Source organism: Lactuca serriola, chromosome 2 (assembly GCF_051521515.1).
Source record: "Lactuca serriola cultivar US96UC23 chromosome 2, Lser_US96UC23_V15, whole genome shotgun sequence".
Lineage (NCBI taxonomy): Eukaryota > Viridiplantae > Streptophyta > Magnoliopsida > Asterales > Asteraceae > Lactuca > Lactuca serriola.
This window is the reverse complement of record NC_136409.1, coordinates 231,621,762-231,693,850: the sequence shown is the minus strand read 5'-3', so window position 1 is coordinate 231,693,850 and position 72,089 is coordinate 231,621,762. Positions and strand designations below refer to the sequence as shown.

The 72,089-nt window shown below is 34.2% G+C and overlaps 5 protein-coding genes, 1 long non-coding RNA gene and 1 pseudogene across 9 annotated transcripts in view; 4 read left to right on the top strand and 3 right to left on the bottom strand.

The window, feature by feature from the left end:
* CPSF100 (cleavage and polyadenylation specificity factor 100) overlaps positions 1–845 on the top strand; it is a 4,532-nt gene extending 3,687 nt beyond the window's left edge. Inside the window, exons 16-17 of the mRNA XM_079027289.1 lie at positions 200–454; positions 573–845. Coding sequence (XP_078883415.1) covers positions 200–454; positions 573–674 — 357 coding nt within the window. The 3' untranslated portion in view covers positions 675–845. The remainder of the gene's footprint in view (positions 1–199; positions 455–572) is intronic.
* A 2,026-nt stretch (positions 846–2,871) lies between these two features.
* On the top strand, positions 2,872–6,353 carry LOC145088855 (uncharacterized; annotated as a pseudogene). Its single transcript, XR_013701240.1, has 12 exons — positions 2,872–3,061; positions 3,203–3,387; positions 3,511–3,909; positions 4,243–4,317; positions 4,551–4,614; positions 4,653–4,721; positions 4,796–4,914; positions 4,978–5,061; positions 5,143–5,226; positions 5,303–5,454; positions 5,561–5,711; positions 5,807–6,353. The product of XR_013701240.1 is annotated as an uncharacterized LOC145088855 (transcript).
* Positions 6,354–18,830: 12,477 nt separating this feature from the next.
* Positions 18,831–20,043, bottom strand: LOC145090868 (uncharacterized). The gene is made up of 2 exons (XR_013701797.1): positions 19,713–20,043; positions 18,831–19,014 (listed from the first exon to the last, which is right to left on the bottom strand). It is a non-coding gene; the product is annotated as an uncharacterized LOC145090868 (long non-coding RNA).
* Positions 20,044–21,145: 1,102 nt separating this feature from the next.
* On the top strand, positions 21,146–23,906 carry LOC145088854 (putative prolyl 4-hydroxylase 12). Its single transcript, XM_079027288.1, has 7 exons — positions 21,146–21,437; positions 21,987–22,094; positions 22,243–22,300; positions 22,513–22,602; positions 22,879–22,936; positions 23,029–23,216; positions 23,423–23,906. The coding sequence occupies exons 1-7, from the start codon at positions 21,367–21,369 to the stop codon at positions 23,825–23,827; spliced, it is 978 nt and encodes a 325-aa protein (XP_078883414.1). The 5' UTR covers positions 21,146–21,366; the 3' UTR covers positions 23,828–23,906.
* Positions 23,907–29,907: 6,001 nt separating this feature from the next.
* On the bottom strand, positions 29,908–31,561 carry LOC145088853 (gibberellin 20-oxidase-like protein). The gene is made up of 2 exons (XM_079027286.1): positions 31,155–31,561; positions 29,908–31,003 (listed from the first exon to the last, which is right to left on the bottom strand). Exons 1-2 carry the CDS (start codon positions 31,508–31,510, stop codon positions 30,415–30,417), a joined length of 945 nt encoding a protein of 314 aa, XP_078883412.1. The 5' UTR covers positions 31,511–31,561; the 3' UTR covers positions 29,908–30,414.
* A 6,208-nt stretch (positions 31,562–37,769) lies between these two features.
* Positions 37,770–41,928, top strand: LOC145088852 (ATP binding microtubule motor family protein). Of its 2 annotated transcripts, none has more exons than XM_079027285.1 (17): positions 37,770–37,900; positions 38,205–38,406; positions 38,519–38,684; positions 38,805–39,005; positions 39,087–39,276; positions 39,371–39,576; positions 39,655–39,899; positions 40,038–40,095; positions 40,192–40,269; positions 40,589–40,672; positions 40,761–40,803; positions 40,885–41,141; positions 41,232–41,278; positions 41,384–41,405; positions 41,480–41,548; positions 41,654–41,692; positions 41,777–41,928. In XM_079027285.1, exons 2-17 carry the CDS (start codon positions 38,219–38,221, stop codon positions 41,819–41,821), a joined length of 1,938 nt encoding a protein of 645 aa, XP_078883411.1. In that variant the 5' UTR covers positions 37,770–37,900; positions 38,205–38,218; the 3' UTR covers positions 41,822–41,928. The 2 variants fall into 2 exon arrangements, with proteins under 2 accessions (XP_078883411.1, XP_078883410.1); XM_079027284.1 differs by having other exon boundaries at positions 40,870–41,141.
* Positions 41,929–50,665: 8,737 nt separating this feature from the next.
* Positions 50,666–53,707, bottom strand: LOC145088850 (SKP1-like protein 20). Of its 2 annotated transcripts, XM_079027283.1 has the most exons (10): positions 53,531–53,707; positions 53,278–53,439; positions 52,473–52,733; positions 52,147–52,368; positions 51,868–52,059; positions 51,682–51,792; positions 51,479–51,578; positions 51,303–51,418; positions 51,048–51,193; positions 50,666–50,938 (listed from the first exon to the last, which is right to left on the bottom strand). In XM_079027283.1, exons 3-10 carry the CDS (start codon positions 52,491–52,493, stop codon positions 50,815–50,817), a joined length of 1,032 nt encoding a protein of 343 aa, XP_078883409.1. In that variant the 5' UTR covers positions 52,494–52,733; positions 53,278–53,439; positions 53,531–53,707; the 3' UTR covers positions 50,666–50,814. The 2 variants fall into 2 exon arrangements, with proteins under 2 accessions (XP_078883409.1, XP_078883408.1); XM_079027282.1 differs by lacking the exon at positions 53,278–53,439.
* Positions 53,708–72,089: the final 18,382 nt, after the last annotated feature.

Here is a 72,089-nt window from a genome sequence, read left to right as displayed (position 1 = left end):
TATATATATATATATATATATATATATATATATATATATATATATATAGATTCTTTTTGGTACTATATGGTTGATTATTTTTGGTGAAACTTGATGTGAAAACATAACTATAAACTAATATGACTGACAATGACATTCAAAAAGTGAAATTTTGTTTAATTAAGTATTTGGTGAATCTGTCTGTGGACTACATACACAGCTTGGAGATTATGAAATAGCGTGGATTGATTCAGAGGTGGAAAAGACAGAGAATGGCAGCATCTCTTCACTACTCCCCCTTTCAACAACACCTCATACTCCTCCTCCTCATAAGTCTGTGCTTGTTGGAGATCTAAAAATGGCAGATTTTAAGCAGTTCCTTGCTGGAAAGGGTGTCCAGGTGGAATTTGCTGGTGGGGCTCTGCGTTGTGGGGAGTATGTTACATTGAGGAAAGTTGGTGATGCCAGTCAGAAGGTGTGTTATGTTGTGTTAACCAATCTAATCTAAGGAATAAATAAACAAGGCCAGATTTGTAAAAACCTATTAAACTCATTAATTACTTTTTCCTTAATCTTTAAGCGTAATTGTGTAGGGTGGTGCTGCTGCTATCCAACAAATAGTTATTGAAGGTCCACTGTGCGACGAGTATTACAAGATTCGGGAGTACCTTTATTCCCAGTTTTATTCACTTTAGTTGTCATTTTTAAATTTTAAATTATCAAGGGCTCATGTTCATGTAATTTTATATTCAAAATATTTGTAATCAGCTCCTCAAGCCTTGTATTGTAGCAATTAGAAACAGACCCAACCAAGACAGATTTTGTGATTAAATCCTCCCTAATTAACTATAATTAGAGTTACCACACCCCCGCCTGTTGTTGCAGAGTATTTATGTAGTTTACACTAGAATTGAGTTTAATTATACATTTTTGGTTTGTGAAGACGAATAGGTAGAACCATGTTCTTTTTTTTTTTTTTACATCTTTTACAGCCTTACATGCATGAAAATGAATATTTAAAGAAACTGATCTATAAAAATGAAAAAAAATCTTAAGAAATACACGCATATATACAAAGAAGTCAAAAACAGAAAAACCTTGGAAAAACATGCACAAAAATGACGATGTTAAAATTGTAGAAAACATTTATATTAAAGAAAACTAATTTTGTAAACACAATTTCATATAAAACAAATATGTAAAAAAGTAGTAAATAATTTTGTTTTTTTTTTTTCTTATATAAGGAAAAGAAGGGGATCAAACCGCGAACTCCCCCATGGTAAAGCACACTCAAACCATCTACCTACATCTTCTTTACATTCAAATCTTGTACAAAATAAAAATAAATTTTAGCTAAAATCATTAAAACAATATTAAAGTTAATGTCATCAATTCGTAATGTAAGTAATAGGGATCAGTATTACGTCCGCTAAAACCATAACAAAACAAAAGGAACAATCAACTCTCAGTTGTGTGAAGCTCACACACAAATACATACGAAAACTAGACTAAAATTACATAAATATTAATCTTGTAAAACTAAATAACTAATCACCCGAACATATCGTTATACTTCTGTTGACATCTTTATTATGACAAGTCTGATGATTATCTTCATATTTGATCTTCAATAAACGTTATCTTTAGGAACTTCAAATATGCAACTCAAGTTGTTAAATCAACCCAAGATGTCTAGGTCTATGTTGACCAAGTCTTTTAATATATTACTTAATTAGTCCAAATCGACAACTAATGACAACTCAGTAACATAGTTTTGTCCTAATCAATATCCTTTAAATAATCTAATTACTCTATTAAACTTTCAAAGGCTGAGTTAGATTTACAAGAAGAGCTTAGATATATGTGCTAGGGATATGTGTTAGGATGGAGGGAATTGTGGCCGCCGAATTCTCCAAACCCTTTGATGTTGTTGACCCCAAGGTGGAAGGAACGATGTTCCCGACGAGGAAAGGATTAGCTGTCGATTATGAATTGTGTGAAGATGATAGGATGCGGCTGCCCAAAAAAAAAAGTGAGACAATAATGTGATGTTAGATTTGAAGGAGCTAGTTCTTTCTGAGGACAAAATCTGAAATAAAATCATGTAAAGACATAAAATCAAGATAGTGGAGTAGCATAAGAGTAGTCATTTGAGTAGACACATGCTTTATGTTTACTTCGAAGTTCAAACCCGTTTTTTATTTCCAGTTTTATTGTTTATAGATATTTCTATTTGGTCACTGACCATAATTAGGGTCTATTTTTTTTCTTTACATTGGATTCACATATTAAAAGTATAAAATCCTGATGAATAATAACTTATCTGAGAGTGAGAGTTGATGAACAGTATCCGCCTACCCAGCTGAGCAGGTACTGTTCATTGACTTAGTTTTTATTTTATACATAAATGGTCCATGGATTTTGTTGAGCTTGACAGGTTTGGTCTACTTTTGATTTTTTTTTTTTAGTTTTTGTCAGTTTTGGTCTGCTTTTGATTTTTTTTTTTGGTTTTTGTTGTTTTAAAAGCATCGATTTTTAACGTGTTGGACGAAGCCCTTGATCAACTACTAGTAGATCAAGTATGATGAAGATGCATTTTTATCTCTTTATTTTCATTTTACTTTTTGTATATGCCATACATTTTACTTTTTGTATATGCCATATGTTTTTTTGGAAACAGCTTCGGCTCTGGTCACCTATTATGTTTTCCTTACCTGTTCTCACGCACTCAAAGTTTTATCAATTTTATTTTTTTGTTACAATATATTTGTCGTGGAACAATTCTCAACTATTTTAAAAATATCTGTTTGCACTTTTTGGACTTCAAAAATAACCTTTTTACTAAGCCCATGTTTTTGTACAATGAAACAAATTTAAACCTAATTCATTCACTCGGCCCAATTTTACCATAATATTCTAGCCCCCGTTTTTCCTCTCTATCTTCCTACTTCACACATTTGCTCCCTCCGACTGCATCTCCGATCTGCAAAACTCCGCCACCAGCCGGCCACCGCCTCCTCCAAGATACGCCGTCGGAAGCGCCGTCCTTTAGCTCCCTCAAAGTCGTCGACAACAACTCTCGGTAAGATTTTTTGTCCTTCTGTTACCAAACGTAATGTGTTAACAAAATCACATATTGTGTAGAAATCCCATAGAGAACAAACTGGGTTTGTGATTTACCAACGTAATAATTTGTTAGCTAATTGTTCTATTATTTTGCCAGATAAAATGAAACCTAGTTCTATGGTCTCGATCTGCAGAACCTCATTCTCGTCGTTTTCAGCTTGAATGTTTATGTCGGCCAATCATATCAACGTTAAGCCTTGGAAGTTTGATTTGTTTCTTCAAATCTTTAGAGAAACATACACAGCACTCTATTTATCTCATTGGAATGGAAGATTCCTTAAGGTTGGTTAACTATACTAATGTCCGTAATAAAAATCTGTCGCTTATATATATCTTCTTTGGGCTTGGGCTTTCTATTGGGCTAGTAGTAGTTGTTTAACTTATTATTTTCACACACTGTACCAGTACCAGCTCGATGAAATGATGCTCAGAACAACAATGGCCGCTCTGTTTCACCCCACCACCAAGCTGTACTCTTTACCCCTCAAGGATGTCGTCTCACACTCGCTTCAGAAACCCCTGCGGTTAATAATTCGACAAAGCTACCCTCGAGCTGTTAGAACGATCTTATCCATCCACACACCTCGTTCTCTATCATCTACAACAGTTCCCTAAATTTCGAACAACACGACTTCTGATTTTGATTTGGACAACAGTTACTTGTCTTGCTCAATGCCCAATAGCAAGCGCCCTCTCAAAATTGCGGTTCTTCTCAGTGGTGGCGTTGATAGCAGTGTCGCACTTCGCCTCCTCCACGCAGCCGGACACTTCTGCACCGCTTTCTACCTTAAAATCTGGTTCCAGGTGCGTATGCTTTTCTTTTGATTGCACATTACATTGCATATACGAATAAACCCATTCAGGTTTACATTGCACATTACAATGTACAATGTCTGGTTTCGAATATAAACCTAATGTTGTTGGTTATCTAAAATTCAAATTCTGAGTATTTGCAAATTTGCTAACATCGATTTTTGTGGGGGATGATATGATTGAAATGAACAAAAATCTCCTCTCTTATCGGTTTCTTATTTTCGTGTTTCCATTTTACTTTTACCTTTCTGGTTTGTCTTTGGGCATTTTGAAGTTTGAATCCTATAATTCCTTAGCTAGTTCTGGTACTGAATTCGTTGGTAGGAAGACTTCGACAACTTTTGGTCTGAATGTCCATGGGAAGAGGATTTGAAGTACGCAAAAGCTGTTTGCAATCAGGTTGCTTTCTTCACCTTCATATTATCCATCTAGATCATTTTATCTTCAGATTTCCGTTAGTGCTTAACTGGATTTCAAGGCTCAAAAACACTTCCCTGCTTTGCTTTAACAAATGAAGTTCTCGATTCTATCACTCAAATCCCTGATTATGTGATCTTTTTCTTTGTTTTTTCCAAGTTTGATTAGTATTGAAGGAAATATATCAACATTTTGTTTTTACGAATCTGCTTCAGGTTGATGTAGCACTGGAAGTTGTACATCTGACAGATGAATATTGGGACAAAGTGGTTAGTCACAATGCATTTTCTCACATTCATCATCATCATCAATGGAACTTATTGATGAGTATAAATGTGGGCTTACACCTAACCCTGATGTTCTTTGCAATACAAGAATCAAATTCGGTTTGTAATCATATTGCTTGCTTTCATCTTTTATTGTTCCCATTTGTGATTAATTTCACTTTTTATATCTCTAGGTGCGTTCATGGATGCCACCAGTAACATGGATTTTGACTTTGTTGCTTCTGGACATTATGCAAAAGTTGTTACAGATGAAATCAATGAGCTTTCATTTCTTCAGCTCTCAAAGGATATGGTAAAGATATGCTACTTATTTTCATTACCAACTTACACTGAGGGATACATGTTGGAATTTCAGGTGAAGGATCAGACCTACTTTCTTTCCTATCTCTCACAAGCTCAGCTTAAAAGACTAGTGCTTCCTCTTGGATGTATTCCAAAAGTAAGTAAGTTTGCTTTATGAAAAAAAAAACAGAATTTATGAATTTACTGTTTATTTAAATATCGACTATGAAATTATCAGGATGAAGTCCGATGGCTTGCCCGGAAATTTGATTTGCCTAACCAAGAAAGAAGGGATTCACAGGGAATATGCTTTCTTGGGAAGGTATGTTTATGTTATGTTCCTTAACAAAAATCCCAACTTTGGATTTTAAGTGGAAATTTATGTAATTATTATACAGATTAAGTTCAGTGAATTTGTTGGAAGACATATTGGTGAAAAAGAAGGTATACTATTGGAAGCTGAAACCGGTGATTTTTTAGGAGTCCACAGGGGCTTCTGGTTTTACACAATTGGTCAACGCCAAGGTTTGGGTCTTGCAGGAGGACCATGGTAATTTACTACTATAAATCTTTCACCTTTTATTATTATTATTATTCAAAATTTCAAATCTTTAAAGATTTATTTATAAAAATACATGTTATGTTTCCATGTGCAGGTATGTTGTTGAGAAAGATGTAAAAAATAATGTGGTTTTTGTATCAAGAAACTATTATTTGGTTGATAAAAGAAGGCGATCATTTCGTGTTGGATCCTTTAGATGGATTAGCGGATCTCCTCCTCACAACTTAAACCACTTAAGATGCAAGGTAAACATAAACATATTACATGACTTTAAATTTTCACTTAATACATAAAGAACAGACTTAATAGAAAAAGTCAACATTTACACATTTTTTGACAGGTTCGGCATGGCCCAGTTTTCTATGATTGCAGTTTGCATATACAAAAAGATGGTATTGGCACTGTCCAATTACCTGAAGATGATCAGGGTCTGGCGGCTGGCCAATTTGCAGCTTTTTATCAACAACAGGTTTGTGTGGGGTCAGGGGTAATTTTGGAATCATGGGATGATAAAGGGTTTCCTGTTTGTGACAAGGCCCGTGATATTGCAAAAATGGAAGATAAATCTAAGCTTGGTAAACCCATCACAATCAAACCAAAACCTCAAGATTGTTTGAGGGATTAGTTTAGGTCTTATAAATTAGTTGTATGTTAATTAGGAACAAATTAATTTACAAAAGGGCACCGTTTTTATTTTATTAGATGATTCATACATCTTCAAGGCAGGCAGAGGTTTTGTTGTATATGGTATAAGCTATATATATGTACTTGTCAATGAGTAACTATATAATGTTTGTTTGGTGAAGATGAATAGATTCCTCTTGTAATAGTTTGACTGGATATTTATGTTCAAATATACTTTTTTAATATTACGGAAAACTTGTGTACCGATTAATTGTTAAAAACTAGGGATAATGACTTAGGAGACCATCGAAGTTTTAAATTTGTTCATAAAACACCATTCAAGTATTACATGTTCAAAAAATACCATCAAACTAAAACATATGTTCAAAAAACACCAACAAAGTAAATATTTTGTTCAAAAAACACCATTTTTATGGTTTGGGGTAAACTTATATCTTTAGCCCCTAACTTTTTTTTCTTAACTCGGATAGTCCCTATCGTTTATATTTATTTTGCCTTCAGACCATGATCGAATTAAAGACAAATATACCCTTATTAGTTTCATTTAACATTTATTTTTATTTATTGTTAATTATTTATACAATTTATATATTTATAATAATAATAACAAAAATTATATAAATAATTAATAAATATTAAAAATAATGTTAAATGAAACTAATAAGGGTATATTAGTCTTTTAACTCGATCAGGGTCCAAAGTCAAAACAAATTTAAACTAAAGGAACCGTCTGAGTTAAAAAAAAAAGTTAGGGACTAAATATGTAAGTTACCCTAAACCATACAGATGGTGTTTTTTGAACAGAACATGTACTTCGTTGGTGTTTTTTGAACATGTAATACTTAAATGGTTTTTTTTGAACGAATTTAAAACTTCAATGGTCTCTTAAATCATTTTCCCTAAAAACTAACAACCTTACTTTGGATTAAGTTAACAATAGTTTTTACATGGTTTGATTAAAGAAATAATGAAATTTTTTTTAAAGAAAAATTAAACTACAAGTCAAAAGTAGGAGAATAGCCCTTGTTGCTATTCTCTTTTTCTACCCACCCAATAATCGATTCTTATTTTATTTTATTTTTAATTTTTTTTGAAATGGTACACCAACCTTTAAAGAAACAGGGCAAAAGGCGAAAGAGAAAGAAAACAAATTACAAAATGTCAAAAGGATTACAACCCCCTACACCAATTACAATCACCAAACTTGCCCCTATATTTTACACACACCAAAGTGATTATGTTATCCTCCAAATTTAACGACGAAGTCCTAGCATTATTGAAGACTTTTGCATCCCTAGCTTTCCATCCACACCATAAAAATCTGTAAATGATAGCAATGAAAATCTTTCTCTTCTTTGGACACCTCCCCCATTGGACAGCAAAGCCCACTAACTCAGCCAACACATTCATCGCTATCCGTAAATGATAACGATGAAAATCTTTTTCTTCTTTGCATTCCTAGCTTTCCATTCACATTTTCATCTACCATTGTAAGCCTTTGACAAAAACACCATTAATGATGATGTTACTACTTTTAGTAAAATGATTATAATGAAATTAAATAGACATTTTACTTGTTGGAGGCAACTTCTTGATGAAGTCCAAAGCATGATATTAGCCACTTCAATCTTCTCATTTGTAGCATTGTCTTATATGCAACTGTTTGAAGTTTACAACCATCTATATGTAGACGTCACAATCAAATAATCTTTGCAACAACTTATTACAATTGACATTCCACTTCCACTTGGAACAAAATTCATGTCTTTTGTCGGTGTGTATGTGTGGTAAGAATGAAACAGGACAACTTACAAGCATTTAATGTCACTTTCATATCATTCTTACTAGACACCTATAATGCTAGTATCTTCAGATTAAATTTTCTCATGGTGGTTCATATCATTCTTACTTTCACCGTCATCAACATCATCTTCTTTCACCGTATGGTATAACTATTTCTTTTAAGTTTTCTAATCTCTCAAACTTATTACAGCGGAGGAAAATGAATATACCCTACAATGTACTGAAAGAGACCGAAGTCTTGGCAAACTTACCCTACAAGGTATATAAGCTTAAGCACCTAAACCCATCATACTATGTTATTTTGTATCATATATGAATTATATATGAATTGTAATCGTACAAAGTTCTTAAACTTCAATCCCTAACTTAAGTTACTTCCAAGACTTTTGAAATTTCATTATTATCTTCCTCTTACATCATATTTTTTGCCGAACACCTACGAGACTATATATATTATATTTGAAAATGAAAATTATATAAGAGAAAGATAATGGTGAAATTTATAAAAATCTTGAAAGTAAATCAAGTTAGAAGTAGAATTTTAAGAGCTTTGGACAAATACAATTTAAGTGTGTGTGTGTGTGTATTAAGGATGAAAGTGGGTCCAAACCCGGACCGGGAAAACCCGGAACCCAGAATTGACGGATTATAAGACCCAATAACCGGACCGCTATACAAGAATCGGTTCTGGTTCGGTTTCGGGTATCAGACCGGGTAAAGTGGGTATGGAACCGGAAATTGAACATTGGAACCATATTTATGTATTAGACCAGGAATGAACCGGAAACCCAAAAATGGAACCGGAAACCTTTAAATTTGGCAAATTTTTTTTGTTCAAAGTGTTTATTTAGTGATGGTTTTCATAACAGTGATGCATATATCTATCTCTGATGAATCATGTTTAATGAAGGGGCTACAAAAAGAATCAAATATAATCAGAAGTGAGTATCTCCACCGGCACCTTGTGTACAAAGGTAACACTAGGAAGAACAGAAGAATGTAACAATATGAAGAACTTCAAGTAACGAATTAGGAAAACAGGGGATAAACAAAAAATACTTAGAGCCTAAGTATTATTGATTGAAAACGTTTTCCGGGCTACATAAAAATTGTGACAACCCGAAATTTCCATTCTGAATAAACCATATCAAGCCAATAGAAGTTAGAACAGTTACAGTGAAATCCCAGACTTCGAGTATAAGTTTGGCAGTTTTTCAGGATTTACACTTAAGGAGATGCCAGGAGAGTGGATGCACTAGGGTTTTGTGCAACAGTGTTATTCCAATACTCTAGGACATTAGAGTTCATTCCGGGAATAAAAATATTTTCTGCCAAAAATCTCAGGACTATATATAGAAATCTGAACCAAAATAATTCATTAGTTACATTTCCAATTAGAGAAAAGCCAAAATTCTCTCTCACGGATCTTCGGGTTTTTATCCCAAATTGTGAGTACTTCGATCTAGTTATATTATATAGCTTAGATTGTGTTTAGAAACATCAAAATCGAATCAAAACCCCAAGATTTGGGAGTTTACCGCCCAAGAACACTTGGGGAGTAAACTCCATTTTAAGGGCCAAAAGTGTCCCAATGTCCCTCAAAGCCTTGGAACTCAACCTAGGGACTACCATTTCATGTTTAGGACACCAAAATCAATTAGAATCAATGGGTGAAAGTGAGTTCACAGCCAAGGAGGTTCTTGGGCTGTGAACTCCATTTTTATGTGCCAAAGTGCCCTAAAAACCCTCCTTAAGCTAAGAGACTAATTTGGGCATGTACCTAAATGAGTTTAGGACTAGCTAACACACTTAGAACACCAAGAGTAAGGTGTTCACGGCCCAAAAGGTTCTAGGTCCGTGAACTCCATTAAATGGTGCCAAATGGTGCCATAAACTCTCATAAAGCCAAGTACAAAAGCCTAGTTTTATTCCTAGTGAAATTAAGGACTTGAAAACATAAAAATACCCACTTCCATATGATTTTACGGCAGTAAACTCAAAAGGAAATGGCCTTAGGGCCGAAAACTCCTAAAAGGAGTGTCTTAATGCCCTAAACTAGTCCTAGGATTTAACCACCAAGTAGAACTTCTTCTAGAAATCAAGAAACACTTCAAAAGAAATAATGTCATTATGTTTGAGAGCTTACGGCCGTAAACTCAAGGGTTTACGACCGTAAACTCCTTGCGTGGAGTTTATTGAAGAGTAAACACTTATATAAGGTCCTTTGGAACTTTAAACCCCTTTAGCCTTGTCCCACAACAACTTAGATGCAACCCTTAGGACTTATAACACTTATACAAAGTGTTTACATGTCCTAGAGTGTCCCAACTTAATTTGTTTAGTTATTATTTGGCTAATTAGTTATATATATGTTCATTATATGATAACTATGCTCGTGCATGTGTACAAGTCTCCGTTTGCCACCTAAAACAGTATCTGACACTTCAATCCAATCCACTCACCACAGGTGAGTTCATACCCCTTAATCAATGTTTTAACTATTTTTAAATGTTTTATGGGGGGGGATACAAGTAGAATCATGCTACTTATTATATCAATCACATGTGATTAATAAGCAACATTGAAATGATTTAATACTCGTTAGCCGATTTACCAAGCAGTTTTCTTCAAATGATTTTCACAAACACTTTATATGTTTAAAACTCCTTATTACACTGTACATTTTACTCTGTATATTACATTTCAAACTTATTTACAATTGTGTTTCAAACAAATGTTCCTTTATACTAAACCGTTTTATCAAACCCATGCCTTCAAAACCCTTTTATAGATCGACATCAAGTCAATCTTTTCTTAAAAAATATTTATGTTCAAAGGTTTTTACAAAACTTATTTTATGCTTTTATATTATAAATTGCATGCCTCTATATGTATGGTTATATAAGTAATGTTTAAAAGACTTAGGAAGGTTATCCACCTTGTGTCCTTTTCCTCTATTTGGATGTGGGCTGATAGAATATCGGGTACTCGTCCGAAGGTCGTTTAAATATTAGTTATATATCATGTGTACACATATAGTCATAAAAGGTCTTTCCAATTCATCCAATGCCCTTGGGTAGGAAGGGGATACATCCATGTCCATACGTACCGGTTATATTACTAGTAAACTACCATATGGGTAGTTTAGGAAGATGCCCTGACTCGACGAGTCCAAGGCAATCTTCTTGCCTCAAAGAACAGACTCGGCGAGTTGTTCATACAACTCGGCGAGTCTCAACATAGAATGTTCTTCGGATGAAGATGAACTCAACGAGTTGTTCATACAACTCGGCGAGTAGGATGAAGGACTATTGGACATCAGTTTAGAAGGAAAAATCGTCGAGTAGAGACGAGATTATGGTCAATCGAATGGATAGGGACTCGACGAGTTGGCGAGCCAACTCGGTGAGTCGGGTCAACTGGAAGTTGACTTTGACCTTGACTCTTGGCTTGGTTAGGGGTAGATGGTCATTTTATCTTGAGGTCGGTTAGCAGTATTTGACTAAGTGTTTTGTGGGAATTATAACCGGAGGATTTCCGGGGCAGAAACAGCAGAAGACAGTCAATTCCCACGCAGATCAACAACTATTTTGAGGTGAGTTACCTTCCAGTAGCGGTGGGTCTACGACCACAATGCCGGCCCACCAGTAGGGGTTGTATGATAGATGATTGTCTCTATGATATTCATCTAGGGTTGCTACTACCTGTGATGTGTTTATGTGCTAGTATGATATGATGCTATGTGCTAGTGACAGTAGGGGGAGATAGTCCCCAGATTACCGTTCGATAGGGCCGAAGGGGCGGTCATGCCCAACCATGCTAGATAGATTATGTGATATGTGTTATGAGGTAGTAGTAGGGGGTGAAATAGTCCCCAGCATCCGGTTGAGAGGACCGAAGGGGAGACCAGCACCCAGATATGCTAGTCAGCATCCAGTCGAGAGGACCGAAGGGGAGGCCAGCACCTAGATATGCTAGTCAGTATCTGGTCGAGAGGACCGAGGGGGTAGGTCGGGCACCCAGTTATGCCTGACAATATATGTATGTTATGTGGTTATATGGTATGTGGTACAGTGGGGGAACTCACTAAGCTTCGTGCTTACGGTTTATAGTTTTGGTTTCAGGTACCTCTTCTTCGAAGGGGAAGGAGTTGGCGCGGTAGCGGCACATCACATACATTCTTTGTATTCTGCACTATGAGATCTTCCTGGGGATTTGTACTATGACATTATTATGTTTTATAAAATGTTTTCTAGAGACGCGACATCTTTTATGAAATGATATGATCGGTGAATGTTTTATTTCTAATGTTTTGCAAAGTATATGTTTTAAAAATGAAAATTTTGGCTTGTATTTTTGGGATGTTACACCGGGTTTTCAACAGCTTAACGTATTCAACCATTTCCTTCGATTCTAAAGGGTCTCCAACTCAGATCTGATCCATAATAGGGTCTAAATGGATAAAGTTTCAACCTTTATCCAATAGAACCCTCCAAAGTATATAGATCTCAACTTTAAGGTCCAAAAAACTACATGACTTAAGAAATAATCACTCAATCTTTAAGGTTACTTGTCCAAAAGCTCCATAAGAGTTTCTAACACCAAACACATCATAAAAATATGTGCTTTTCAGACATGCATGTCCGATGTATGTCTTAAACTCTTATTAGGTCAAATTAGGGCAAAAAGGCCAAGATTCCATGCATGGCTTGGAAATTCTTAAAGTTTCAAGCTTTATGAGATTCAACCACCCAACTCAACAAGGAAAAGAGAAAAGTGGAAAAAATCCATAGATCTATCAACTAACTCATCAAGATGAAGACTTTATATCTCCATGAGATGCTTGAAGAAGATAAACTCCTGGATCTACGTTGCTTTGGACTCCTAATATGATCTTCCACCACCTTCTTCCTTCACAAGCACCAAAAACACACACTTTAAGGCTAAAAACTCACACAAGGGATCTAGGGTTTGCAAGGGATGATTTTGAGAGATGGTGACTGATGGGAGGGAGGCTATGAGAGGTTAAGGAGTTTAAATAGGGCTTATCCCTTAAACTTTAGGGTTTTCACCAACAGCCGCCACCACGTCGTGGCAAAATCACCACGTCGTGTAATACCCCGAGCCAACTAACGAGACAGAGGAGATGGATGAAGATCGTGGTGATTGATCTTTTATGTTATTTTGAACAACGTTTGCTGAAGACTTGTTTTTTTTTTTTTGTTATTTTGGTATTTATAATAATAATAATAATAATAATAATAATAATAATAATAATAATAATAATAATTATTATTATTATTATATTTTTTATTTTGATTTTTAGTAGACTTTAAGTCTTGAATTTGAATTATGATGGTTTGTTATGATTATTTAGTGTTTGACATTCATCATTATGCTGCATATTGTCTGAATTTGTTTTAAAAAACATGTTTGGTATATATAACAGAATCTATGAAAAATATTTAAAAAATAGGCTATACCGACGACATGTCATTGGCATAAGTCCTAACTATAAAAACGGTTTTAACCTGACAAGTTGTCGTTATAGCTCAAATGATAAAAAGTTAACAACTTTTCCCGATAACATGTCGTCTCAGTGGGTCAATGTGTCCTGACAACATGCCGTCGGTATAAATTGCCTCTATCCCGATGATACATCGTCTGTAAAAGTAAATAAAACTTTTGTCCTCGAAAATCACTTCTAACGACCCTTTTCTGGTGACTTGTCGTCGGTATATGGGGACTCTATCCCGACGACTTTTTCCACTTCCAACGACGAGGCTGTACCAACGACCCTTTGTCGACGACTTGTCGTCGGTATAGGCTTTCCCGACGAGATGTCGTCGGCATAAGGGGAGTAAATGTCGTCGAAATAGGGGTGGATTCTTGTAGTGTATATTTATACATATGTGCATATGTGTGTATGTCAGTACGTGTATGTATATATTTATGTGTTACTGTATACATAAACACATACATACAAATATACAATGATAAAACCAAGATCTGAGTAATGGTTCCGATAGTGCACACGTAAGTACGTATGTGTATAATATGTATTAGTTGGTTAAATAAATGTATTACATGCATAATAAAGTTACACAAAAAGAGCAACAACCAGCCTGGAGAAGTATGGAGAAATATAAGGCTCATCGGAGGGGAGTGTGGTTCGGAACCTCGTTACACCGGGTTTTCAACAGCTTAACGTATTCAACCATTTCCTTCGATTCTAAAGGGTCTCCAACTCAGATCTGATCCATAATAGGGTCTAAATGGATAAAGTTTCAACCTTTATCCAATAGAACCCTCCAAAGTATATAGATCTCAACTTTAAGGTCCAAAAAACTACATGACTTAAGAAATAATCACTCAATCTTTAAGGTTACTTGTCCAAAAGCTCCATAAGAGTTTCTAACACCAAACACATCATAAAAATATGTGCTTTTCAGACATGCATGTCCGATGTATGTCTTAAACTCTTATTAGGTCAAATTAGGGCAAAAAGGCCAAGATTCCATGCATGGCTTGGAAATTCTTAAAGTTTCAAGCTTTATGAGATTCAACCACCCAACTCAACAAGGAAAAGAGAAAAGTGGAAAAAAATCCATAGATCTATCAACTAACTCATCAAGATGAAGACTTTATATCTCCATGAGATGCTTGAAGAAGATAAACTCCTGGATCTACGTTGCTTTGGACTCCTAATATGATCTTCCACCACCTTCTTCCTTCACAAGCACCAAAAACACACACTTTAAGGCTAAAAACTCACACAAGGGATCTAGGGTTTGCAAGGGATGATTTTGAGAGATGGTGACTGATGGGAGGGAGGCTATGAGAGGTTAAGGAGTTTAAATAGGGCTTATCCCTTAAACTTTAGGGTTTTCACCAACAGCCGCCACCACGTCGTGGCAAAATCACCACGTCGTGTAATACCCCGAGCCAACTAACGAGACAGAGGAGATGGATGAAGATCGTGGTGATTGATCTTTTATGTTATTTTGAACAACGTTTGCTGAAGACTTGTTTTTTTTTTTTTGTTATTTTGGTATTTATAATAATAATAATAATAATAATAATAATAATAATAATAATAATAATTATTATTATTATTATTATTATATTTTTTATTTTGATTTTTAGTAGACTTTAAGTCTTGAATTTGAATTATGATGGTTTGTTATGATTATTTAGTGTTTGACATTCATCATTATGCTGCATATTGTCTGAATTTGTTTTAAAAAACATGTTTGGTATATATAACAGAATCTATGAAAAATATTTAAAAAATAGGCTATACCGACGACATGTCATTGGCATAAGTCCTAACTATAAAAACGGTTTTAACCTGACAAGTTGTCGTTATAGCTCAAATGATAAAAAGTTAACAACTTTTCCCGATAACATGTCGTCTCAGTGGGTCAATGTGTCCTGACAACATGCCGTCGGTATAAATTGCCTCTATCCCGATGATACATCGTCTGTAAAAGTAAATAAAACTTTTGTCCTCGAAAATCACTTCTAACGACCCTTTTCTGGTGACTTGTCGTCGGTATATTGGGGACTCTATCCCGACGACTTTTTCCACTTCCAACGACGAGGCTGTACCAACGACCCTTTGTCGACGACTTGTCGTCGGTATAGGCTTTCCCGACGAGATGTCGTCGGCATAAGGGGAGTAAATGTCGTCGAAATAGGGGTGGATTCTTGTAGTGTATGTTTATACATATGTGCATATGTGTGTATGTCAGTACGTGTATGTATATATTTATGTGTTACTGTATACATAAACACATACATACAAATATACAATGATAAAACCAAGATCTGAGCAATGGTTCCGATAGTGCACACGTAAGTACGTATGTGTATAATATGTATTAGTTGGTTAAATAAATGTATTACATGCATAATAAAGTTACACAAAAAGAGCAACAACCAGCCTGGAGAAGTATGGAGAAATATAAGGCTCATCGGAGGGGAGTGTGGTTCGGAACCTCGTTCTTGCCACGTCGACCGCAAACACCGCCCCCTGGGTGCGGTTTCGTGCGGTTTTGGCCGCACTACGGCTAGAAAGAACTGTGTCATGTGATTGGATGGTGCTTGTTGACCGTTGAACGGTCATTTGACTGAATTTATTTATTATTATTCTTATTATTATTATTATTATTGTTATTATTTTTACTCTCTCTCTCTCTCTCTCTCTCTATATATATATATATATATATATATATATATATATACTTACCCTTTTTTACATAACTTTCAACCAAAATCCTTAAAATTTTACTCTATTTTCCTCCAATTCCTTTGAAAATGTCTTTTTCCAAAAAGCCCAACAAAGAAAAAACACCTGTCAGAAACACCACAACCCTAATCCCTTCATTTGATCAACCGATTTTTTTACCTCCATATTACCACTACGGCGGTATGTTTCCGTATTTTCCACAACGACCAGCACAATCACAACCACTACCACATATCGACACATATTTTAATCCATTTGATTTTTTGTCTCAACCCGAGTTTGTTCAACAAACACAAACACAACTAGAAATGGTCGTTTCAGATTCCGAACCGGAATTCGTTACAGAAACTCAACCCACTCGAGCAACAACTAAAAGAAAGAGAAGGCGGAGGCTAAATGTTGGAACCCTTGGAAGTGTTAATGTTGGCACAATCTTGGATCGATATTTCAGAAGATGCGACGGTTGGAAAAGACCAAAAGCATGACCACTTTTGGATTCACGTTTTACATAGGTTCTCTAAAGGAATGAACAATGGAGAATACCGTTAAAAACATCAAGTGTATTCCAAATGGGGGAAGATGAACAAGGAAATCATGTTGTTTAATGATTTGTATAACAACATGAATCATCAATGGAAAAGTGGAGAAAGCGATGAAGTGATTTTGAAGAAAGTGTTGAAAGTGTATCAAAAAGAAAATCAGAAGGCTTTCAAGTTTCTTGAAGTTTGGAATTTTGTGAAAGATAACAAGAAATGGCAAAGTAGCAAAACATCAGACGAGCATATCAACAGTGGTTCAAAATGCAGCAGAACATTTGAGTCCGACCACACTACATCAGATGCTCGTGTTCAATTTGATCTGAACGAAGATGAACCTGTTCCAGTTTCACCACCTTCCCGACCAATGGGAAGAGACAAAGAAAAAAAGCAAATGCAAAGGCAAAACGTCAGATTCATATGAGCCGAAAGAAATGGGGGCAAACTTGAAGGGTATAAAAGATAAATTAGACAAGATTTTGCAAATTGCTTCTGAAAGAGAGCTTCGGAAACAAAGGGACAACGACATACGAATACTAGCGATGGACACATCGAATATGAAGGGTATGAACTTCAAGTTATTTTGGCGATGAAGGAGGAAGTGATAAAACGTTATGTAAATCGCGGCTAATTTCTAGGGTTTTTTTTAGTGTGTGTGTGTGTGTTTTAATAAGTTGTAATTTTTATGTTTTTAATTTGCTTTTCTAAATTTTTAGATTTTTTTTAATTTTTTTTTAAAGTTAAGCAGTGTATGGTATTTGTATTTTTAATTAATGAAATATTATCGTTTTAAAATTATGTTTTTTTTGTTAAAAAAGAAGTTTTATTAAATTAAAATAATTAAAAAAAAAACTAAAAAAATAAAATAAAAATGTGGCACCACTCCCTTGGTGTGACAAGAAACCACACTAGTGTGGTAAAAAATGACATGACACTTATGTGACGGTGAAGAGAGTACGGTTTCTGTGACATCACTTCCTCCAGTCTAAGGAAATTGAAACTTGAAATCATCATTTGGCGATGATGTTGACTTGTGGGTCCTTAAGAAACACTGACACATGCACAAAAAGAAGAGTTGTATATTTGAGATAAAAAAGCCTTGCAAATTTTCATTATTATTTTTGGGTTATTTTAGCATGTTTTTTTAGCAATCTTTCGATTTTAGACATTTTTTTTTTTTTTTTGGAAAAACACTTACCATTTTTATCCGAAAAAACCTTCACATCTAACATTTTTTTTTCTCATTTTGACTCATATTTCCTATGTTTTTTTTGGAATCGTTGATACATATGTTATGTTACGATGGCTTCGGATAAGAGAGGGTGGTCGTAGGTTTTTACCAATTTTCAAAATTACAATATGAAGGTGATATTTGATTTTTTCTAATATTTGATTTTTTAAAGAAAAAGAGAAAAAATGTCATGTCAAATTCTTGTTGGCTGATGCATATCAAAATCTATCTGCAGGATGCTCAAAACCTTTATATACTTTTAAATTATTAAATATTTCAATACATGTAGCTTTTATACGTCGATTAGGGAGTATGGAATTAAGTTGCACTTCAAAACTTTTCAGAATGTTTCTTTTTTCGTGTTTTGGGTGTACGAAAAATGCAATCATGTAGATGGTTGGTGCTACATTAACATTAGATGGTTTATTGTGAATTTTTTGTTATTTTGAAGAAAGTAAAAACATGTGAAATGTTTTTAATTTGAGGTGATTTTAACTTTTTATTTTATTTTTGTCGAACCGAACCGAGCTCGTGAGTCGAGCTCGATAGTATCGAGTATTTCGCGAGTCGAGTCTGAGCTTCAAATCTAAGCTTGAGGCGAGCTTCAAGCTCGAGTATTTTACGCGAGTCGAGCTTCGAGAGCTTCGAGCTTAGCAGTATTCGACTCGGCTCGACTCGTTTACACCCCTACCCGAAACCATACAACCAAGGCTTTCGGACTCCCACCTATTGAAAAAAAAGCTTCAGGGCAGCCCCATAAACCTTACAAGTTACAACCAAACAAATATTAATACAAAACAACAAAATAAAAACGCTTAAACATGCTCCGAATCCTAATACATAAACATAGCGAAGAAAAAAAAACATTTACTAGCTTTTTCAGATGCAAGGTTATCAGTTATAGAATCAAGTTCAATATTATTTATGAAATCTTTTTCAATTCATAACAATCAAGAAATCATATCAACAATCAATCTCACACATTCACAAAATAAAAAAACAAATTAACAAAATAAAGTGGGAAGAGACTAGTTGCAGTCAGTCAGCTCTCTTTTGGCCGGTTATATCCTCAGTCCTTTAAGCTGAAAACATAATGAAAATCTGAAGATTAGAAAACAAAGATATCAAATTAAAACAAAATCATATTTACAATTCAGAAATTTTGAATTCATCAAAATCACAAAAAAACAAATTAACAGAAAGAAAATTAAAAAGAGAGTACATGCGAAACAGAGAAATCGATTTTGCAGAGATATATTTTATTGAGTAGCCCAATTTAAATGAGAAGTAAGAAGTTTAGAAAATAGTAGAGAAATCGAATTAAGCAATGATTCATACAAACTCGAAATCAGAAAAGTCTATTTCAATCATGAACAATGATTCATAACAAAATCAATTTTACAAATTCTTAAATCTTAATGAAAAAACGAAATCAGAAGGATTGAAAGAATTTAACAAAATCGATTCACAGTCCACAGACTAAAAAATTATAGACTACATTGATGCAAAAATCAGAGACTTCAGACGAAAACGATTAGAAAGATTGAAACAAATCCAATTAGTGTTGTAGTAGTATCGAGTCTCAAGTCTCAACTATCAAAAGAAATCTAATTTCCACTAATCTCGATTGTTGCCACTACTATTTCAGTTAAATGAAATCAGAAATTAGAAAATAAAGAATGAGTATTGTCAACTGTGTATTGCGCAACGAATTCAGAAAATCAGAAAAGATGAGAAGAACTGATTAACTTGAACTAGAGATAGAAGAATGAGAACTAACCGTTCGGTCGTTGTAGAGATGGACAATGGTGTCGTTTGGATTTTCCATGGAAGCGATTCAAGTGAAGCGGAAGATTGAAGAGATTAAATTGGCCTTGGAAGTCGGAAACGCAGTAGGTCAGTAGGCACGCCACACGCTTCTTTAATTTGGATTTGGATCGACACCTCATAAGTGATAATAGTGGGCCAAAACTAGTCCATAAGGCTTAAAAAATATGGGTTGCCACTAATATAACCCAACAATAACATGTATAAATATGGGCCCTTTGGCATTTGGGGGCGCGGGGCGATCGCCTAGCTTGTCCAGGGCCGGCCCTGAGTCTAGTTTGACAATGTTTCTATCGGAGAATACATGAAAAACTAGATCATATTCCACATATAAATTGACATTAGAAACTCTCTCTATGTTTGATTCTTAAATTACCAAGTCAATTTAAACCGATAATTTTCATCTACTACAACCTTCGAGCATCCTACAAATTAATTTGATATGCATTTTGACATTATCATGGATCAAGTCACTTCTAGGATTTAAAATGTTTATAATGGAGAGAGCATGAATCCTGGAAATCGAAAAAATCGTCAAATGTAAGGGTTTTTATCTAAAAAAAGTTGAGGGTTTTCGTAGAAAAGGTGTTGAGGGGTTTTTCAGAAAAAATTTCTAAACCTGGAAGATTACGGTTAAAACCTTTTAAAGTAGCCAAACCGAAAAAAATGGAATTTGCAAGGATCCTTTGGGAAAAAAAGATTTAGTCCAGAAAAAATTCAATATATAAGAATTTTTATGATATTAACCCGTTAAACAATTTAAATTTTAGGGTTAATGAAAATTGTGAAGTCTTGATACGTTCTTTATGGGAGGGTGCATTGGTACTCCTTGTACCGCATTGCTCACATGAAAAGGATATTTTAGGTTTATATATTAATCCTTAGCCTAACTCGTAAGATGTATTTTGTAAAGCCGTGAGGGTTAACATAAAGTGGACAATATTTGACCCGGTTGGATAAGGTTCAGATCAATGGTATTAGAATGGCCTTTTGTTCGTCTCGTTAAGGGAGTCAATCTCCGGACAACCATTCGGGGATGAATGGTCTCAAAGGGGCGAGTATTGATACGTTCCTTATGGGAGGATGTATTGATACTCTTTGTCCCACATCGCCCACATGAAAATGAGATGTTGGGTTTATATATTACTATTTAGCCTAATTGATATGACAAGTTTTGTAAAGCCGTGAGGGTTAACCCAAAGCGGACAATAATTGACCCGATTCGCTAAGAACTTTTAAGCATGAGGGACCAAGTTCACAAAAATGATCTAATATTTGACCATCGGCGCAAGTCCAAACTTTTTTGGACTAAACTTGCAGTTTTTTGCCTACTAAAGGACCATTTTTGCAATTTTCTCTACTTTAAAAGGAAAAAGTTGTAATTATTTGACACCCTGTTTCATGTTAACAACGAACAAAGCATACCACTCAAGGTCTGTGGAGAGTACTACAGATGTAGCTAAATTAATGCATGCGTAAATGCTACTCCCCCAATTTCAAAATTATCGACTTGATCCAAGCAAATTTCATTCAACGCTTATCCAATTTCTGTTAAAACCTTTGATACTTGGCCGTCAATCCGCCCTTCTTTAACAACTACGTCTTCCATGGCGACAGATCTCTCAGTTCTTCTTGTTTTGGTGCTCATCTGTTGTTTCTCGAGATGTTTTACCGAAAGGTAAGAAACCTATTTCACTTTTTCTCGTATTTGTTAATACTTCAAAAAATTGTATATTCTTACAGTTTTAGCTCTTTTGGGGTTTAATGTAGTAATATTTTTTGTCCAATTTATGTATATAATCGGCTAATTGCTTACTGCTTTGACGTAATATGTGGATATCTCGATTGCTTATCGAACTCATATTCCAGAAGTTGTTGAAGACCGAGGATAAAATTGAGGAAATTTGTTACTTTACCCTACACGGGTTTCTTCCTTTAGGGCCCTAATTGTAAAAAGGGCATACTATAATACATACCATGTACCCTTTCTCTATAATTTCATCACTGGGGATTCCACCCCACCATATGTATGCATCCATCCATCCCCTTGTAATATTCTCCAATTATTGATAATCATGTTGGATGATAATTCATGTTTATATCTACAATGGATGATAAAGAAAAGAGTGAGTATGAAAATATGGTGTAACTGTTTTGATATTATGAAGAGAATTTGGTAACTGGTTTGTGATGGCTAATATGGTCAATTTCATTTGTTGTCTTATAGTCGAAAGGATCTTAGAACCAAAGAAAATGTTATACAATTAGGGCGTGCAGTTCCTCATCCTAACACAATTGACCCCTCACAAGTTACTGAACTCTCTTGGCGACCAAGGTCAGGTACTTTGATGATCTATCTTTAAAGGATAGGATGCTTCTTTATAAATTATAATTTTTTTTTTTTTTTTTTTTTTGACTTTTGAGTGAAGTGATGATAATTTTAAGATTATGCTTTTGACATGGTCTTTCTTTGGATCCGATAGGGTATTCTTGTACAAAGGCTTCCTATCTTATGATGAGTGTGACCACCTTATATCAATGGTAAAATCTTGATAATTATCTTTATTTGTGATATATTTGACTAAAATAAGTTACTTTCACTCTGCCAAAATAAATGTTTGGATGTTTATTTTGAAAGTGATTATTGCAAATTGAAGAATCACAACCATAATCATAATCAAATAATTAGTTGATTAAAGCTAGAGATAGGTTGGTAGTTTAACATCTATGTATTTGTTTGGTTATATATATAGGGAAATGACAAGAAAGAGAAATCTAGTGGCAACAATTCAAGCAAGGTTGTGGGACAGACTACAAATTTAGATGTCTCTTTAGAAATTGAAGTAAGTTCATCTCTGTTAAATTTTCATTTTAGGGCTTTTATTAATGTTCAGAATATGTAAGTTTTTGTATAGAGAATTAGGTTTTTTCGCCATTGAATGAGTCATTGTTTGCAATCTTTTTCTTTAAAAACCACCTTGAATGGGACATTGAATTATTGTTTACAACCCCCTCAATTTGCTTTATTGAAAGAAAGATTGTTTCATTATTTTTATAATTAGTTTTTGGAATCACATTTAGAGATTACAGAATCCATCTCCATTTTCATATCATTTTAGGATGAAATAACTGAAAGGATCGAGGAACGAGTTTCAGCATGGACTTTTCTTCCAAAAGGTTTTCTCCCTTCACCTCACCTCATCATCCTTCTTTTTCTTTTTCAAGTTATAATAAACATATGGAATCATGATCTGGTCTGATTTTTACAGGAAATGGAAAGCCGATTCATGTCGTTCATATTGGTGATGAAGAGAGTAGTAGTAGTAAAGGGAAGCAGAAGTACATGAGGAGCAACACAAATACAAACACAAACACTGGAGAAATTTTACAGGCAACAGTCGTCATGTATCTTTCAAACGTGTCACAGGGTGGTCACATCGTTTTTCCTCAAGCAGAGGTTAGATAGATAAAATTTGAGTAAATTACAGATTTGGTCCCTATGCTTTACTCAATATCACAAAGTTTGTCCAGTTATTGAAATCTTCCTTGAGAGACTTTGAGATTGAGTAAAGCACAGGGACCAAAGTGTCTGTGTTTGGGAAAAGTGATTTTTTTAATAAATTAGTTAAATATATCTTTTATGAGAATTCTGATTGTTATCAGTGGAAAGTGAAGAGCAAGATATGGTGGGGGGATGGGGATGGGGATTGTATGAAGAGGAGTGAAATAAGTAAACCTGTGAAAGGCAATGCGATTTTGTTCTTCAGTCTCCATCCGAATACTAGTTTAGACCCGAGTAGCTCACACGTGGCGAGGTGCCCAATAATCAACAAGGGGGATATGTGGTGGGCCACCAAGAGTTTTGTGGTGAAAGCAAATTCAAATTCAAATTCCAAGGGAAAGGTTAAGGATAAGGATAAGGACGAGGATGATTTATCATGCACAGATGAGGATGAGAGCTGCCCTCAGTGGGCTTCGTTTGGGGAATGTGAGAGGAACCCGATATACATGGTGGGCACTCCCGATTATTATGGTACTTGTAGGAAGAGTTGTAATGTATGCTCATAATTCATAATTCATAATTATATATACATATAAATTTTAAACCCCCTTTATGAACAGTGAAAGTAGCCCATTTTTCATTTTAGCCCCTAGACTTTTGTGTTTTTGGGTTTTGTTAATTTTAATCTATTTTTACAATGGTTTTTATTTTAGTCTGTGGTCCGGATTAGTGTCTTGTACACGTGTTATGTCCCCTTTTCCACCTCCCCTGCTTCCAATCAGATGCGTTTCTCACACCTTTTTTTTTCCTATCCCTTATACCGACTCTTCTAGTTTTCATTCTTTCTTGCTCATGACACCCCCAACGACTTCGGAAATGTTTGATGCTTCTTGGGGCTTCTTTGGCGACCGTGAAGTCACCGGATGAATTCTAAGATCGATCGACAATAGCCTTCTTCGATTCTGGACATATCCCAGCCGACCAGACCGATTCCGGCCACAAGACACGTTGGCGACTCTGCCTCTACCATAGCAGATGCCTACAGCTTTGCCTCCAACATTGTATATGCCGCAGACCCTCTTCCATCGGTACTACAATTTCTCATCATTCACCATTAATCAGAATCAATTCCTTCTGTGCTCTATTTTTCTTACAATCAATTGTGTTCTCACGCAAAACTGCAAACGATTGAGAAACGGACAGACGCAGATGCGGGGTCGGAACCTTCACCTGCTATAGGCAAGCAACGATCGGTGTATCATGTCGACTAAACGACGGACAGGGAAGAGGAGGCAGCGACAACAGACACTGGCGCTGCTGGTGATGGTGGCAGTAGCTTCTCTATTCTCCTTCCTTACAATCAATTCAATACCCATTTTATATTTTGTTAATTCAGATGAGATGATGTCGTTTGTTCCAGGTACCTGAATCGTCTCCATGGTATCCCAAAAATGCACTTAAGTTATACATATCATAAATATCGAAGGCTTCTTTTTCTCTGTATGTATATATATGGTGTAAAAGGTTACTATATGGAGGGTGAAATAAATTCGGTGTATGGCGTAGAAAATTTAGTTTTCCATTCGGAAACTATGGATTTTAATAATGTTATTAATAAGAAAGAGTACAGAAAGCGTGCTATTCTAAGGTGGAAAGAAAAAAAAAATTAAGAAGCGCCAACGTTACAATCCAGATTTTGTTTTGGAACCAAAAAATAATAGACGCAAAAGGAAAATTTGTTCTAATACATCAGGTAGAGATTTGTTACAGCTTGTTCCTTCGGCTGCTACCTGTTTGCCTGTTGTTATTTGATTTTCTAGATCCTCATTTTAGTGTTAGTGGTTAAGAACATCTCCATTCTCTAAGAAGCATCTCAAAACCATGACAACCTAACCAACCTATTCACCAATTTATTGCCATGTTTACATAAAAAATTATATTTAGTTAAATAAGTTACAAACTCAAATAATTGTTCAATATTTAAAAAAAAGCCAATTGTAAATTAATTGTCCAATGAACATTATAATTTTTTTTTTTAACTTCTATGCAACTCGATTGTCTAGGGTTTCATTTTTTTACTTGTTAATTTTAAAATCAATAAAAAGTATAACATACAGATTATATATAATTGATGTAACATAATTTATTACATAAAATTTATGAATGATTTTGTTTTTGTAGTAATTTTTTTTTTGTATATATAAAACAAAAAAAGAAATTTAATTTACATATAATTTCACTTGAAAGGTTAATCGAGACTTTTACTATGAGTACATATTACATTAAAAAAAAATAGTAGACCATCTAAGTGACTCATATTAACCTATTTACAGCTCCCATGTGAGATGACAATCGTGAATCCTACCAGGAAATTATTTTATTAGTATATTAAAGCAAAACTTAAAATGTTCGACCAAACAAAAATACCAAAAAAAAAGAAGAAAAGTCGTAGAGATGCTAAATATTATAAGCGGGGCTTGAAAATAATTCCAAAACAACAACGAATAAACCAGTTAGCAAATTGAGATGCCTCAGTATTCGACAAACAGAACTGATTACCAACCAATGTTTTGTCATTTATAGTAAATTAAAATTATTGGATCAACATCCCTTCACATAATAAACAAACAGACAAGATGGAGTTTAATGGTGACATATGTAACATTTAATTTTCATTTAATGAAATTTAATTATATTTTAGTATACGAATGTGACACATGTCATCATTTAAATGGGAATAAAGATTGATAGAACAAAAAGTAAGAAGATATTTAGTTTATCATATTTTAAAGATGTAACAAATTATCATTCTTCAACGATTTAATATCACAAGCTTACCCCTTCTATAGGGTCAGTTTTGATGTGGTGCACGGTGTTGCACCGACAACACCTGTTTTTTTCGCAAACAAAAGAATTTTTTTATTACCTTTTGTGCCGCTACGTAAAAAAAAACAGGCAACTACTAAAAAAATGGCAATTACGTAAAAAAATGTCAGTCTGATCCACTAAGCCTAAATGATTAGTAGCCCAAACATTTAATCCAACTAATATTAGCCCCAAGGAAAAAATAGCCCAAATAAAACAATTGTCAAATAATTGGGTCCAATTATGTATGAAACCCATTTTTTTATGGATTAATTAAGGCTTAACACATGTTACTTATAACACCCATTCTAGGAATGAGTTGTTTTAAATGTTAAGTTCTATTGTGGGTGGCCACGACGTGATGGAGCCTCACCATAGCGTGACATTATCTTTTGGGTCGCAGGTTTTCATAGACCACCATGACGTGGTCATGAGGTGCCACAGCGTGGCAACTAGTTTTGGTGAAACCCTAATCCTTTAGGCTTTGAGCCCTATTTAAAGGACAATATGACTAGGTTTTCGAGGACATTCAGTCTCCATCACCCTTTCAAGCATTAAAACCCTAACCCTAGCCTCCATCACTCTTAGAAGTTCATTCTTCATACTTTGTTGGCCTTTTTGAATGAGAAGGAATCCTTTGGTGAGGATTATCATCTTGCAAGCAACATATTTATCTTCTAGCTTCTCTTCTGGACTTGGGTGAGTGTTCAAGACTTAATCTTTTCCTTGCTAAGTTGTTAGATCTTGGATTTTGGCCCCTTTTCTTCATGTTTGGAGGGTTTTGGAAGATGAGATCTCATAAAACTTGCAAATTTATGAATCTCCAGGTCATTTGGAGCATTTCACTCTTTGGATCTGAAGTAGACTTGAGTTTTGAGGCCATGCATGGACTCTTGTCCCTTTCTGCCCTGGTTTTGCCCTAAAAATGGAAATGACATGCATTGGATATGCATGTCTCTAAAGCTATGATTTTTATGGTCCAGAAGGTGTTGTAAACCCTTCTGGAAACTTTAGAGAAGTCATTCTAAGGATTAAGTGCTTAATGAGTGGAATGTGATTTATGTGTCTATTAAGAACTTAGGGGTTTGGATCTTGACTTATTGGCAAGGTTTAAAGGATAAAGTTGGAAACTTTATCCATTTAGGTTATGGTTTAGACCTAGTTTGAGCTTGGAAACTCCTGGAATGGGCTGGAAATCAACTTAAGGAATTAAGTCTTGCTGACTGATCCCCACAGTGTGGTGGAGCCTCACCACAGCATGGTGGTTGGGCTGAGCGCGCCTGCTTTGTCATATTACAACCACGTCATGACCATGGATGGCCACGACGTGGCGGTCATCTGTAGGTTGACTTTGACCCAAGTTTGACTTAGGGGTGTTTTGGTATTTTGATTAGTAGTTGACCTGAAGTGATTATGATTGTATAGGTGACTGGTAGAGTCAACATTTAGAGCAGTGATTTGTGAAGTGATCTCTTCAGGCCGAGATGTGAGTTTTCCTCACTGTACTCGTGGTTCGAAGGCACCAATGCCGAGCCACTAGGTTATGTATCTTGGATATAGGATAGTGTTATGCTAGTATATGACTGATTAGTAGATCTGTATGATTAACTGTATTTGCTGGTTTTGCGTTTATGTTTATCTGTTACATATGTCGACATATGGTGGTTGGCTTGAGGCAGTCCTGCTTTGTGCTGAAGGCCATGATACCCGCGGGGGGGGGGGGGGGGGGGGGTCCGGATAGGTTGTAGGTCCTGCTTGGCAGTCCAGTTATGTCGAAGTCCCGTAGAGCGGTCCAAATAGGTTGTAGGCCCTACGAGGCGGTCCAGTCAGACTGAAGGCTCATATTTGCATGCTATTGTTTGTTATGTTGTGTGATGGTACTTTGGGGGAACCCACTAAGCTTTAGCTTACGGTTTCAGTTTATTGTTTCAGGTACTTTAGAGGATCGTGGGAAAGCAAAGACTTGATCGTGAACATCTTCCTATTTTCATGATATTGGATTTTAGGACACTCTGATATGATTTTACTTTTGAAACAATGGTTTTTCATGTAACAATTATGGATAATGAGTTGTTTTGAAAAGTTTAATTTATTGTGGTTTTGGGATGTTACACTACCTCTACCAACTAGTTAATAATAAATATTATTTTTGGTAACTAACATCATTAAGTAGAGTTTATTTGTACTTTCAAAATAAGATTAATAATGAATAAGTTTTAATAAATGGGTTTTATTAAAAAAATATATTTTTAGCTTTATGAAAAAGTCAATATTGAATACATTTTGTCAAAATACTTAACAAAAAATAAAAATAAATAATTCTGTTGTATTACAGTTCATATATAACTTATATATTAAATTAATAAATAAGCTTGTAGGATTACTCACTTATAAACTTTTAAGATATTTATGGATGTTGAAAATTGATTTATAAAATATAAAAATTTGTAAGTTAATTATGTGTTACAAATGAATAAATAAATAAATACATAAAATGTGCAATGAGCAGACACCCGCTAATATTTACAAGAATAAGTTTGATATATTTTTTTTGAAATACAAAAAACTAAACTATGATATCTATCAAAGTTATTTACTCTTGCTTATCCATAGTGTAACTTACTTTTTTCCTATCATTTAGTCATAAAAAAAATTGGCTTAGTGTTTGTCCATCACAGTTTCTTGTTTTTACGAGGATGATAGGGGAGAAGGTTCGTCATTTGGACAAAAATGCTAAAACTTTGAAATATGTCCCATACCATCTCCTGACAAACTCTAATTAAAACCACCATGACTCGGACACTGAAGCTCCCATATAAATGTAGTCAACAAATAGTTGGTTTATCATTTACTCTTACTTGTAGTTTAATGTTGGTAATGAACCTTACAAATAGTTGGCACACAAAGGAGCTTTGACAAGCTCCCATATAAAGATGTCAGTGTTTTACCCGGTAGTCAACAAATAGGGAGTGTTATTTTTTTTTATTTTTTTTTTTATTATTATTTTTTTTAATAGATCATTCAATATATGTTATATATATATTTAGTATATTGAATGGTCATTTATTTTTAAGTTTTTGCACATTTAACTCATTCTTTATTCAATAATATTTTATCCTCTTAACTATATTTAAAATTTAAATATTTCTTATTTTTTACTTATTGATTTATTTTATTAAATATATAATCGTGTTTCCATTATGATAAATTTAGTTTGTTACCATAATATAATATTTTCAACGCCCTTTTTGATTTTGTAACCATAACTAAATATCTTTTTTCATATTTTATATATTTCAATAAAGATGTGATATTCTTGTATTTAGATATTAATGTGTAATAATAATATTTTATAACATATTTCTTGTGTTCGACACGCAGCGTTTAAGAAAAAAGAAAAAAACTTTGTTCGGCGACATGAGCGTTTAACTTTTAGACTAAACAAAACGTTCAAAAATCAAAAGCTACATGGAGTAGCTTTTAACAAAACGCTCCAAAATCAAACGCTACTCGCTAGTCGCTACCAGCCACCCGCTAACCGGTACCCGCTAGTTTTGTCGAATACGCCCAAAGACAAATAATTTAAATTTATATAAAAAAATATTGATGATATTAATCATTGGAGAAAACAATTAATCAGTGGTTAAAATTTGTGGACGGTTGAATATTGATATGAAAATAGTTTTGTTTATTTCAACAACACACCTTATTATTTTATTATAAAAGTACCGAGATGCTTTAAATTTTGTGATTATAGAAAGATAAAGAAAAATATATCGCCTAAAACAAAAAATGACGTTACATAATAAAATATGTTATTTTTAATTACATTTAACCCTAAAATACATACATATAAGAATAAAAGAAAAGGCAACATTCATGTTCATTCATTGAAGACTCTGTAGAGTACAAAGAGGGTCAATACACACATGTCTAATTAAACTTAAACATGACGACTTTAAAAATTCGTGGATGCACAAAATCCAATAGGCAATTTGCACATAATAAAATACAACCAAACTGCCCATAGCCCACAGGAACACAAGAAAAAAAAGAGTTCTGCTTTGACTTTGCCTCCTAGAGAACATGTTACATACAAAGAATCACCATGTCCAGGCAACTCATTCCCCAAAAAAGGAGCCAAAATGACATCACAAAGTAATTTTTTTAATCACTAAGTAACCAAGTTTGAAATAATAAAACTTAGATCACTTGTTTATTGAAGAATTTGTGGATACGATACTCGGATATTTAAGGTTATAATAAAAAGTTTCAACCTTTAAACAAGTCAAGTACCCGCAAAATCTTTCACTGTGAATCCAACTTTCTCAAACTTGCCTTTCTCACTATTCTCTCTAAACTTCATATAATCACCACACAAGAAGGGTTTATAGGCTCTCAAACTCTTGTCACCCACAACTTCATCAGGTGCAAAAACAATCTTATTATCCTCAAAGCACCAAAAGAAAGCAAGCGAAAACCGGTTTGTATGTTCCTTTAAAACGACTCTATGTTCAGATGACCTTAACTTCCCATTACTCCAAGCTTGCATCAAATCACCAATATTCACAACCAGTGTTTCTTCACACGGGTCTATGTCCATCCATTTCCCTTCTTTAGATCTGACTTGAAGTCCACCACTTTCATCCTGATAGACTATTGTTATGCAGCTCATATCTGTGTGCATGCCAAGCCCTTCAATGTCTTTTTTTATGATTTTGGGTGGCGAGTAGTTTATTATCCGTAAATACCCTTCGGAGTTTGAGAATTCGGGTTCAAATTTCTTCCCAAAATCTTCCCCCAAACACATTAATAACATCTCAATGATCTTATTAGATAGGGTCCTCATGGTGCTCCCATATTCCCTTAACACCTCACTGTAAAAACCAAATAAAAGAAATGGAAAATTAATTCATTTGTGTAAGCAATAGAAGTGACAAAAGGAAATCTCAGATATTTATTGTAATAAAAAAGAAAGTCAATGATAGTATTTTGTTATTAGGATGCCATAATGCCATGTTAAGTTACCTGAATTCCGACTTTGTGTGGTTCAAGAGCACATCGGCAGATCTCTGTGCGGATTCAAGAAAATCAGGTCCAGAAACACGAATCGACTCAAAAAAGGGAGAGGCAATGAAATGAGGAGTGTAGGTTTTGATGTTCGATAAGGGACCAGCTTTGAGTTTCTGTTCATATGGTAGATCAAAGAGCTGATAAGATAGGAATCGAAGTTTATTGTAAAGCTCTTTCGAGATCCCATGGTTGACTATGTGAAAGAATCCCCATTCTTTACACGCTAAAGAGAGGGAAGAGAGGTGCGATGGGGTTAAGGGTTTAGATACATCAAAAACAGGAAGATCTATGGAAGTTTTGGATGTAAGCATGGTGATGATTTGTGCAAAAAGAATTAGTTTGCATGAAGTTTATAAACCGGTTTGCAGTTTGGAAGAGACAAACTTTATATATATACATCTAAGTATATAACTGTAAACAAATTTAATATTCCAAAGTACCTACTTCTTTCGAGTCAATTTTTTATAAGCATGCTTGTTTACACATGGGGCTCAGACAAAATGTCTCATGGTTTATTATTAACGTAGGACGAAAGCACACAAAATGTGAAACACACGTACAAGTAAATATATTCTATTGCTAAATCGTCTTTAGGCATACCAATGAGTCGCTATATAGGATGCCTCTAGTTTTGCTAGATTCAGCCAGAATTTCAAACTTCAGAATTAAGCGTTAATTAATAAGTACACTTTTCCCGTCTAAAATCTAAATTAAATTGTGCTCAATTGATGTAAATCTCTTATTTCACAAGATTTAAGTTAATATGAGTGGTAAAAACTTTTTTACAAGTATTTTAAACTATTTATTTCCAAAGCTCAAAGGCTATCTGATTATATTATAACAAAGTTTTTACACAATACATTAAACATTTTTTATGATAAGTATAACCAAAGGGGTAACGTAAAAAGGGTTATGGACATTTGTTGTCACGGAAGAGCAGTTTATTTTACATAAAATAATCACATTTGTTTATAAGTTTAGCATGCTAAGTTTGGGGGACAAGCATCTAGTTGTAAGTACAACAGTTGAAGAGGCAAAGAATGTAAAAGCTTTGACTTACAGTTTGGCAACTCTTGGAAAGATTCCTTGTTGTTTGGATCTTTCTGCAAGGAAAGAAGGTCAATGATGAATAGAGTTGGATTTAGTAAAATAAAAATAACAAACAAATGGGAAGCATGAGCCAAGAAAGGTGGAGTTTGAAGGTGAATTGTTACTTTTGTCAAATGTTGGCTCTTGGACCTAGATTATTTCCTCAGAAACTGTTCAACATATAATATTTTATACCCCAAGCACAAATTAACATGTTAGTCTAATAACCTTTAAAAAACCCGAAAACTCTCATTGAAGTTATCTATTTAGGGGCATACATTTTTTATTCACATGTTATGTTGGGATGGAGTTGTAGGAACTATGTGGTATTGTTCATTATATGGGACAAAATGAGAGTGAAAAATGATTTTTCGATTGTTTTTCTAATGATAAAAGAGGGTATTCAAAGGTTTTTTTCACAAACAGGATTTCGAGAATGAGTCTCTGTCTCAGGCCTTGAAATGCAACACTATCTGATTGTTATATTGACAATATGATATATCTTAATTAGCAAAATTATTTGTTATCGACTTATATATGGTTCCATCTAAAGCAATAACTTAAGTTTCTTAAGGAACCATTAATAATACTGAGTGAGAATGCATTATACAGCTCATGAGCTCCTTGCATGGTTTTCCCCAAGTCAATGCAAGAGACAAGAGATGATATTAGAAATGATTCAACTAACAATAATTATTATCAAGTAGCTCTGTTTCATCATTGTGCTCATTATATTTATATTCATCAAGAAGTCTTACAGGTACGAGTTCAATGTATATGAGAAGCTCAGGTGACTGTTGTTATGAAAACGAAGGAATTGCACATGCTTCATGGCTTCATGCCTCATTAATTCTTAAAGAATCTACCACTTAGCTGTCGCTTTGACGGCTCCTAATTAAGCTGATAACTTCCAGAGATTAAGTGGTTGGTTGAACATGCCAACATCCATGTGCAGTTTTTCAGCTAATTTAACTTAGCTGGAATAAGCTGCTAAATAATCTTGTTTTAATACAAACCACATATAGGATATATAGGATATAGTTAGATGTGAGTTCCTTTTTGATAACTAAATGAAGCAAAATAAATGGGACATGGAATTTATAAATTAAATACATGAAATTTTGGCACACAAAGGAGCGTTGACAAGCTGTTATCTCCCACCATGTACCATAAGAAGTAGAGTATAGTTTCTTTCGTTGAATATCACACAATTTGTTAATTGTATAATTAACAAATGGGTGAAATGGCATATATCTAATATATCAGTATGCTACTTGGGGTATAATTTTCAGTAAATAATATGTTAATTTTATATAGAAGATGTACAAAATATTTATTTTATCCAACTATGCTTTAAGAAAAACTATACATTATTTTTGTATCATCTTTTTAGCTTTAAATTTGAACCACATACTAAATCGGCCAAGGACTCTCTTCATGTAACGAATTTTTGTGAAGGCAAAGGCCTTGAAATGCAACACTATCTGATTGCATCATATTCAAAATCGATATGTAGTTTTAATAAGTTAAATGGACACATCATTATTTTGACATTTTTTGAACCCCTAAAAAAAATTAACTGACAAATAAGTTAGTTGTTGGTTAACAAATAAACCATTTTTAATTGATGAATATAGGGAAAACGACTTAAAAGACCAATTAAGTTTCAAAAGTGTCTATATTATCCCAATTATCTTTTTGTTGTTCAAGAAACACCAACGAAGAAATGTGTTTTTTATTAAAAAGCCAAATAAAGTTAAAAGTAAAATTAAGGCTTTTAAAAATTGACTGGCATCTGTGGGTTATGTTCTTTGTTTACTTGTGATCAAAGGGTAAATCTGACATGGATTATTAAAACAAATTAGGTGGAAACATAAATGCCACAAGGGATTTCATTTCACCATCTAGGGTTCTCAGTGAAGGGTGAAATCGATATCTAGGGTTCTTACACAACGGTGAAATCTACAGAAGTGACGGTGAAATTGATTTTTACAGAAGGTGAAGGAGAGTTCGTCGATTGTGCAGCAAGCATGTCTCGTGACTCACTCAACATTGATGTCTACCACAAAGTTGTTTTTTCTCCTAATCCCTTTGTTTACTTCCGTCCTGATAAATTACCTGTTATGGGGCAAGATGTATGTAACATGGATTTCAAGGAGTTCAAGACCTATCTCCAATAATTGATCAACAATAGATGTCGGCATATGTATTATTGTCTTAAAAATCGGTCCCTCGTAGATGGGTTAAGGGAAAGCCGAAGAAGGGGACAGTGGTACTGAAACATATGAAGACGATGTGGACTCGGTATTGTCGGATGATCTATCGGTGGACCATGAAGCTGATCATGAGGACATTCAGTGGCCTGAAGTTATTGATCATTTTTTGTCTCAGAAGAATCTTATTCCAGAAAAAGGCATAAAGGACGAAGCTGGTGATAAGGTAAAAAAAAACATCCTATTCACGGTCCTAACCAAAAAAGGGATACTATGATGCCTGAGTTAGGTATGAGATTCTCTGATCGAGATGAACTGAAACACATGTTAACAAATTATGTTGTGTCAAAGGGTTATGCTTTGTGGTATGAAAAAAATGAGGCAATAACATTGTTAGTAAGGTGCAGTAAAAATGAAAAAGGGAAGCCATCTTGCCCTTTTAGACTATGGGTTAGTCCCATGATGTGACAACCCGAAATTTCTATCTTGTACAGTCATTCAATTCAATCACATTTAGACTTGTTTCTTCTATCTTTTAGCATTGTTAAGGGTCTGTTTGAGTGTTCTGAGCCTAGTACATTCAAGGATTTAGGAAGTATCTGCTAGAGTTCATGGTGCAACATTCAAGCCGGAAAACTCCAAGTCTTGGAGTTTACGGCCGTAAACTAGAGATTACGGTCGTAAACTCTTAGTTGGCCGTAAACTCCTCCCATATACATGATATTCCTTCATTTTTCACCACTTCTCACACTTCCAACTCAAGAAACTCGATTCACTTTCAACTATCATCAAAGGTTTTCATCTTGATCTTCAATTATGTAAGTGTTTCTTCCATTTGTTAGTTGGTACCTTGCTTAATCTAGTGAAACCCTATGATTTCATCCATGATTTCATCTCTTTTGGGTAGATCTTCAAATCTTCATCACTTACACCAAGAACACTTACTAGTTCTTGGACCGTGAACACCCCCTTCAAGCTTCAAAACATAAGTATCCTTCCATATACTAGCTATCCTATAGAAGCTCTTAACATACACCCTTGAAAACAAGCATTTCCCAAGAACAATAAGAGTTTACGGCCATGAGCATATCCTTTGGCCGTAAACTCTCTTCAGATCTTCTTTGGATGTGAACACAATGGCCGTAAACACCCTTGGCCGTGAACACAATGGTCGTAAACCCCTTAGGTCGTAAACACAATGGCCGTAAAATCCATTGTGTGGCCGTAAACCCCTTAGATGCAATTCTTTGCGATTAAAACACTTTAATCCAAGTGTTTCCTAGTCCCTAAGGTGGTTTCCTTGAATGATTAGTTGTATATACACTAATTATATTCATATATGTATCATTATATGCTTATTAGGATCCGTTTGTGCTTGAGGCTTCACTTGACACTTAACATCCTAAATTGATCTTTCATTCGTATCACTCACTATAGGTGAATTCATACCCCTTAACTTATCTTTTAAATAATTTTAAATGCTTTATGGGGGGATACAAGTAGAACTATTATAGTTATTATAACAATCACATGTGATTAGTAACTAACAAAACAAGTGGATTTTCTTATACTTCAAACAGTTTCATCAAACAAACTCTTCAAAACATTTTATAAACTGACATCAAGTCATCTGTTACCATTCAAATGGTTAAAACTCTTTTATATGTTAAACTTTCTATTAAACTCTCTTAAACTTATATATTGTCAAAATCATGTCTATATGTGTATCATTCTTCATAAACACCTTTATTTCATTCCTACTTTATAACCACATTACATGAGTTCAATGAAACTACTTTGAAGATACATATCCCGATAATTTCAAAGTACATTTCCCTTACATGATCACATTAACACTACATCATGTACTTCACTACAAACAAAACAACAAACATCAACAAGAAACATTTCATTTTATCCAATTCCTTTCTAAAACTTTTACATTCCTTATCAGTCTTCACCTTGTATTCACTGAAATCATGTTCCAATATTGCAATCTTCACTTCACTATTGAAATCATGTTCTTCATCTTTCTTATTCTTGTTCTTGGTTATAATTTCTTCATCTTCATCAACCCATTCCCAGATATCACATTTATCCTTTGGATCCTTCATCTTTAATTATAACATAAACAAACAATATTGTAGCATGAAAAACAAGACGGGACCCAAATTTATATATATATATATATATATATATATATATATATATATATATATATATATATGAAAAGTTTGGAGGTTTCAAATTTATGTGGTGAAAGGAAAAATGTTTCTTTTATATTATTGATTTATAGTATAGAGTATAGATATAGATGATGATTCATGACAACATTTTATCATAATTGTTAGGCTATAAAGAATGGGTGCGCCAAACCCACTCGCCAAGCTTGTTAGCACACGCCAACACCGCCCCTTCACACATGCTAAGGGGGCGCCAAGCACCATGCGCCAGTTCAAGAGCGAGATGAGAGACGAGAAACATAGAGAGAGAAAGAGTGGAGAGTGAGCGAGGAAGAGAGAGTTAATGATTGTGATTGGTTCTTTTTATTTTAGTTTTTTCTTTTTTTTCCTTCCAAAATCAATACAATCACCACACTCCCTAACATCATGTTACGCTTAAGTGACATGCCAAAAAATAACGTGACGGCATAGCATGCACATCATCACTCTCTCTAGTTTTATGACTAAACCATTGATTATCAAATTCAAAGCTAACAGATAATATAATTCGATTGAAGTATAGGGAATAACAACATAGTTTTGTTAATTTTTTTATTATATAGTATTTCATTTTGTTTTTTTACTGTATTATAATTTTCTAGAACTTTATAATAATATTGTCCAAATACAATATAACAAGAACTCTAAATTTGATTAAGTATTCAGCAATATAATATCCTAATATGTAAAATTTACAAATATAATTCTATTAATGGGGTTTAAATTAAAGTTTATTAATAATAATATGAGCAATATTTTAGTAAAATAAAAATAAAAGTTGATAAATTGCTATTTTTAGGGCTCATGATGTATGTTTTATTAGGCCTGTTTAATACATCATTTATCATTTATCAATATAGGAACTGGGCCTGAATAAAAGCCCACTACAACGTCACGAATTATCTCTTCCAGTTCCAGACAGGAGTCGGGAGCGCCTACCGCTGCATTTCAAATACACAAACGGCTACTTCTCCCCTCTTAATCAATCGTCTTCTACAATCTTCTTCTCTCTGCCCATTCTTATTTCAATTCTCCCATAAATTATTAATCTTCTTCATCACAATCTACTCATATAGCTTTGTTCAATTACAGACACGATCGTTTCACTGCTTTTCCGACTTCTGCAAATCTCTGGCATTAGTAGGCAATTTCAGAACTCGCCCACCCTTTTACACCGGTATGTTAAAGTCTCTTTGTATATTTATGTGTTAATCAAGGATCAGTTTATTCTACCCCTAGCATATAGTCGTGATTTAGTGACGGCAGTTCTAGTTCGATGCGCTTAGTCTATAAGTATTACAATTGTTATATTTCCTCATGCATGTGTACTTCAATATGATTTTTTGTTATTTGTATTATGTATTCTGTATGAATTAGTTCGAAATTTAGTTTGATTTAGCAGAAAATTGCAAGTACGAGGGTTTCTCATCTTTAATCTCAGAATAATTTTCTAATATCCTTGAGATTGCAATTGATATCAGAGTTTGAAGTGTCTATGGCTCCATCTTCAAGCAATCAGTCTAAGTCATCATCAAACCTTGGTGGAAAAGTACGAGTCATTGCAAGGATTCGAGGTTTTTCGGATCAGGAGTTGGCATCTGATGCCGCACACTCAAAGTCTATGATATCTGTCTTTAAATCTGGTGATGGTGTTAAGCTTTCATTTGATGATCAACTATTGAGGTACTTTTTAAGTTGAATATTTAGGTAGATTTGGTTTGTTGTGAGCACAAGTTTTGCTTAGTTGTAGTTCTAGTTTTTAATTTATGAATTGCTTAATTGTTATTTCTTTTAGCCGGAAAAATGAGTATGAGGTGGACCATTGTTATCAGCAAAATGAAGACACTGCCCTAATATTCTCAAGCGAGATTAAGCCTCACATTTCAAGGGTTTTTAATGGTGAAAACTCAACATTTATTGCATTTGGAGCCAGAGACGGTGGAAAAACATACACAATCAAAGTAACCTGGTTTTAGTTTTATTTTTTAATTCATTGTGTTTGGTTGGATGGAAAATCTAAACTATAATACGTACAATTACCATCAAAGATCAATCTAATTTTTTATATCTTCTTTTTGAAGGGTTCCGAAGAAAAATTAGGTTTGGGAATGTTGGTGATGGATGAAATTCTGAAAACTGTAGAAGGAGGAAAACATACAATCACAGTATCAATCTTTGAAGTTTTTCAGGATCATGTTTATGATCTATTAGATCCCAAGAATCCTGAGGTTCAAGTACTAGAAGATGCTCATGGAAAAATAATGCTTAAAGGGCTTTCTAAGGCAAGTAAATCGTTATAGCATTAGATGTCGCAATGCAAATTGCTCTTGTTTATTTAAAATTTACATTTAAATTTGTGACAGGTACCCGTGAAATCATTGTTAGAATTTCAGAAGTTATACTTGAGTGACAATAGTTTAAACAAACCAACAAAAAAGATAACTCTAGAGTTGCCAAGAAGGAGCCATAAAGCTCTCATGATAAACATTTTAGCTTGTGATGAAGGAGGAAGCTCTAAACTTGTTGGAAAGATGAACTTTATTGATCTTGCAGGTTTGGAACAACACATATATCATATTTATTTTTCACTTAACAATTTTCCAATTTGCTATGTCTACTAATAACAATATCATATTTGTATTATCAGGGTATGAAAATTCGAGAAGAAATACCTTTGATGGAACCAATCTTAATGAGTCTACACGAATCAACAAGTCTTTAAATGCATTGCTTAATGTGATTCATGCCATCAATGCCAATGAGAGTCGTGTCCCTTATAGAGAAAGCAAACTTGCAAGAGCACTACAAGATTCATTTGGTGGAAATAGTCATATATCAATGTTATTTTGCTTGGTAGGCTATTCTTTTTTATGATTTAATATAATAAATAAATAAATTATTTTGAGCTCATTAGTTTCTCTTTGATTGCAGAACCCATTGTTTTGCCCCGACACTATTCATACAGTTACTTTAGCTTCAAGGTTGAAAAATATAAAGCCTTTGGTTGCTGCATGCTCTGCTGCAAAGAAACAAACCAACTCCACAGCATCTATTTCTAGAAAGAAACACACAAAGCCTCCTTTATCTGCAAATAAACTCGATTCTACAACAAAACAACAAACCAACTCCAGATTGCCTTTGTCTGCAAAGAAAACTAATTCTGTGCTAAAAGGAAGGTAAAATAATAGATTTCAATGTTGTACCTTTAGCCCCTAATTAAAAAAAAAAAAAAAAAAAAAAAAAAAAAAAAAAAAAAAAAAAAAAAAAAAAACATTTGTGTTTCTAATTAAGTTGCTTGTTGTTTGGGCTCGAAGGAATCTTTTTAGTGGTACAGAGGAAGCAAATGGTTTCAAGGAGAAAACACCGAGCATGGTATAAATCTATTAATCATTTTGTATAATTTGACATATTCTATTGTTTTTGGTATGTCTAGAAATTAACCATTTAAGTTTTACAATGTGAATGCAGGAAAATAATCTTCCAAATATAGTAAAATCAGTTATTCCTGATAATAATGATTCCACTGTTGTACCTCATGCGAAGGAGGTATGGTTTTTTATTAAAAAATATTTACATATCTCTAGGGTTAAATGTAAGAATTAGCAATGTAATGCCATTTATTCAGTTATTTGTTTATTATAGCATCTTATTTTCATTTCTTTTTATTATATGATAAAAAAATTTATGTATCTTTTAAGGTCAAATGAAAGTAGGATGCCATAATAAACAAAAAAAAATGGAATTACATTGCTGTTTCTTGCATGTAGCACTGTCCTTTATTATCAAATTCATAAATTACTATCTTTGAAATCTCGATGTTATTTGCCTTTAAGTGTAAGACACTGAATCTTCAATTTAAACGCAGGAAAAATGTTCATCAGTCACTGTTTTATCCAACTCAGATTCTGCACATGTTGCTTCCAACATTGTACCTAGTTCACATGAGGAGGTAGAGTAATGATCGAGTGGTTTGATATTTTAAAAGAATACTTATGAAAAAGTGATTTGAGGATTTATTATTATATTTTATCTTGTAGGATGCTTCTGTAAAGACACAAAACAACCTTCCTCATGTCAATGGTAAGTCTTTTAACAGTTATTCTTTTTAATGATATTTATGAAAAAAGTAATGAATACTTGACACAGGTGATGATAACATAGAGAAAGAGAACAATAGTTTGGTTGCTAACGAAGGCGCATCACCACCTATAAGTGTTAAGTTGAAAAGATTAGCAGATAATTTGAAAGCATTATCTTCAACTCCTCTGCCTGTAAGTAGGCTGCAGAATGCAAATACTCAAGTCTGCAATTCTGTTGATACTATGGAACCAAAAACACCTCTAGTTACACATAAAATGGATACTTCAAATTCAAAATGTCAATCTGGATCATTCAGCAAACGTAGCTCAGGGTTGAAGGTTAGTGTTATAACTTATAACTATAACATTTCCTTCACTTAATCTATATATTATGAGTTATTACTAATGATACCATGTTTTTCTTTGCAGCAAGCGCTTGTGCAAAACTATCTACATTTTTTAAATACAGCTAGCGAGTTAGTATTTTTTTTTTTTCTTTCATTGCTCGATTCATATGTTGGTAAAAATGTGTGAAACTAACTAATGTCAATCTTTTTCTTTTTTTGTGTGTGTGTTAACAGGGATGACTTGAAAGGGATCTCGGTAAACTTTATTGAATGTTATAAATTTGTATCGAGATTAGGATTTTCTAAATTCTAATGTCGAGTTTTATGCAGGGTATTAAGGAGAAGAGAGCTTCATACATTCTAGAACTTCGTGAAAAATCACCCGAACCTTTTAAAAGCGTAAGAAATATTCTTCCACAACTTTGTTGGAAATCTTTTTAGTGTGTTTATGAATGCATATTGTCATTGAGAACTAAATAACTCATCCTATGTTTTGTTTTGTAGCTTGATGATTTGCAGGAACTTGGTCTTTCAGCAAAACAGGTATGGATTTTGGTTAATTTAATTACGAAATAGCAACATAGTATATGAAGTAACATGCATACGTGTTTTTTTTATGGATTATAGGTCAAGAACATGATGAAAGATGTTGTTAGGGATCTTTTCAGCTAGCCCTGAATACAATACAAGTTATGTGTTGTTTATATCGACAATATAAGTTGTCAACCACATTTGATCATTTGAATTTGGTTGTCACTTTTCAAGGTGTCACTTTTGTTTGGGCAGTAGTTCGATAAAATTAAATAAATATATACCTATAATTACAAACATTCAAAAGTTGCAAGTTCTCGACATACCTTCAAAAATCACAAAAGCTCAAATTTCTACTAGGAAAGACTTTGAGTCGCCAATGATTTTTTGAAAAAAGTTAAAAGGGTGTGACACATGTTATATTATAAAACCTAGAATATTTTAGGTTTCGGAATCTCCTAGTTTACAAAATATCCTTAAACTGGAATTTTGTTTTTAAATTGTGATTTTTATTATGAATGTCTTTATGAAGTTACATAATTCTAGACAAAATAAAAAAAATAAACAAAGTTTATGCAGGGCCATCTTATGATATTGTCAAAAAGATGGCCATTTTTTGGTTTGGGACCGAAAAATCCGAAACTGAACTCAAATTAAACCAATTTTTAATGGAGTATCGATTTTTGGTTTGATTTTAAACCAAACCGAATTACGAATTTATGGTTTGAGTTATGGACTTGTGGTCTAGTTGAGTTTCAACCAACCGAATTACCAGATTTACTTAATTAAAAAGAAAAAAATAGAAATACATTTTAAAATTTCATATTACATGGACAAGTCAACTTTCCAATTCCAAAATCACAAAAGTTTATTTTTTTAAAATATTCTCCACATCATTTGTTATGTTTTGTTCAGAACTTCATATTTGATCATTGAAGCTTTGTATATATTTTTGAAAACTTTGGATTCGATGTTGGGAAAATTTAATCATAGGGATTTTATTTTTAACCTAAAAATTTTGTTTCCTTGGTTTACAAACCGAACCAAACTTCTTTTTTTTTTTATTACACCATCAACTTCATCTTTTACCGGGATAACTTGTGACCCATCTACGTTGACTACATGTCACCAGTTATACCCACACAGTCAGTGGTATAATGAATAAAAAAAATGACTTTAAAGGCAAATAATGTGTTATTAATTGTCATTTTATGACATTTTTCATTTATCAAGACAGTTTCTCTAACAACATACACTCCCATCCTAATAAAATTCAAAAAAAAAAAAAATCTTGTTCTTAAGCCACCACCAAAGAAAACAGTTAACTTTTAGCGGGATCTAGTGGACCCGAACAAAACTTGAATCTACTACACACGTGTCAGCCACCAAATTCCTAAAAGACTTGACCAAGAAATTTCCCTATTTATCCCCAAGCCATTGCCACATGTCCTTGCCTTTATATAACGAGACAAGCATAAAAATATTACATCTTTACTCATTTGAATGTATTTTTAATAAACGTTAATATTGTGGGATCGAAGTTTTTGATACACTTAACTTAGGTGATATTAAGGGCTTTAGTATAAATAAATAAATAAAACTTATATGATATAGGTTAGTGACACAAATAGACTGTAAAGGGAGAAATATGGCAAAAATGGGAATTTTTAGCACACTTATAGTGTAAAAGCTTTGATACCCACAATATGGATACCTCGTTTAACATGAAATTTGTAGATATATGTCTAAAACCATGATTTATCTCTAAGGCTAAAGGGTATAGAGCGGAAAAGAAGTGAAGGGAAGGAAACCGTATCTTGAAACACCATATTGGGGGTGTGGTTTAGGGGTCAGGATAGAGATGAGGGGAATCATCATCCTACTCCTCCTCTTCTTTCTCTCTCTCTCTCTCTCACATTGGATGATGGCATTTAATCCTATTTTCTATTTCTTTTTTTTATTAAAATATATACATACTAAAAAATTATAAAAAATATATTAAAATTCATGGTTTTTAATTTCCTACAAAATATGGATAATATATATATATATATATATATATATATATATATATATATATATATAATATATATTTTTTTTAAATCAGATAGTAAAAAATAACTATTTCTTGACTTTTGGTAAGTGAAAAGTAAATAAAAGAATACTGATGTGATACTCAAAAACTGAAAGATGACAGGTTTAAGTGTATCACAAACTTCAGCATCCATTATAGAAATAAGATTTTTTTTTCTACACACCACTCTACTTTTTTGAAAAATTAAATATTGAAAATTGTGTATTTTAGCCTCCCATTTACCCATGTCTCTTTTTTTTCTTTTTCTTTTTTTCTTTTATGACTTATTTATTTTTTAAGATGGACACCTTGTTTTCTATTTTATATTTTAAGATAGATACTTGTTTCTTTTATTTATTTATTTATTCTTTTATGATTTTTTTCCAAAAAAATAAAATAAAATAATTCATAGGGTTCTTTTTTTCTTTTATGATTTATTTGGTAAACCATGTCTACTAAATTTTAATTTTTACAATACTATACAAATATAAATTTTAATCATTATCATCGTTTTAATTTTAATAGGTTATTTTTTATATCCAAAAACTAAACATATATAAAAGTTATTATCATTAGGAAGGAGGGAGTAGTTCCCTCCCAACCCACCGAACCCACTACCACATCAATTTTTGTCTCTTCTTTTTATCCATCTTTCCCAACACATAACACACGGAAATCCTATCTTTTTGAACCCACTCAATTAAAAAAAAATACAAAACAACTAAGGTACAAGTTTTAAAACGCATGGTACAAGAGAAAATAAAAAAGAGAAAGTATAGAGAGATGATGAAGTGGGTTAGTGAAACCAATCAACCCACTCATTGAAGTGGAGTGGTACTGCCGATAACTTTATTACTAATTAAGATTTTTTCATTTAATTGTTTTGTTTTTTTTTAATTGAGTGGGTTGAGTGAGTTCAAAAAGATAAGGTTTCCGTGTGTTGTGGGTTCGGAAAAACGAAGAAAAATAAAAGAGAAAAAATGATGTGACAGTGGGTTCAGTGGGTTGGGATGGAATGACTCCCTCCTCCCTTATAATTTCAAGGTTTGAAACGGTACAAAAGTTTAATCAAAATTATGTGAAATTAAATTGTTGTTTATATCTTTTTTTATTTTTGTATAATTACGGCTTTTATTTGGTATCTAAAATCAATTGAATAACCTTCTTATTTTTGCATAATTACCATCTTATAACCGTTCAATTTTTTAATAGTAATATAAAAAGTAATATTAATATAATTAATATATAAAGTAAATTCATGGTCTAATGCAAGATATACCAGACTTCTTAAAATGGATTGCGATTTTAAATTTTTTTATTAGTTTTATTATAATATATTTACTAAAATACAATTAGTTTTTTCTTAAAAAACAAACCAAATATATATCCGACATTCATAAACTGTATGACAAAAATAAATTTATTGTTTCCTATTTGATAAATGAACTACTCTAAACAAACATGGTTTTTTCGTTTAACTTAGCAAACAAGCATGAACAATGATTTTTTCCTTCGATGATTAAGAATGATCATTTATACATTAGTTTAGTATCTCAACGAACAAACAAAAAATATATTGTTCCTCACATAATAAACAAAATATAGGATCTCACAGTGTGTATATATATATATATATATATATATATATATATATATATATATATATATATATATATATATATATATATAAACAAACATGGTTTTTTCGTTTAACTTAGCAAACAAGCATGAACAATGATTTTTTCCTTCGATGATTAAGAATGATCATTTATATTCATTAGTTTAGTATCTCAACGAACAAACAAAAAATATATTGTTCCTCGCATAATAAACAAAATATAGGATCTCACAGTATATATATATATATATATATATATATATATATATATATATATATATATATATATATACATATATATATATATATATATATATAGAGAGAGAGAGAGAGAGAAAGAGAAAAGTAAGCTCAACTGAGAAAATAAAAAATGTTGAGAATGTGGAAATCATTCTCAACCATTCATTTAATCTAAGCATAAAAAGACACGGTGTCAAACTTGTAGATATGATAATAACCTTCAATCTCTAATATGTAACATTCATTTCTTTGTTGAATACTCCGAATTGGAATTTCCCAGATTCGCAAACGAACTCAGTTGGAATCGGAATTTCTTCGCTGTTCATGCAATTGGAACCGGAGTTCTAGAGTCGCAGTCACAGCCGACATTGAAGGACTTGGAATCGGTACTCACAGGTTCCCAATCGGATTTTCGTAAATCAAAATCAAAATGTGAAATCAATCAGACATAGGATGTCGCATCTGAAGTCGGAAGCTTTTGAAATTGGAACATATATTTTAATCGGAACAGTTCGCGTCTTGATTATCAGTATTATAAAGAAATCTGGAATTGGGATTTCAAGGTTTTGAAATTGAAATCAGAATTTTTGTTGGAATGAAATCAAAATCGGAATTGCACGCTTCAAAGTCGAAATCGGAAGTATATGATGATTTGTAATTGATAACTTGAATCGGAAGTATCATGTTTCTAACATTTTAAAAAAAGTTAACTTGTGTGCACTCCAACTGTTTGATGAAATGCATAAACTGAATTACCACGTTATATTCACATATGAATATGTTTTCTCACCTGAATCGGTATATGATTATTAAAATCACAAAACAAATATGCAAGTTTGTATGTTATTCATATGTGAATAACATATAAAAATTATATATATTTGTGAAAACACCTTGTAATATTTATATGTGAATATAATGTGTAATATTCATCAGTGAATAACATATAAAAATTATATATATTTGTGAAAACACCTTGTAATATTCATATGTGAATATAATGTGTAATATTCATAAATAAATATATCATATAATATTCAAAAGTGAATATACTATGTAATATTCACATATGAAAATGTATCATCTAATATTCATAAGTGAATATACCATCTAATATTCACAAGTGAATATATTATGTACACAAGTGAATGCATCGTCTAACATTTAAATATGAATATACTATGTTTACTATATATATATATATATATATATATATATATATATATATATATATATATATATATATATATTTGAATGATACTTAAATTGTAAAAAAAATTAATCGTACTTTTTATTCATAAGTAAATATCGAATATACTGTAGTAAAACTTGATTCATTTTATTCACTTATAAATAACGATAGCTGAAAATATAAAAAAAAAATATTTTATCTTAAAACTATATCAATATAGATGTCTATTTGTAGAGAATAAAAAATCATGAATTTTGGTATATTTAAAATCATTTTTCGATAAAAAAAATAGCTTCTTAAAAATAAAAATAAAAAAAAAAACGAAAAAACTATGTTTTTGTATATATTAAGGTAATGATTAACATAGTTTAAGGTAACATGTTTTGTTGGAAAACACATGTCTATTCCTTTTCCATTTTCGCTGGTACGACGGAGGCTTTTACGGCAAAAATAAATGAGTGCTGAGAATGATTCCCCCATTCTCAATCTTTTTTTCTCAATCGAACTCTCTCTCTCTCTCTCTCTCTATATATATATATATATATATATATATATATATATATATATATGTGGGACAACGAATATATATTACAACATCACTTAAGCTTAGATATTAAACCTCTAAATTATGCATTTTTATCTTAGTAAATATAACTGGTTCAGTTTTCACTTGTTGAATATACAATTCTACATTGCAATTCTTTCCTCTATCATCGTTTAACTATCCTTATTTTCTTTCCTCCATTATCGTTTATTACTTCACGTTAGTGAACATTATTGTTTTTCACAATCGCGAAGGTCAAAGACATTTTTGCTTCCCTATAAAAATTATTGCTTCAATATTGAATCTGTAACGACAAGTGTTAATCATGAATCCCCTAATTGCAATCTTTACCTAATAAAACGATGTGGTTTTATGAGGTTTAGAACCTAAACTTAGATCGGGCTGTAATGTATATATATTGAAAGTAATATGTTTAGACTATAATAAGAACCGTATATGTAACTTATTTATATATCAAAATATAAAATAATATATAAAATAAAGAATTATATATGTAAAATCGCTAATATATGTTGTATTTATTTATATTAAAAAATACTAAAAGATCAAAATCGAAAATAATGTACAAATGAGAGACTTACGTCTCGTTTGATAATTTCTGTCTGGGAAAGTGTTGTCTGGTAAAGTGTTGTCTGCGAAAGTTTTCTGACTGAGAAAGAAATCATGTTGTTTGATTGTATATCTGATTGACTGTGTTGAATGATGAAAAAAAATAATAATTCAATAAAAAAATAAATTTTTAAAAAGTTATTTAAAAAAATTAATAATCCAATAAAGAAAGAAAGAGGCGAGGTTTGGTGTATAATTGTCTTTCAAACTCATTCAGCCAGAAAGATTATGATTTTGGGGTTTTCTGGGAAAGACATGTCTTACCTGGAAAGACCCCTTCTTTTGTGCAAATCAAACAGTCTTTCCGGTCCATTCAGCCAGAAAGATCTGTTTGGACCTGGAAAGATGCGTATCAAACGGGGCCTTAATATGAAAAAATTGTTTATAACATATGTCGGTTTGATGAAAATGACAAGTTCAACCATTAAATAACAAAATTAATAATAATAATAATAATAATAATAATAATAATAATATAGTAATTAAATAATAAAGTTGTTGAAATGAAATGATTAGGTTGTAAGAGAATTATTGTTGAATATAATGATTTGACTAAATAATAAGAACCAGTTGTATTACACGGGTTGATTAAAAAAAGAGTAAATATTAAAGTATAAACAATAAATATTTTTTAAAATAAAAGTTTGAAATAAGAAATAAAGAAACGTATTAATTGCAATTTAGTATCATATGTATGACATTTAATTCTTTACATATATAAATATTATGTGACTTTTTAATTTTAAAATTTGAAAAACTCTAAGAATTGACCTGTGGATATTATTTATTTCAAAAATATATCAAAATGACAAGTGTCAAAACTCATGAAAAATTGACATGTGGCAAAATGGATCTTTATTTATTATAGTAAGAATAACCTAAAAGATAAGTCTAATGATGTATAAGATGGTGTATGTTGGTGTGTCCATAGTAAGATCCTACTGAAATTCATCAAAAAGTTATGAATTTGTATGTTGCATACATATGTTTGTTAATTTCTTAGAGAATATTGTGTTAGTTACAAACTAGCAAAAAAATATGATGATAAAGATGTGATCTTTTTATATTCATCTATTTATTTAAATGGTAAATAGTATAAAATAACAGCAGCTAACACGCTTTATGTAATTTCTTAGAGAATATTATGTTAGTTACAAACTAGCAAAAAAATGATGATAAAGATGTGATCTTTTTATAACCATCTATTTATTTAAATGGTAACGCTTTATGTATTATTAAGTCATTGAACTTTGTATCCAACTAGTATTTGAGTCCGCGCTTTGCCGCGGTTTTTTATGTCTTTTTATTACGTATTAGGAATGAGAATTAATTAAATCAGTATAACATATCACACTTTATTGTAGTGTCATACATATATCAGTGTATAATAGTGAAACTCTCGAAAAAATTGTTCAAAAAATAAAAACGCATCTTAGTGGCTTAAGATAGTAAAACCCTGCTAATGACATATGTTGTGTAAATACTTTTAGTTTGCCCACCTCACATTGCGACGGGTCGTAGAAAAATATAGAGGTCAGTACCATTGTACAAACAGATCTTTCAACGTGTATTTATAAAAATTCGAAATATGGACAAATGGAAGTTTAACTCCTAAAAAAGCACTTTATGAAGTCTCCCAGAATTTGATTGATTATGTAGTTTTTCAGGAGAGAAAATAAAAAAAAAATAATAATAAGTTAAAATGCGGCAGATGGCAAAAGAAACGATTCAACGTAAAAAAAAAAAAAAAAAAAAAAAAAAAAAAAAAAAAAAAAAAAAAGGCATAATAACATGTTGATTATAACGGTGAAAGTGTAAGTTAAACTCAAAACAAATTAACAATGGAAGTGGAGCACGTGAACCCATATGTCCATATGCATTACAAAATCGCTTGTACATTATGTTTTAGGAGATGTACTTCTAGCTACAGTACCTCACATTAAGAATTTAGTAATTGTATATATTTATAATTGCCAACAAATTTTTTTTTGTTTATTATATCATTGACTATGTGGATATTAGCGGCAGTCCACAGGAAAAGTAAAAGACAAATCGATATAATAAAGCCAAAAAAAATTGCTGTAGACCATAAATTTATGTACAGTATTAAATATTGGGTTAAATGTCCATGTTTCTTTTGTGTCTTTTTCAGGGCCGTGCGAAAAGTATTTTGACTCAAAAATAGGCCCTTAAAATACATAAATGTGGTGAAATTTTTATTATAATAACTCAATAATTGAAAAAAAAATTCCTTCTACTATCTTTTAAATATAACAATTTCCATAAAAAATTTGAACCCTTTTAAAAAAAAGAGCCCTGGACAGGCCTAGTCTTTTTATGCCAGTTTAAGCAAGACTTGTTAACGATTTATACAACCACCAAATATTCAATTTGTTACAAAAGTTATTTTCCAATTTAGTATATGATTACATTGTTCTGTTAATTTTTGGAAACGCGGTTGCATAGTTTGCATGAAAAAACCTATCAGTAAAGAAGTGAAGCATGATTCCATAAAATAAATAATTCAATATGCATCCAACCCTAAAATAGTAATATATATATATATATATATATATATATATATATATATATATATATATATATATATATATATATATATATATATTGTGTTGGCTTTCTTTGGGTTATGATGAAGACAAGGGATAGTTTTGTGATTTAAGAAGATATTGATAAAGGCTTCCTTTTCCTTTTTCCATTTTCCTTTTTTCTTTCTCTATCCAAATCTTAAGAAGGAAAGTTTTGAACATTATGTTTGTAAAGTGTAGAAGAGAAGACATGAGATGATAGGATGACGATGTGTTTATGCTTATGATGTTTAGCTACTTCTAGACAGCGGTGCAAATGCAATGCGCCTGTCATGGCCCAATGATCCCATCCCTGTCCCCGACACTCTTTTTGGCCAAACAGAGTTTAGTCTTCTAGCAAAATCCTCTACTTCCCTACAATAACACATAACCAAAAAAAACTCACTTATGCTTTATATTTTATATCTTAAAAAATAGTAAATGATTTTTTTTTTTTTTTAAAAAAGAAAAGGGAGAAACAAACCTATCAAGTTGTTCCTTCATTGCAGGATCCAACTCATCATCAAAATCAAAGTCGGAAGAATGCATAATAGCCGTAGGAGAATCAGATTCTAGCAGCTTTGAAATTTTACTTGGACTAGACGCAGACGAACACAAACTATCTGTTTCCTAAATCATCATTTAATTTTTTTTTTAAATTAATTAATTAATTAACAAAATAAAAAATAAAAAATAAAAAAAAAAAAAACTGATTATTTAGGAGAGATAAGCAACCAACCTTTTTATGATTCCCATTCTCAATGATGTGAAGGCCCTTGGGATGATCCTTTCTCCTACGGTTTTTCTTTTTGTTCTTGGGAGCACCAGAAGCAGATGATTTAACACCTTTGGAATCTGAAAAAGGTATATATGTAATTTTAAGGTGATAGATATCATATCAGATAAATGAAATACCTTTTTCATCTCCGCTGTTTATGAATAACAAGAGATCATCAACAGAGCGATCATCAACATGCTCATGCTCCTCTTCAACTTCAACATTTTCAAGCATACACTACGAGTTACATAGTTGACTAGGTCAACACCCAAACGTGACATACTAAATTACTAATTGTTACAACATGTAGATGATAACAGAGAAATTATGAGCTGCTTACCTTTGCTTTTTCTCTGATTTTTAATTCTTTTCTCTTTCTTGCATATAACCTATTTAAGAGACGGATCCGTGGATCGTTGGTCCTGATTCTCAAAGGTTCCAACTTCTCTTCCTGCAATAAAGGAATAAATAAAATAAAGCATTCCAATAATAAATAAATAAATAAATAAAATCTGTGTTGTGTTACCTCTGTAAGATCATCAGGGAGATGAAAAGTGTGACGTATTTCTTCAGGAGTTTTGCCTTCTATCATGCGAGCAAGTGCACGGCTTGTGAGGTCAACCAGTGGTCTTAGCTGGAGACTATCCGCGCCAGATGTCAATTCGCATAACTTTTTTGTATCCAATCGTATCAACTTTTCATCAAAACTTTTCCTCTCCTATACAAAAATAATAATAATAATAATAACTACCTTTTGAAATGAAAAATGAAAAATGAAAAATGAAAATGAAGAGGTTGACTGGACCTTATTAGATCTCCCTTGCACTTGATGAAAGCGACAATAGTCAAGTATTAAGCCCAAGACAGGTGTAGTGACTCGTTGAGGAAGTTTTATAGCATAGTTTTTAGAGGACCCCATGCCTGTTTGAAGGACTTCTCTGCATATCATTGGACAAAACATTGCAACTTCTTCCTCCACTTGTTGAGTTGAACCATCAGGAGTTTCTAGCCAGATGAAAGACTTCATCTTCATTCATATACCACCAAAAAAGAAAAAAGAAGAATTATAACAAATACTTTAACGAAATAATGAGTTCATGTTACTGTAAGAAACTATTACAGTAAGTATACCTCTGGTTTGACAATAGCCATGTGCCTTATGAAACTCAAGTTCCCAAATCACCCTGTGCCTTTGATTTCAATATTGAAGTAATGGGAGAACAACGATAGTAGAAACTCTTACTGATGCACTCCACATTACCAAATTACCAAATTCAGATAACAATACTACAAGCATCTTTTTTATGAAGAGGGCTTCATCAGACCTAGTTGCCCTGATCAAACTTGAAGCCAACAACAAGGGAAAGCCTAGAAACTGTTACGACTTTATGCCTGAAAAAACGTAACAAGTGGTCTCCATATAAACTATCCATGCATTTCAGAAGCTACTCATCATTCAAGAATACAAAGTTTTAGGGGTTTTTGAATGTGTGGTTTCAAAGTGATTATTGTGACTTGAAGTAGCAGATTAGCAGATAACTACTGATTACAGTTAGGAATAGTAGGTAATTTGACATTTATCTCTATAGTCGTTTTATTTATGACTACTCTTACTTCTCCAAATCTTGTTATTTTAACCTAAGATAGCAGATACTCAATTATGATCAATTTTTTGCTAACATCTCAAAATTGATTAACTTTAGTAGCTTTAGCAGCACGTCGAAGAACTCTCTTGGCATATAATCAAGCTTCTCCACAAATTCTAAGTCAATTTCAGAATTCATCTTCTCGCATAAATCAAAGGTATCATTTCGGAAAAGAAAGAAAAACCCTAAAAAGGAAAAAAGTGATTTTCTTTGTGGCAAATGTATGCTTCGGTGTGATATGTGACTGTGTGCATGGACGTATAAATACATACAAGCAAGGAAGCACATACAGAAAATGGCGAATGTGTACGTATACGTGTACGTATTTATATAGATACGGCCACAATATTACAAGTTTGATTGTGCAGGTGACTGTGAAATGACTCCGATCAACTATTAATCATGAAACTCTCTTCACACAAAGAAATTGCACAATGTGAACCGATTAAGCCCTAAACAAGTAAACGGAAATTAATTCTTAAACCAAATAATGGAAGGCTGTCCACAAATGAGCTACGACAATAAAATTCGACCTTTACATACCTTCAAAGATGAATTCTCGGGTTAACCTCGAGACGATGGGAAGATTAGGGCGAATTTTTTACTATGTGGAATAGTTAAATCGTTTGAAGTGAAAATGGAGGTCGAAATCTGCAGCTAGGGTTTTTCTTTCGTTCTTTCTTTTTCTTCTTATTTTGGTTGGTAATGATGGTTTTAACGTGTTGTGCACGTGTCGATCAAGGTTTACAGGGAGTGGAGGACTGGCGGCTGGTGAGAATTTGGTATAGGCTGTTTTTTGGACTTGGAAAAAGTACGGTGTTAAATGTCAAATGTTATTGATTTTTTTATTATTTTTTAGTTTTAATATTATCTTTTCCAAAAATATCAAATTTATTGACTTTTTTGAATGCTGCTCGTCTCATTGGGCCAGATAGAATCGTATTTTTTTTAGCAAATATAATATAATCTTAAACTACTTCTAAATCTACATATGTTTCAGACAATACTTGAACCCCAACTTCAAAAAAGAAAGACAACACATAATATCACTTTGGTAGATGGAATCGTATCTACAACACCACGACATTAGTGAGGTGGACTCATCAAATATTGGTCTGGGAACTTGGCATGTCGAGCTCGGAATCCAAACTCAACAATGGGAGGTTGAGTCTCTTTCTTTTTCCTTCCGTCTTCCCCCACTCGGCAGCCCACACCCTTTCTCTTCTTCTTTCCTTCTTCCCCATTTTCTTTCTTGTTGGAGCTGAGGTGGAGCTCGGTTTGGTCAGCACCGCTCTCATCAGCCTTAGGTTGGGGGTAGGTGCTAAGTACATCTTGTGTTTTCGTATATGTGTTAGCAACAGTGGAACAAGGAAAAAGTACATGGTGTAACATACATGAATTTTGGGCATCTCGTTGGAAAATTTAAACATCAGAGAATTTTCCAAAAAAAATTACCTTATGCCGGAAATTTTAATGAGTAGCATTGACTATCCCTGAAACCCCCTTGATTCATTCCTTACCTGTAAGACATGAATTGCAAAACATGTTTTCGTATCAAACATTAGCACAACACGTAATTAGTCTCTGTGACATGACACAAAATGAATAGACATGTTTTTACCATATTACACAAAAGCATTGATTTACACGAATTTATACATGTGTTGTCTAATACCATTTTTTAAGCTATGAAAACATGCATTTAATTCGTGAGTATACATATTTATATGTATATATGTGTCGCATGTCTATACGTGTTTATACGTGTCGCGTGTGACACAAATTAAATTTGTCTTATACTTGTTTAAACAAATGGATTATGTTTGACACATGTAAAACAAGAAACATAAATTTAGAATTTGTGTCGACACTAGTATACACGAAAACACAATTTTCTAAAACTCATATACGAAAAACTCTTGTCGTGTATTAAATTGTCGGGTTTAGTGTCGAGCCTTTGGAGTTGCACCTCATTTTCTTCCTTGCCCAAGATTTGTCAAATGACATGTAATTGTTGATGAGAGATAAACAACATATAGCAATTGTCTTCTTCCAGCTCCACCTTAATTTCTTCTTGTTCACATCATCATCTACGTCATTTTTGTCATGATCTTGCCTCTTCTACTCCAACCAGCCTTATGATTTTGAGTTTACAATGTTGAGTTTATATCGGGCACTGATGAATCATGGTGGAATTGCAAGAAAAATAATTGTATTATTTTTTATTTAGACATTAATTTATTTAAGATCGACCATAAATTTATCAGCTTTACTTTCTTTTTGATATTTTTTCAATATTTTATAGGGTTTTTACGGATTAAACATCAACTTTGTTTTTTTTTCTAGAAAAAAAAAATGTATTTTTCATTTTTTTTAAAACCCTCAATTTTTTCCAAAAAAAAAAACTCTAACATTTTCAATTTTCTCTGGAAAAATCATAATTTATTATTTTTACCAAAAAAACTCGCACATTTGATAAGTTTTTTTAAAAAAATGTCATATGAAAAAAAATTGAAAAATACAATGTTTTTTAATGAGAAAAAATAAAAGTTGAAGTTTAATTGATAAAAAAAAACAATATATAAAGTCTTTTATGATATTAACTCATATTAATGTTATTTTTATAAAATATAGTTTTTATCTGTATCTTTATTTTATATACTTCTTACTTCCTTATAACTAAGAAGTATAGAGTATGCTAACTAAGATGAAGTATTGGTAGATTATGAAGTTAAATAGAGAAATGGGAAGGTAGTGGACTCATGTGAAGAGGCTATATGACACACATTTCCCGATTCCCGATAGGTAATTTATTTTAACATTTAAGAATAATAATAACAATGATATATATATATATATATATATATATATATATATATATATATATATATATATATATATATATATATAAAAGTCCTTGGTTGAAACAATAATTTTTTGGAAATCAAATTCATAAGACAATTAGACTTAAGAGTTTAAAGTCGGCTTGTTGAATCATAGGGACTAAATCTATAAAATTCATATAAATGTTTGTATTCTTCCTAGGGATATATACAGTAAAGTCTCAATATTTTTATCGATTTGACAAGAAAGTCCTAAACTTTATTTTTTTGACAGTAAAGTCCAAATTACCGGCAGTTTTTGACACTTTTACCATTTTTCCCCGGTTAGCCGGTAATTAGGACTTTTTTGTCAACAAAATAAAGTTTAGGACTTTCTTGTCAAATCGTCAATTAGGACTTTACTGTCAAAAAAATAAACTTTAGGACTTTTTTGTCAAATCGTTCAAAATATTGGGACTTTAGTGAATATATAATTTTTTTTGTTAGAAATTTAATGGTATGATACTCTTTAAGCATAAGAGTTATTGAAACATTCTCTAATCAGCTAGATCCTATTGAAATCCTTTACGTTTGCTTCTTGTTAAATCGTTTTTTTAATCTCAACAAACCGACATTGAAAAAAATTGAGATAATCAAGAAAGAAAGAAAGAACCAGAGTTGTGTTGGCTTTTTGCAGTCTCAAAAATGGAGAAATAAGAAACCGAAAAAAACGAAATTGCCCTTCTTTCCCTTCTCCACATTCACACCCTTTTGACTAGGCATGTGTTGTTTGTGTTTGTATAAAGCTAGGGCAATTTCGTTTTTTTAGGTTTCTAATTTCTCCATTTTTGAGACTGCAAAAAGCCAACACAACCCTGGTTCTTTCTTTCTTTCTTGATTATCTCAATTTTTTTCAATGTCGGTTTGTTGAGATTAAAAAAAACGATTTAACAAGAAGCAAACGTAAATGATTTCAATAGGATCTAGCTGATTAGAGAATGTTTCAATAACTCTTATGCTTAAAGAGTATCATACCATTAAATTTCTAACAAAAAAAATTATATATTCACTAAAATCTCAATATTTTGAACGATTTGACAAAAAAGTCCTAAAGTTTATTTTTTTGACAGTAAAGTCCTAATTGACGATTTGACAAGAAAGTCTTAAACTTTATTTTGTTGACAAAAAAGTCCTAATTACCGGCTAACCGGGGAAAAAGGGTAAAAGTGTCAAAAATTGTCGGTAATTTGGACTTTACTGTCAAAAAAATAAAGTTTAGGACTTTCTTGTCAAATCGATAAAAATATTGGGACTTTACTGTATATATCCCTTCTTCCTATTGCAGCGACGTACAACAGCTTTATGTCGTATTCTCTAGTTTGAACCTTCAATTAGCGATAGCTTCAAATGGGAACCAGTCCCATACATATGCACCTCTCATATTGTCCATTTAAACCGATCGACACCCTCCCTTATAACTCCAATCTAACAGAGAGAAAGAAATATATATATATATATATATATATATATATATATATATATATATATATACTAGGTGTAAGACCCATGTATTACATGGGTTTATTTAAAAAAATTAAATATGAAATTTTAACAATTTGAAAAGTTCGAAATGATAAGAAGAATGAGAAAATTTTTGAATTATTAAAATTAAGGAAGCTTTAATGTATTGAATACATTACATATATAAACCATGTCTAATAAATATCTTACATATATATTACCTTACATATTAAATGTGAAATTTTAATTTAATAAAATAAAAAAGACAATAAAATGACAAGTGGAAAATAGAAAATTTTAAAAATCTAGAAAATGCCATGTGTCCAAATAAATGAGAAGATGACATGTGGCAAAAAAAACCTTCATTTATTATAGTAGATATATATATATATATATATATATATATATATATATATATATATATATATATATATATAGAGAGAGAGAGAGAGAGAGAGAGAAAAGTTGTGGAGGAAGGTCGGGAAAAAAGGAGAACAATTCGGAGGGAAGGAAGTTGCCATCATCATTTTGGTCGCCGATCGGAACTCTCACTGGAATATTTAGCAGATAGAAAGAGGTAAAGAGAGCAGTCGGTGGGTTTTGTCCTTTTGACCCCGTTTCCTTGGCAATGTGTTCTATCGGCGGCTGTTTTCAATCTCTGACGACATTAGTGGGGAAGAGAGAGAGTGTGATGTTCTTTTCATAGGGCGATGTTGTAACATCCTAAACATCAAGGTTAAAATTTTCATTTTTATTATATTCCAAAACACCATTGTAACTTTGTCCAAACATTGAAAAACATTTAAATAAAACTATTATCAGAGTTCATTCCCAAAGATCATATATTGCGGAAAACACGGGGGCCTTTGACCCGCTAAAGCCGGGAAGGAAACTCACCTCGAATGTTGAAGCTCACTACAAGAAATCCCTAACTGCTGCATTGACAACTCCTCGAGCTAACAATACCAAAATATCACCCAATTAGCAATTGGGTCCCAAACCATGATCCAAAATCCATACTTTGGGTAAAATGACCATTTTACCCCTAGCCCAATAAGATTCATAACTAAGGCCCAAGCCCAAAACCAACAAGATCCAAAACCACAAAATCAATGAAAGCCCACTAATAGGCTAATTTTCCAAATTGGGCCTAATCCCATATGGGCCTTATCCTAATCCCACAATTCCAATTCAGATTGCTTCAAACACCCCGTGGGACAAACTTGATCAAAGGCGTAAGTCAAAGTCAAAGTCAAAGTCAACGGCCTGAGTTGACCCAACTCGTCGAGTTTTATCCTTTAACTCGCCGAGTTCCTCTGACAACCGCAAAGTCAGGAAGAAACCAATCCAACTCGCCGAGTTGTCTAATCAACTCGCCGAGTTGACCCTCACAAACTCAAAGTCTGGGAAAACCAAAACAACTCGCCGAGTTGGCCATCCAACTCGTCTAGTTCACCCGGGACCAAACAACTCAACCCATTAAGTCAGCATATTCGAAACTAAGAGCTTCCCCCACTCAGATCTTAGCTGAAATGGCCTTAAGAAGGGTAAAGTTTCCAACTTTACCCCTAAGAACCACCAAAATGGGTTTAAAACCCAAACCCTAAACTTAAAAGGGTAAGGAGTTAATCATTAAGCATTTATTCCGCAATGACACAACTCCAAGATGCATTTGACCATATGAGGCTAGATGGCCATGTAAAGTTTCCAACTTTACACGTATTAACGCTTAGAAGAAGCTCAAAAGCTTAAAAGAGACCAAAAGAAGGACTTAATGAATGCATGAAGCCCTTAGGGCCATAAAGTTGGCACCTTCATGCCAAAAGAGCTCAAGAGGACCATAGATCTGGAAGAATAGCACTTAGGACGTCCTTCAACCCCACCAATCACCCAAACATGACCAAAAGCATCAAAACTTAACCCAAAAAGAAATCAAATCAATTATTAAGCAAGGATAGAACTTTATACCCACAATATGCTGGAAATGATGCAAATAATCAAGATCAAAACACTTCTACTTGAATCACCACCTTGCACCAAGCTTCTCCTTCTTCCAAGAGCTTCAAACACACCAAAACACACTCACAAAGGGCTCACAACAATCAAAAAGGCTTTAGGGTTTCAAGATTAGGGTTAAAGGCTATGGAGGCTGGAAATGAGGCCAACACCTAGGACTTAAGGTGTTTAAATAGGATGCAAAATCCTGAAATTAGGGTTTCTCAAACAGCATCCAACTCGTCGAGTTCCCTTCACCAACTCGACGAGTTGGTCCTTAAAAACACACGCCCCAAAAACTTCCAACACATCTAGTTTATGCCATAAACTCGACGAGTTGGCCCCTAAAAAGGGAATTTATTTCCATAATTTGGCCTTCTAGATTTCGGATGTTACAACTCTCCCCTACTTAAATTAGATTTTGTACTCGAATTCGCTCCTTATTAACGCTCGTACCAAAACAACCAACCTGACGAATATAAACAAAATTATGCGCACAAGATAATCTTCCCAAGGCAACCGAAACCCCAACTAAAACTTCTATCCCAAAAATAACATCTAGCCCCTCAGCCCTTGCAAACACTTCTACCTTTCTGGGACTACAATCTATAATGGTCTGACACCCCGGCAGACCGCTCATGCTGAAAAAACTCCATGCCTAACTCTCAACGAATAACCGACCAATCATAACACTTCCAATTCTAAATATACCTTGACCTATCCAATTTACTGAAACCACCCTTAGAATAGCTCTTCAATCCCGATGGAGAACGAATTCCCAATCTCTCAAATAAAATCAATCCTATCCCACCTGAAATCCGAAACCTAAGTCTCAATGGTCTGACTCCCTGTCAGACCTCCATTGTCGAACCGCTACCGATCACATTGCTGCTTAAAAGGGAAATAAAGTCACTGACCATAAACAGCTACATAACACTTATACTCGACAGAAGGGTCAGATAATCCTTCGAGTAGAAGATTCATTCCTACAACGGTTAGACTCAGACGATAGCTGCACAATATGGTCAAATCGATTACACTAAGATTATTTATCCTACTGCGAGTGACTTAGCATTTCCCAATCAATCAGATACTCCATGCACACATGAGACCCAATCACTATCACTGCCCGAAACACTGAAACTGTCTGAAATATTGAAACTGCCCAAAACACTGAAATTACCGGAAACACTGAAACTGCCTGAAACATTGAAATTGCTCGTAACACTAAAACTGCCTGAAACACTGAAATTGCCCGAAACACTAAAACTGCCCGAAATAGCATGTTGCGTCCTAGCTGCTTTCCAAAATCCACCGAGACCTCCCTGATCCCAATTCATCAGCCAGTCATCTGAAATACCAGGTTCCAGCCCGGTTGCTGAGCAAAAAGACTCCCACACAGCCGCCTATCATGACTTCTGACAGAAAGCCTCACAAGCAATAACTACCCAAACCATCTCGAGACTAACCCGATGCTAAACTGAACGCTACAGGACCAACTGCAATCTTTCCTCATACCCGATCTCCCACGAACTGCCATATCCTGATTCCAAACATATTGTGGCCCTTTTACAGCCTTGCGAACCGACCCAACCTGATCTAAACCATCCGAAGAAAATCGCGAGCAAAACACAGGTTTTCCACTAGGGATGAAAGTGGGTCCAAACCCGGACCGGATGGACCCAGACCCGGAAAACTCGGAACCGGTTAACGAGATTTTGTATAACCGGAAACCAAACCGGTATATAGGAACCGGTTTCGGTTCGGTTTCGGGTACGGTACCGGGTAAAGTGGGTTTAGAACTGAAAAACCTAGAAACATCAAAGTGGGTAGGTTGGAACCGGATAAAGTGAATTTAGAACTGAAAAACCTGGAAAAACCGGACTTTTTTTGGTAATTATTTACTATTTAGTGGATTGAACTTTGAAAATTTCCATATTGATATCTTGACTTTGGGGGACTATAACTCATTGAATATGAAACCAAAATTGACAAAATTATAGTCTAAAATCATGTACAAACTCTAAACTACACTCTGGAAAAAATCGCATGTCAGTCTAACTTTAAACGAATGAGATGTGCATGTGTTAACATTTTCACATAATACAAAATACAAAAACAAATAACTGAAAAGTTGAAAATTTCCAGTTTTGATATCCCGAATTTGGGGGACTGTAAATCATTGTATATTAATCCAAAAATGACAAAATTGTAGTCTAAACTCATGTATCAACTCTAAACTACAAGTTGGAAAAAAACACATGTCAATCCGACTTCAAATGAATTAGATATGCATGTTTTAAAACTTTCACAGAATACAAAAAGACTGAAAAACTATGTTGGGTCAAAATATGGTTTATACTTTGGTTTTCTGGGCAATTATATTTTTCTGTAATATTTTTGGAATTTACGGTCATGTTTACGGTTGAGTTTACGGCCGTAAACCCATTTACAACCCATGTGTTATCCGACCCATATTCCAAGTATAAATAGAGGTGTTAGGGTGAGGAGTACAGATTGATGAACCCTAGAGATTGTACGGCCAAGAGAGAGAGGAAGAGAGAGCATATTGTGTGAGAGAATCTATTGTAAGGAATTTCATTCATATCATCAATACAATCAAGATTCTTAATATTCTTCTTCTCCTTCTCTTCTTATTGTGATCTGGCATCATCCGTTTGATTGGGATTCCGCACCATCAAACGGATCTGATTGATACATAGGCAGATTAGGGACTTACAATTGGTATTAGAGCCAAGTTGTATCAGTCAATTTTGTCAGATTTGGGGCATTATTTGATCTTATTTTCGAAATATTTTTGCATTTTTTGATAGATCTCGCAAAAATAAGGGGGGTTTGTTATTCGTGTTTTTCATTAAAAAAAAAAGGTTTTTGATCGAGTTTTGGAGCAAAAAAGTCGAAAAATCGGTGTTTTTTGCGAGGAGTTAGCGGCCGGCGGCTAGGGTTCCGAAGGTTCACGGTCCGAGCTTGCGGCTCGGAGTTTACGGCGTCGGACTCCACCTCGGTGGTTTACGGCCTTGCAAGAACAACCTTCGCTTCACATTTAAAAAAATTAGGACGCAACTTTGCAGGCGCCGGGGATCGAACCCGGGTCTCCTGCCAACCAAACCTCGCACCTTATCCAACTAGGCTACGTGATCCTTTGTTACCTTCCTTCCGAATTTAATTCATAAAAACTCCTTTTCGCACCAAATTTCGAATTTTGACACTTTTAACCCCCCAAATCAATTTCTTTTATTTGTAAAACCTCATTTTCAATAATATATATATATATATATATATATATATATATATATATATATATATATATATATATATAATAAAATAAATTAAAATATAAAAAAAATATTTTTAACTTTTATTTTTGATTTTTTTTATTTAATATTTTGATTTTGACTTTCAGGTTTGACCTTTGACTTTTTCGTTTAACTTTTAAAATTTCAAATTTTACTTTTCGGTTTGACTTTTAAGTTTGACTTTTCAAGTTTGACTTTTGAGTTTAATTTTTTAAATTTGACTTTTAAGGTTGACTTTTGAAAAAAAATGGGACATTTTAAATTTGACGTTTAATTTTTATCTTAGCTTCTAGTTGTGCTTTTTAATTGATTTTAAGGTCTACGAGGGAGTTGAAAACATGAAAGAGAGGCATCAGGATATCTTAAGACAAAATTTCAACATGTTCGATTATATCCCTGGAGAAACCCTGGAAGCTCAGTTGCAGCGATTTACCACACTCACTACTGAGATGAATATTGCTGGGATCTTTTTGACCAAATCTGAGATAAACAAAAAGATATTGAATTCACTTCCAAAATCGTGGGATATGAACGTGACTATCATCAAGAAGACAAAAGATCTCAATCATCTTAGTCTTGCTGATGTAATTCAAGAACTTGATATTTTGAAGTGTAGAGAAAAAATGAGTTCTGAAAACATTCCGGTCACTGAAGTTACATGTACTCCAGCTTGTGAAGCCACGATTAAATTTCTTCGAGAACAAATTGATTTATTTAAAAGAGAAGTTGAGGACCTGAGATATGAAGGATATCAACTCAGGAAAGGACAGAAACCCCTGAAGGCTGAATTAGAAGCAAAAACCAAGGACTTTAGGAAACTTCAGGAAGAGTATAGCAACAAGTGTGAAAATTATGATTATGTTAAGAGACAACTTGCTACTGTAACTGAAGAACTTGACGCTTTAAAAATTAAGTGTGGAAAAACTGATGTCAGTTTCAAAAGTTATACTACGTCAAGTCAGACAGTCGAGACCTTATATGAAACCCAATTAAAATTCAAAGAAAATCAAAACAAGGGTCTAGGGTATGATAGTGTACCTCCTCCTTATAATCATAACTACACATCCATCCCTATGACACATGACGGAATTAACAGGGAGGCACATCTTCGATATGGCAAACAAGCTGGATTTGTGTCAGGAGGAGTTATTAATATTGAAGATACTGTTGGATTAGTGTCTAAGTCCATAACTATTTTGGTATGTACTTGACCCGATTGTGCATGATCCTTTTGGGTTGCCTTCACCAAAGCAACTTGATAGGATGAATTATGGAGAGAAAGGATTAAATATGATTTATTAATATATTATGGGAATAATATATTAAAGGAGAAATCATATTGTTTAATTAATATTAGTCAATAATTAATTGGTAATTAGTTTTGTGACTAAAAGAGATTAATTAAACTTAAGGGACTGGAATTGTAATTATAAGATAATTGCAATTTGGGCCATGGATTGCCTTGTGTCAAGGGTTGGACGAATTCTTATGGGAAGCCCATAAGGAAATCGTCCAAGGGCTTGATTAAAGGAGTCTATGGGTTGCTTAGGGCTTAAGCAACCAAATTAGGGTTTCCTTGTTAGATAACCTTAATTGCCTCACTATATATAGATCCCTTAAGGACCAAAAACGTGGCTAAGTTTCTTGCTAGGGTTTCACACGAGTTTTGGCAGCCTCTAACCTCTCTCCTCTTCATCCTCTTGCTTATGGTGTTTGTAAGCCATTAGAGGAGTGACACTTGTGACTCTAAGCCTTCCAAAGTCAATTTCAAGGAGGAATTGGGATTGTTATTGCTACATAACAATCAAGGTAACATTATAAACCTATTCTTATGTTAATATGATTACTTGTATGCTAGAATTAGGGTTTATAGTCTTGGATAACTTGCATGTACAATAGAAAAACCTAGATTCAAGCATTAGGGTCTGTATGAGCACATAGGATGTCTTATGACCAAAACCCATCAGATACTAATGTTGTTGCTTCATGTGCAGGTAAAGTAGCAAAAGATGAGAACAAGGAGAGCACCATTGAACAAACCAACATCTCCTTGAACTCTGAATCTATTGCTTCGAACTCAACTGCTTCTAATCAACCTGTCGTTGGTAAATACAGGCCACCAATTCCAACGCAACAAAGTTCTTGTGGCAAGTGTGCATGTGGGAACAACAAGAGACAAGGCAAGGATACGCCACCAGGGACAGGAAGAGATAACTTCACAGTGAAGAAAAAAACTTGTTTTCACTGTGGAACACCTAGACACATTGCCAGAAATTGTCCTAATCACGCATACGTTCCCTACTGCGCACAAGGATGGCAGAATGCGCCAAGAGGGAGATACTTCAAAAGAAACCCTTCCAGGTCATGTTTAGACAATGGTGACTGGAACGCGCATAAGGCCAAGAATTCAACTCCCAAGGCCAAGCATCCAACTCCCAAGGTCAAGCATCCAATTCCCAAGAACAAGAAGGTAATGTTGGCCCATAAATCTAGTTCAAGAGATGCTCCTGTGAAGCCAAGGCCGGTTAGGTCAAAGTCATCTAGGCAGCCGGCTTCAAGTTCCAAATCAAGTGTCAAGGCCCCCATCGGATCGAAAAAGAAATGGGTTAAACCCAACTACCAATGGGTACCAAAGGCTCAATCTCCCAAATCAACTAATGACTCTAATATTTCTTCATCTTTTGTTTGTGATAAACAGGATATGTCATGGGAGAAAGTACCATGCAAGGATAACAAAGGTCGACCCAGTTTCAAAATGGATTGGGTTCCAAAGACCAATCGATCCCGCTCTGTGTCAGAGCAGCTATGGAGGCATATCATCAGACTTCGGTTTGTTGATAGTAGCTATTACAGGCACATGATAGGAGGCATCTCTCAACTGTACAACACTCGGAACATAGTTTGAGAGTATGTGTCCTTTTGATGGAAAGGAAGAAAGGAAGAAAGGAAAAAAGGAAAAAAAGGAAGAAAGGAAGAGATCACTCATGGGGTTAGTGCTTAATGACGTAAAGAATTTCCGGATCTGTTCTGAGATTATGCTTGCTATTCTCAGACCTTCTGAATGCAGATTCAATCGGTGAATTACGGTTTACGTTTTCTTCTCTATACACCTGAGTTTTTCTTAAGCTGATTCGCTTTAAAGACTAATTTTTGTTTTAGAATAGTTTAAATTTGCGCATTTACTTTTGTTTCTCTCCTATGCACAAATTTAGGGGGAGAAATAAAAACAAAACAAAAATTAACAAAAAAAAAATTAATTTAAAAAAAAATCCAAAAACATTAGAAATTCGGAAAATAAAAAATTTATGGTGTTAATGGAATGTGTTTGAGGTAGATGTTTTGGGAAGTGATATTATCAAGTGATAACAGGCAACTTGAGTCTGCATAACGTACCCAAAGTTGAAGGGTCTATGCTCTGGTTTGATGCGTTGGTAGGCACGAAAAAATTTAATTGGACATGACTAGGCAGAGCTGAACTCAGGAAATTTATAGACTTGACAAATCTTGACCTAGTTAGATCCATTCAGCTTGACAATACGACGCTCGAATAGGTTGAGCAGGGAGATATATATGGGAATCTACTCGTCACATTAAATGAACCCGTACTTGGAACCGTGGTTTAACTTTTCCTCGATGTGCGGATTCTGTCCTTAATTCCGGTTGGATGTGGCGACTGGTAAATTCCGATAAATTAGGCCTGTAGAATATCATTTTCTTTCTTTCCGTCTGTTAGCCATATGTTGTCTCCTTTGCGTGACTTCCAATCCGACCTGGTACACAACATATGCAACTCTATTTCTCTGCAGGTTATATATGTGAAATACTTCTTATTTGTTAGCCATATGTTGTCTCCTCTGCGTGACTACTAATCCGACCTGGTACACAGCATATGCAACCTTCTACTTCTTAACCCGTCTTAAGTAATAAGTAATAGAATTCTGAATCTATCCTCTCTTTGAATGATTGTCTGCTCACCCGGTGTAAGGAGTACTCTGGAAGTTCTTGATGGCTGGGGCATATCAGGAAGCGGAAAACACGTTCTAGTACACTTAAAATTGAACACATACAGATTGTCTATAGATCTCGCTGCTCAATTTAGGTGGACCACAATATCCCTGGTCGTCGTCAGATGAATGGTCCTTAAGATATAGTATTTAGGAACTTAGGATCAGATATAGTATCTAGGAATTTAAGTTCACCTGTCTTGTAACAAATAGTATGTCCTAAATTTGTCACAATTTTTCGTGTGTAAGTGGACAACAATACCGGCGATCGACCAGACAAAGACGTGAAGATAGAAGGTACCGAAAAGTGGATTAAGGTTGTCTAAAAACTTTGATCCCAAATCTCTCTTAAAGTTAGATATCATTTTTGTTTTTGTTAAATTTGTCATAGTTTCTTCTAATTTAAATATTAGGGGAGAATTAAAAATTAAAAATAGTGTTATTTTTGTTTTATTTCTTGTTCAGAAAAATCCAAAATCCAAAAATGTTTTTGTTTCTATTTTAATTTGTGTGCTAAGTTTTCTTTTAGTTTTGTTTTTGTCTTGAATAGTGATTTCAGGTATAGATAAGACTCATGGAGTTTGTGTTGAAGATTTCTGAGCCAAAGCCTCGTCCGTGAGCATCAAAGAATTCGCATTCGAAGGAGCAAGAAATGAAGATTGTTCTTTCAACATTCAATCCGTCAACCCCAGAAGCAAGGTGAAGCTGCAACTGAAGATTATGTGACGGATTGCATTGAAGCCTCCTCAATCAGTCTGCTGCTATTGTTGTACCTGCTGAAGTGATCCAGAAGATTATTTCTCTCTGATGTTCTCTCTGAAGATTTTCAAGTTGAAAGCGCTATCTTTCAAGAATCAGTACGTCAAGCCTCCTCACCCAATGTGAGTTTAATGCCAAACTCTGAAGAAAAGCCCAACCGCTCAAGATGAAGTCATTCATTGAAGATTCATCATGTTCATCTTGAAGTCGTGAAGAATTTGAAGATTAATGCTGAAGCCGAGTTCCCAATGAAGATTAACAAGAAAATCCAGATACTTTTTAGGGGGAGATTGTTGGGTCAATTAATAAAAGAAAGCTATAAACCAAGAGGGAGATTGTTGGGTCAAAATATGGTTTATACTTTGCTTTTCTGGGCAATTATATTTTTCTGTAATATTTTTGGAATTTACGGTCATGTTTACGATTGAGTTTACGGCCGTAAACACCTTACGGCCGTAAACCCATTTACGACCCATGTGTTATCCGGCCCATATTCCAAGTATAAATAGAGGTGTTAGGGTGAGGAGTACAGATTGATGAACCCTAGAGATTGTACGGCCAAGAGAGAGAGGAAGAGAGAGCATATTGTGTGAGAGAATCTATTGTAAGGAATTTCATTCATATCATCAATACAATCAAGATTCTTAATATTCTTCTTCTCATTCTCTTCTTATTGTGATCTGGCACCATCCGTTTGATTGGGATTCCGCACCATCAAACGGATCTGATTGATACATAGGCAGATTAGGGACTTACAAACTAAAAACTTTCAACTTTGATATCTCGACTTTGGGGGACTTTAAGTCAATGAATATAAAACTAAATATGGAAATTTGTAGTCAAAAATCATGTACAAACTCTAAACTACACGTTAGAAAAAACCGCATGTCAATCGGAGTTGAAACGAATGAGATATGCATCTTTTAAATGTTTCAAAGTGGTTTCGGTTCGTAACACCGGTTTCCGGTTTTTAGACCCGGTTTACCCGGACCCGATGGACCCAAACCCAGATTACCCGGAACCAGGATAAAACCAATTTTTAAACCCGGAACCGGAACTGGTTCTATATATTATGGTTCTAATGGTTCCGGTTCTCATCCGATTCCGGTTTTGGTCCGGTTTTTCGATTCTAAATCGCATCCCTATTTGCCACAATCTCACCACTGAACAAGGACCAATGAATGCTACGGGCCACGCCGCAGTCTTACAACACTCCCACACCATCTGACCACTAGTGAATGCTACGGCCACTCTGCAGTTTTACAACACTTCTACACTAACCATAATCGTGGCCCACTGCCTTACCCCTAATCTATCAAATCGAACACGCCCAGAGTCGAGCACACACTTGACTGAACGCCTAAGATGAACTCGAGCCACGCCTGGAACCCCAACCAAGTTTCCCCAAAGCCTGCTATCAAGAACCAAGAGAACGCGACCTCAATGTTGGTACGTTTCCCAAACTTCCAACTCACACAATACTCAATCCGAACAACGACTTGGGTCACCTCCTCCTCGACGGGGATGCGAAACTCATCCCAGTTTCAAAACCGCCTCTACTCCTAAATCCCTGGACGATTCCCCCCCCCCCCCACTTTGATTCGACTAAGTTTTCATAGCACACGAGAATTGAAGAATTCCCAATCCTTCTCACTTTCCAACGATCGATCCGCTAACAACCATCGTTTATTCTTGCTAACGATCCCTTATTAGCCAACTCAAAGGACCGCACAACCCCTGAAGACCAGCTAAAAACTTCCTGAATCCCTGCAACGTTGATGATCCCAGATGTTTAACACGATATCTTACTCAAATCTTGAATCCCTCTACTTGCCGAAGTACCTGCGATGAAACCTGGGTTACCCCAACTACTAAGCGGGGTAACTCGCCCTGATATGACCAGGTTGATGACAACGATGGCATAACTCTACTTCCATTGTGCATTCTTGACGGTTGTGACCCTTCCACCCGCACTTGCCGCACTTAGACCTGCTGCGTTCATCCCCATGCACCCCTTCACCGTTCGTGTAACCACCACGACCCCTCGGGCCTCTGACACCAGGTATGGCAGCTTCCAACTGCTCAGATCGTTGAGCCAGACCGAAAGTGTTCTTCCTCTTTCCCAACTGCCTATCTAAACCAATCTTCTGCTCCTGGGTTACCCCAACTGCCCCATCAATCTCCCGAGTAATTGAGGCCCGCTCCTTAAACTTAGCGACCACTTTATCTGTGACACACACAATGATGTCGGGTAACTCCTCGCGTAGGGCTCGCGAAACCTCTACGACAATCCAATCCTATGGTTGACCCTCCTGAAGACATGGTGCACCATTTACCTCGCGAAACCTCAGATCTAACCCACTTTCACACGAGTCGATGTGTTCGACGGGGACGTCGAACCCTATAATGGGGGGTGAAAGTGGGTTAGATCTGATCCCACATCGGCTGGGAAGGAGAACTGAGCATTCCTTATAAGGGGTGTGGATACATTCCCTATTACAACGCGTTTTAAAACCGTGAGGGCAGCAGATCCCATAAGAACTCTGCAGTTAAGCGTGCTCGGGCGGGAGTAGTACCAGGATGGGTGACCCCCTGGGAAGTCCTCGTGCCGAGTGGCCCAAAGCGGACAATATTGTGATACGTGCCAGAGGGGGATGTTACAAATGGTATCAGAGCTAGGGCACGGGTCGATGTGTTCGATAGGGACGTCGAACCCTATAATGGGGGGTGAAGGTGGGTTGCACCTGATCCTACATCGGCTTGGAAGGAGAACGAAACATCTCCTTATAAGGGGTGTGGATACCTTCCTTGTCACAACGCGTTTTAAAGCCGTGAGGGCAGCAGATCCCATAAGAACTCTGCAGTTAAGCGTGCTCGGGCGGGAGTAGTACCAGGATGGGTGACCCCCTGGGAAGTCCTCATGCCGAGTGGCCCAAAGCGGATAATATTGTGATACGTGCCAGAGGGGGATGTTACAAATGGTATCAGAGCCAGGGCACGGGTCGATGTGTTCGACAGGGACGTCGAACCCTATAATGGGGGGTGAAAGTGGGTTAGATCTGATCCCACATCGGCTGGGAAGGAGAACTGAGCATTCCTTATAATGGGTGTGGATACCTTCCCTATTACAACGCGTTTTAAAACCGTGAGGGCAGCAGATCCCATAAGAACTCTGCAGTTAAGCGTGCTCGGGCGGGAGTAGTACCAGGATGGGTGACCCCCTGGGAAGTCCTCGTGCCGAGTGGCCCAAAGCGGACAATATTGTGATACGTGCCAGAGGGGGATGTTACAAATGGTATCAGAGCTAGGGCACGGGTCGATGTGTTCGATAGGGACGTCGAACCCTATAATGGGGGGTGAAGGTGGGTTGCACCTGATCCTACATCGGCTTGGAAGGAGAACGAAACATCTCCTTATAAGGGGTGTGGATACCTTCCTTGTCACAACGCGTTTTAAAGCCGTGAGGGCAGCAGATCCCATAAGAACTCTGCAGTTAAGCGTGCTCGGGCGGGAGTAGTACCAGGATGGGTGACCCCCTGGGAAGTCCTCATGCCGAGTGGCCCAAAGCGGACAGTCCTCGTGCCGAGTGGCCCAAAGCGGACAATATTGTGATACGTGCCAGAGGGGGATGTTACATAGAACTCCTAAAAGCACAAATCAAGCATCATTCGAGCGTTGAGTACACATAATCAAGCATATACTAATCAGGCTATCATAGTAACTAATCTGTACTAGCATACAATTCATAAATTTGATACACATATAATAGGCACATAAGGCATCCTTCCTAGATCCTTAGTCCTAATTGTTGGGTTTAATGTATAAGAACAATCCTATGTGATCATACAAACCCTAATACTTGGATCTAGGTTTCTCTATTGAACATGCGATGAATACAAGATTTGAAAACCCTAATCTAACATATATAATTCGAAATAAACACTATAAGAACAGATCTAAGTGATTACCTCTTTCAATTGGCTTGAAATCCTTTTGATCGTCCTGTTCTTGAGCTTAGAGTCACAAGTGTAACTCCTCTAATGGCTTACAAACACCACAAGCAAGAAGAAAACTTTGAGAAAGGAGAGAGGATGCTTAAAATCGGCCTGGGGTTTCTCATGGAAAGCAAGTGGTCAAAAATCAAAGCTTAGGGGTCTTATTTATACTGTAGGCTGCTAGGGTTTCAGTCTAAACCCTAATGGACAACTTAGTCACCAAGCAGCCCAAGGAACCTTCTAGAATGAGGTCTTGGATGAAAATATGATGATCCTTCATAATAATTTCGTTCCCCCTTAGTCCATTAGGTTTCCCAGCCCAAAACCCAACTATCACACATTTGACAGTTTATGCCCCTTTATTCAATTAGTCTCTTTTAGTCACCAAATTAATTCCTAATTAATTTATGACTAATACTAACTAAATAAATATGATTTCTCCTTTAATATATTATTCTTATAATATATTAATAAACCATTTTATCCCCTTTATCTCTCTCATCAAATTACCTTGTCAAGTTGCTTTTGTGAAGGCAACCCAAAAGGACCATGCACAACCAGGTCAAGTACATACCAAATATGATTACGGGCTTAGAAACTAATCCAACAGTCTCCCACTTGGATAAGTCTAGTAACTATATCTCACATATGACTTCAAAATCCGGTTTAGCAATCGTGGCTCTTATACG

Excerpts from the sequence above, each read along its gene's own strand:
- LOC145088854 (XM_079027288.1), top strand. The coding sequence starts at position 21,367 with ATGGCGACAGATCTCTCAGTTCTTCTTGTTTTGGTGCTCATCTGTTGT. Across the intron at positions 21,438-21,986 it reads TCGAGATGTTTTACCGAAAG|TCGAAAGGATCTTAGAACCA; the intron begins GTAAGAAACCTA and ends GTTGTCTTATAG. Across the intron at positions 22,095-22,242 it reads GAACTCTCTTGGCGACCAAG|GGTATTCTTGTACAAAGGCT; the intron begins GTCAGGTACTTT and ends TGGATCCGATAG.
- LOC145088853 (XM_079027286.1), bottom strand. The coding sequence starts at position 31,510 with ATGCTTACATCCAAAACTTCCATAGATCTTCCTGTTTTTGATGTATCT. Across the intron at positions 31,004-31,154 it reads CACACAAAGTCGGAATTCAG|TGAGGTGTTAAGGGAATATG; the intron begins GTAACTTAACAT and ends TGGTTTTTACAG.
- LOC145088852 (XM_079027284.1), top strand. The coding sequence starts at position 38,219 with ATGGCTCCATCTTCAAGCAATCAGTCTAAGTCATCATCAAACCTTGGT. Across the intron at positions 40,096-40,191 it reads AGGAGAAAACACCGAGCATG|GAAAATAATCTTCCAAATAT; the intron begins GTATAAATCTAT and ends ATGTGAATGCAG. Across the intron at positions 41,142-41,231 it reads AACGTAGCTCAGGGTTGAAG|CAAGCGCTTGTGCAAAACTA; the intron begins GTTAGTGTTATA and ends TTTTCTTTGCAG.
- LOC145088850 (XM_079027283.1), bottom strand. The coding sequence starts at position 52,493 with ATGGCTATTGTCAAACCAGAG. Across the intron at positions 52,369-52,472 it reads TGGCTATTGTCAAACCAGAG|ATGAAGTCTTTCATCTGGCT; the intron begins GTATACTTACTG and ends ATATGAATGAAG. Across the intron at positions 51,793-51,867 it reads TCCCTGATGATCTTACAGAG|GAAGAGAAGTTGGAACCTTT; the intron begins GTAACACAACAC and ends CCTTTATTGCAG.